The sequence below is a fragment of the Watersipora subatra genome, chromosome 8 (genome assembly GCF_963576615.1).
Source record: "Watersipora subatra chromosome 8, tzWatSuba1.1, whole genome shotgun sequence".
NCBI classification, from domain to species: Eukaryota; Metazoa; Bryozoa; class Gymnolaemata; order Cheilostomatida; family Watersiporidae; genus Watersipora; species Watersipora subatra.
In genome coordinates, this window is record NC_088715.1 from 14,039,834 (window position 1) to 14,111,922 (window position 72,089).

Here is a 72,089-nt window from a genome sequence, read left to right on the forward strand (position 1 = left end):
ACTAGTGAAACCAGACATACCATGATATACCAGTGAGACCAAACATACCATGATATACCCGTGAGACCAGACATACCATGATATACCAGTGAGACAAGACATACCATGATATACCAGTGAGACTAGACATATCATGATATACCAGTGATACTAGACATACCATGATATATCAGTGAGACTAGACATACCATATGATATACCAGTGATACCAGACATATCATGATATACTAGTAAGACCAGACATACCATGATATATCAGTGAGACAAGACATACTATGATATACCAGTGAGACCAGACATACCATGATATACTAGTGAGACAAGACATACCATGATATACCAGTGAGACTAGACATATCCTGATATACCAGTGATATTAGACATACCATGATATACCAGTGATACTAGACATACCATAATATAACAGTGAGACAAGACATACCATAATACACCAGTGAGACCAGACATACCATGATATACCAGTGAGACTAGACATACCATGATATACCAGTGAGACCAGACATACCATGATATACCAGTGAGACCTAGGGCACCACCAGTGAATGGTAATAAATACCTCATAGGGCATGTACTCGGTTGTGCCTGCTGTCAAGTACTTTCGCTGAGCAGAGCTCGGCTCATGCTGCTCCACATCTCTTAGATAAATGGCAGACCCAAAATCTATCACCTTCAACTTGTCTATGAAACTGTAAAGATAGGAACCAGGTTATTTTAATTAATCACCCTAAACTATTAAATTTTTCCAAATTCTAGTGCATTTTTCAAATTAAAGACTAAAACTTAGAGACTATATAAAATAACCTGCTCTCTTGTCTACATGATCAATGAGGCCCACTGATTGAGCCTAACTAAGAGAGCTAACACAAAGGATATCAACTAAAAGTTTGACTTTAAAACTACCGCGAATCGGCGTCTATGATGTAACCAAGCTTCTGAAAAAGATTAAACCAGCCAAAGCAACCGGATTTGACAACATTCCATCCAAATTAGTTAATGATGCAGCAGAAGCTATTGCTCCTGTAATAACAGACATTTAAGACTCCAGCTTAACAACTTCTCAAGTACCAAGTAAAATAAAAATAGCTAAAGCAAAACCCTTGTTTTAAAAAGGCTAAAATAAATTACTTAAATTAAATTTAGGGCTCTACTTACAGACCCATTAGTTTGCTACCAGTGCTAAGTAAGATAATTGAAAAAGCTGTAAATAAACAGATTATGGAATATCTTGAGAGTAATCTACTGCTTAACGATGGGCGATATGGTTTCAGGAAAAAGCGCAGCACCAATCATGCACCACTAATTAAATTGACTAAAAATGTTTTAAAATCCTTCAACGATGGTGAATGTGTTCTTGGCATATTTCTAGATTTTAGTAAAGCCTTTGACACAATAGATTATATTAACATATTATACTCAAAACTCCACAATCTTCATTTTGACATCACCGCAATTAACTGGATCAAAAGCTATCTAACCGAACGTAAACAACACACTATTATTGGTAACACTTTATCTTCCATACTAGATTTAACATCTGGTGTACCTCAAGGTTCCATTCTTGGTCTAACTCTTTTTTCAATTTACATGAACGATTTAACAAATGTCACCAACCTTTTCACATCTTTGCTCTATGCGGATGACATAATCTCTTTTTATAATCCTCTAACACCACCGAGCACATGGATTGTCTAAATAACTAAACTTCTTGCTATTCAAAACTGGTGCACTTCTAACAAACTCAATCTTAAAGTTGATAAGACTAATTTCATCCTACTAAAAAAAACTCAAAATAAATTTCATCTAGCTAACACTCATCCCTTTTTCATTTTCAACAAACCTATTTGTCAGACAGAGTACAGTAAACTCTTAGGTATTTTATTTGATTCTAAACTCACTTGGAAAAAACACATCGATTGTGTACTAAAACAACTGAGACCTTTATCAGGATTACTCCACCGCACATCTGAATATTTACTCTATAAACCTCTGCTTTTATTATACAATTCTATGGTTAATTCCAAACTTTCATACTGCATTGAAGTATTAGGGAATGCACCATCTCACTCACCCATCTTATGAATTTGATAACACAAAAATTTTAAAATCAAACTGACAGCATTAGATAAAGCTAGAAAAGTAAAACAAGGTTGTCTTGCGTAACTTAGCTGAAACAAAACTTGATAGCAAAGCACGAGAATATGAAGAAAAAAGGATACAATGATGAGGTACCAATTAAAAAAAGAACAAGTAAAAAGTGTTACTATGAAGTGAAATTAAGTTAAGAAAACAGAGAAGAAGAGAGATGAAAGAGGGCAGACATGAAACGGTGCAAAGGCAAAAGACCAGAAAGATGAAAGACTGGGAGAGAGGAAAAAGATGAAATGTAGAAGATTTCAAAGTAATATAAAGTGAAATAAAAGTGAAGAGAGACAAAAGCAAAAAAGACAAAAGAAAGATGAGTAAGAGCAACAGGTAAGGTAAAAGAGGCAAGATGATAAAACAGAGAGGAGAAAGAAGAGAAGATGAAAGGGAGATGTTGAAAAAAGAAAAGAATGGAGAGAGAAAAGAAACTGAAGAGTAGAGGAACCAAAGTGACGGGAGGAAAAGAAAAGAAAGTTGAGATCTTAGAGCAGGACGAAGAGCGGATAAAGTAGATGTAGCGAGACAGGAGCGTATGAAAGATGCATCAGGAAAGAGAGTGAAAAGCGATAAAGATAGGTGAGAGAAAAAAAAATACGAGGTCATAAAGCAAAAGGTACAAACCAGTTATATAAGATGTTGAGAGGCTTAATGTCACAGTGAACTATTTCCATAGCACTGAGACACATCAGGGCTGCCAACATCTGTCTCAAGATGCTGCGAACCATGTCAAATGGTATGTCTTTCTGTGCCTCTAGAAATTCATGAATTACAAATGATATCGTTTTTCCCTCAAAGAACTCGAGCCCGATAAAGACCTCATTTTCCATCTCTAAGGAGACACAGGTGAATCGGAAAGCGATTATGTTCTCATGAGGTCTCTCTAACAACATTTTTAATATTTTGCTTTCATTGAATAAGCTTTCATTCGTCTGGTTTTGATTTTCCTCGTTGTTTCCACTGACAATCCGCCGAGAGCTCTGTAAACAATAGCATGCTGTGTCACACCTCTGGCAAGTTTACAATTTCATATGTCACTCAAGGTGTTGGCTATATGTCATTCAGGGTGTTGGCTATAGGTCACTCAAGCTGTTGGCTATATGTAACTCAAGTTGTTGGCTATATGTCACTCAAGGTGTTGGCTATATGTCATTAAAGGTGTTGGCTATATGTCACTAAAGGCATTGGCTATATGTCACTCAAGGTGTTGGCTATATGTCACTCCAGTTGTTGGCTATATGTCACTCAAGGCGTTGGCTATATGTCACTCAAGGTGTTGGTTATATGTCACTCAAGGTGTTGGCTATATGTCACTCAAGGTGTGTACTATATGTCACTCAAGGTGTTGGCTATATGTCACTCAAGGTGTTGGCCATACATCACTCAATTATTGTTTATTGAAAACCCAGTTTTTTTTAAATTCAAGTTCTTTTAAAAACCAGTTGATGTAATATGTTTCAGCAAGATCACTAAACATCTTACTATTTTGAGACAGAGTTTTTGATTAACATCTTTGCCACTCTTGCTGCGAGACTCAATCTTATAGACAGCTCCGAATCCTCCTGCAGCTATGCGGTCACCAACAAGGAGAATGTGTGAAATGGGCTTCATGTTGGTCGCATCAAGCTAAAGGATTGAGCAGCTTATGTATGCTTCAAAGTAAGCCTACATTCCTTATTACATGATTTGTGAAATAACTTTTGTACAGATAGTGCATATATACATGTATATATACTTATATACATGTATATATACTTATATACATATATATACATGTATATATACTTATATACATATATATATATATATATACATGTATATATACTTATATACATACATATATATATACATGTATATATACTTATATACATATATATATATATATATATACATATATATATATATATACATGTATATATACTTATATACATACATACATATATATATATATATATATATATATATATATATATATATATATATATATGGATTTATACGCATATATGTACATCTAAATATATACAAGGTATATATTTATTATTGCTAGAAATGCTAGTTTCGAAAAAGATAATAACAAAGCACTCAATACACTATGTGCAGAGTGATTATAGTACAATGTATAATATGGAGAGTACTTAATTGTTAGTTAATCACGACAGATCTATTTCGACTGGTCGAAACAGATCTGCTGTGAATGCTATGAATAGCGGATTTCTCATTGCTATATTTTAATCACTATAGCTGGACATACACACAATAGACTTTCAGATTTATATACAGTAAACGCTCACACAAAGTAAATAATCTGTTTCAGGAACATTTATGTTATAAGCATTTTACGTTATACGTTATACGAAGAGTAAAATACATGTAAATTGCCTGATCTGTTCCAAGATCTTTCCATATCCTCTTTGACCATACAATGAGGAAAAAACTGGACTTAACTTTGTAATTTGTTGGCTTAACTTTGTAATTAATATTTGTTTGTATCATATGTGCAATATTATTAGTTTGGATTAACAGCTTGTCTCCTTTCTCTTAAAGGTCTATTATTAATCCAAAGTTAAAATAAACAAGAACAATGAAGGAAACCTAATATAATTGGCAATAATCCTACCTGTCCGCACTCATCACTAGTTTCTGCTACTGTTTGTTCAGCAATAACGTCATAGTCCTCTATGCCCTCGCTGTCGAAATTAGTGATGAGGTAGATGATTTCATTGTCTCCCTAGTAACATTATGGGATTCCTTGATGCAACTTTAGTTGAGAAATAACTTAATAAAGACACACATATTGACCTCTAGATTAAGAACACCAGAGAAAGTATCTTGTTGACAGACTTTTACTACACAGAGCTGTATAGCTTCACAGAGTCCCGGCGATCATTGGAAGGAAACTTATATGGGAGCTCGGTCGCTTCCAAACAAACAGGCCACGCCCACTATTTTTCTATAAGTTGTAAAGGAGAGACCACAAAATTAACAAACAAAAATTACTCCCATTGGCAGTCCCTCTGAAATTGATTGTTGTATTATACACAATTTGAAAGAAGACAAAATTCTCTACCAATAACTTTTTGTGTGAAAGTAAAGTAAATGCAAAAAAGAGAGGTATTTAACCGCCACTGAGGTGTGAATATTCTATTAGAGGTCAATATGTCGATCGGGTTTGTTTGGAAACAAGCGTTTTTGCTTCCAGTTTTGGTCGCGGGACTCTGTGAAGCTATACGACTTTGACTACACACATCATGCTATAGAGGAGTTAGAGGTTTGAAAAAATATGAACCTCTTATACATATCACTAGTCCGGCAATACCATAGCACATTATATACCTAATCTTTACTGATAACACTTGTTATCAGACTTATTCTCACACAACTGATATCTGTCGACTATGACTAGAAACTGTACCTATCAAAGAGATATTTTTCAACTTCTTCCAAATTAGCCCAAACTAGTTCCTTTATTCTTGAAGTCCACACCGCTGATTTACCCCTGACAAGATAGATGAGCAGTAAGAGTCAGAGCAAAAGGGTAATAAATAGGGTGTACCATTATACACGTATATTATATATTAGGAGGTCAATTACAGATAGCTGAGTATAGTCAGAGTGGTGGGGGAGATGACGAGAGAAACAACGTACAAAGAGGTGAAAAACACGCTGAAATGACTAAAAATTGAACAGAAACCTCTTACCAGTTCAGCATAGTTTCCTAAAGAACATTAATACGAGCCGTCATGAATTCGCCAAGCGTTGGATTGTTCACCCACTAATAAGGAACGGGAACCGTTGTGAGACAGGTTAGTTTTACCCTACTGTAGACATGTCATTACACTGGCAATCCTGCCTAGTACGAGAGGAACCATAGGTTCAGACAATTGGTTTATATGCTTGTTCGATCCGACCAATGGTGTGACGCTACCATCTGCTGGTTAATGGCTGAACGCCTTTATGTCAGAATGGGCCCAACGGAATATTAGTTATGATGCTTCGCAGGGCACCGCCGCTGGGAGGCAGCGATAGTCGTGATGCGATCGCTAGTCGAACACTCGCGGTGGCTTAGGCTATGTAAATTGACTCTTGGCGCTCGAGACTACGATTATGCGGACTTTTGTGGTTGATTCTCAATCCATCAGCGTAAAGGCTGCAATTTAGGTCATTTGCAAAACCTTACTGAATACGGCCGATGTGTCGTATTCAGTAGAGCAGCCCCCACACTGCGATCTGTTGAGACTCATCATCGCGCCAATCGTACGAAAGGAAACAAACTCTGATTTGGTTCGAGTTTGGGCTGTGACAAAACTCAGGCCCGCGTGGGAGATCTTTTTAACGCCAAGTGCCGCAGGAGTCTCCATGCGAGCGCTCGAAGAGAAAAGTCCAAGGAGACGGAACGAAAACGGTTAGAGCAATGAGTAGGCCGAGAGCCAAGGCGAGAGAAGGGCAGGCGGCTACAAGGTGAATGCAAGGCGGCTGCAAGGTGAATGCAAGGCGGCTGCAAAGTGAATGCAAGGCGGCTGCAAGATGAATGCAAAGCGGCTGCAAGGCAGGAGCAGGGAGTCAACAGGCGAGGCGTTGTCAGAGGAGAGGGAAGACGGACGCGGCACGAGTCAAGTATTACGTGGCGAAAGTGGGCGAGTTAAGTATTCGATAGTGAAAACGCGAAAAAATTCATGAATTCATCCGGCATGAGCGGTTTAACCACAATCAAGTTTTGTCGATCTTAATCTTAACATCAATAGGAAAAACAATGATGACATAAAAATACCTTTAGATAAAATCAGCTAAAACTTTGTGCAAGTCCATCTTCAACTTTCCTGTAGCAATTCTGGGATGCAAGATGCATACTTTTCAGAAATATCTTGTTTCAATAGGAAATTGAAAGAATTCTACTAAACTACAGACCGGCTTTAATCATTGCGAGTGCAAAGAATAAATCACACGGTTCACTATTTACCATATAAATTATGTTGCAATCAATTTATAGCTATAAATAGATTTATCAAGGTGAAACAGCAGATGTACTTTCACTAGTCTATGGATTTACTGCTTTTGTCAGAGACAAGCTGATCTTCCTTGATAGGGCATTAAAATTAAGCAAATCTTCAACTACCCTGAAACACAACAATTGCTAAGTTGGGTCTTGGTGAAAGCATAAAAGACCAAATATTTAGAAAAAACCATGACCAATTATTATTAACAATTAATCATTATTATTATTCCATTAATAGTAGCTATTATCCCACTACCATTATTGTTATTAATCTATGCATATCCTGAGAGTTATCATACCCTGAGAGTTATCATACCCTGAGAGTTATCATACCCTGAGGGTTATCATACCCTGAGAGTTATCATACCCTGAGAGTTATCATATCCTGAGAGTTGTCATACCTTGAGAGTTATCATACCCTGAGAGTTATCATACCCTGAGAGTTATCATACCCTGAGGGTTATCATACCCTGCGAGTTATCATATCCTGAGAGTTATCATACCCTGAGAGTTAGATGGTCAAAAAAGATTACCTGGTCTACAGCTATTTTGGGTTTTTGGCGAAGCATCCTCTTAAGGGCCGGTATTTTTGGCTCATCATTCTGCTGCTGCTGATCATCATTCTGCTGCTGCTGATCATCATTCTGCTGCTGCTGCTGATCATCATCCTGCTGCTGCTGCTGATCATCATTCTGCTGCTGATCATCATTCTGCTGCTGCTGAGCATCATTCTGCTGCTGAAATAAAAAAAATTAAGATTTGCTAAGCGTGTGAGAGACTCAGATGTTTATATTCGTGACAGAATGTATCTATCTGAGTTTTATATTTGACATTTATAAAGACTGATTAGATTGGCAAACATTTGCAATATTCCATTTTTAATATGTTGGTGCTAACGAGAGCAGACAAAATCAAAAGTGTCAGTGGCCTCAAAATTCTGAGTTGTAATCTAGTAGGTATTCCGAGGCTTCACTTTGAGCAAGTGGAATCTTGTTGATGCTAAAGATAAAATGTCATTTTTATGATAACTAGCCAAAACCAAACACGAATGTTTTGAGATGTATTTACTAGCTTTAAGCTTTACAGGCAACCTGAACTAAGGCTAGGTGACCTGAACTAAGGCTATTTGCAGTAAACAAAATGACATTCAAGATTTACAAGCAATGGTAGTAAATGCAAATGGGAGTAAAAATGGTTGGTGACTGCAATTGGTATGGCTAGTAAAATGTTTAGTTTGTGAAGAATGTGTTCAGAGTGTGTTAGTTTAGTTTTACCAAAAATACCCCTGCACAATTGTCCTCCATGTCTCATTAATAGAACATAAAAGCAGCTAATGAATTTTTTATCCAAGTAACATTTTCAAGGTTGTGTTAAATTCATTGGGCTGATATAGAATAAAGTGGATGCATCTGGATACCTTTAGAGCTGACTTGTAAGGAATATGAGAGGTGAATCAGAATAACAGTATAACAAGAAGAAATGGATAGCGCAGCCCTACTTAATCGTTCTCTAAATAAAGGGGTTGCAAGCAAAGCAACTGACAGCTTACATTCTGATTGGTCTGCCAGTCCTGCTGACCTGTTATTGACAGGTTGGGGTTTACTTCCCAAAAACAAGCACTGGTGGTGACAGGAATGACATCTGGCCTTAAATTACTCTCGGCAACTGGGCATGTCTCCAGTTGTTGAGGTTACCTCGCCACAAGATTCAGACAGCTCTAGCCGAGATCACCGAAGCATTATTTATGCAACAGCGCTTTTAAAAGCACACCCAACCTTTGTTTGCATCAAGAAACACACAAGGGTGTTTGGAAACTCCATAAATTTTCATCAAATTTGATCGTTGGGAGTTGGCCGAAAGAAGAACGTTTGACTGTGGTAAAATAGAAACAGTTTTCTGGTGATGAAACCCATAGCGTTATTTGACAGTGTAAGAAATCTCACCATGATCTTTTGGTGGAACTAGATATGCTTGATTCTTGTCAGATGATGATTAGTATGATGCGCATTCAAGAGACTCTCAACTACAAAAGTAAACTCTTCAATGATCCAATCTCTACTGGTCAAACTTATCCAACCTTGATGGATAAGTTGGTATTTTACTTTGATAATGGTAAGTCTACTTATTTGGTACCATAAGAAAAATTACTTTTTGAAGTTGTTGAATCTACTAAAAATTGTTTAGCTTGAAACAAAATTAATACAGACTGGTATCATGGTGGATTTTAGCAAAAACTTATGAATGCTTACGAATGGCAAAAAAGTGAAATCTGAAGAAACACATTACAAAATAAATCAGGTGGACAGCAAATAGTATCACACAAAAATATCATTTTTTTCTCTAATTTATTTCCGTAAACCCAACAAGTGATGGTTATTTAGCAAAGATCCAGCAAAAATACAAAAAAACTCTTACCTACTTCTAAATATTCATATTTGAGGGAGTGAACTGCACAAGATTAAACATCTCACAAGATATGCTGTTTTCGTAAATGTAAAATTAATATAATTACACTAAAGGTTGCAACACAAAATTATCAATTTCATGCCGACCCAGCGATAAAGCATTAGAAATTCCATCGTTGATGGAATGAACGTTCAACAGAAATTATTGAAACAATTTTGTAGATGGCCATAACACACCAATGATGTATATTTGTAGCAGCAGTAAAAATCACACAAACTCATATATACACTTCTATTAGAGTAGATTTACCAAACCTTTGACACCAGCTTATGTCGGCTATTCTCAGGTGAAGTAAATAAAACAACAGTCTATATTTTATGACGATCATCCAGTAAAGTCGGTCTATGTAACTGATTACTTATTAAACACAAAATTATTAACTCAATGGTTAATTCAGTTTAGTTAGAGCATCAAGTATTGCACACACCGATAAGCACCAATATATTAATTTTCAAGCAAATCGGAATTAACTACTTCAAATATAATTTCGATGTTACTATAATACGGATCTATTGATTATCAAAGTAACAAAAAATAAGCACAACAGATACAATACAAGTAAGAGCTCTGTTAAACGTAGCTACACAAAAATGTGTTATGTGTATCTCAAGCGCGATTATACATGTAGTTCCTAATTTTTACTCAAGTTTTTTTACGGAAAGCTATTAAGCATAATTGTACCCGATTTTTGTTGATTATTTTGTTGAAAACCAGCTAACATTACAAGTATCTACTCGTATTGCAGAAGACTGTCCGTAAAAATGTGCGGTTATATCTTGATGAAACTGTCCGAACAGGAAAGTTTAGTCATAAAAAGGATAGGGAAATCCCCAAAACATTAGCGTCATCCGGTGAGGAGAGGAATATCCGCAAATTACGACAACGAAACGCACTGTGAAGTAGACTAGATGCGAACGCAAAAGTTACTGAGGGTTCGCCATCGCACGCTAAAGGTACGGCCACACGTATCGAATCATTCGTTAATATGACCGAATTCACAATATTGGCCACTAAGTATGACATTATTGGCCAAAAGTATGACCGCGATATGACTTGATACATACTATGCAACGGCCTATATGCGCTATTGTTGGTTCTCTCTCGTTGGTTCACCATGACAAGAACTTTTCATCGTGTATCCAGAATTTTCTTTTAGATGTTTTAGAAGCTATGAACTATTTCTTTTTCAATAATAATAATTTCTTTTTATGCAGCAAAAGCTCCGTCGCAAAAACAGTCGCTATCTCTAGCGCATATAGGCAGTTACATCGTATGTATCAAGTGATATCGCGGTGATGATTTTATTGTGTGTCGTCGTACGTGTCTTGGACTATACCACTTGTCAAAGCTACTAGAATCGTGCTCGCTAAAAAAATTTGGTTAGCCAATTAAACGCGTTTCGTTGACGAATTCGGTGTGCATGCACAGCTCAGACGATTCTATGATATTCGGCCGAATAAATCTGCGAATTCGGGCAAAAATTCGTGAATTCGGTCAGATTGAACGAATAATTCGTTACGTGTGGCCGGACCTGATTACACCTGATTACAATGTTACCGGCCTTGAAAAAGTACTGCTCTAGTATGTTATGCCGCAAAGATGCACCTTGCAGTTTGAATGTACGACTTTAACATAATGATGATGTCAGAGATCATAAAACAACTGAATAAGGTTTCTCATCAATGAAGCCCAGTGGTTGGAGCCCAGTGGTTGAATATGTCATCTCCTTTGTGTGTAAGATGTTTCCCAAGGTGTAGCACATCACTAGATCCTACACTACAGATAACATACACCGCACAATGGAGTGGTTCTGGCTTTGCATTAATACGAAAGTATCAATCTGCAGGTAGCAGGATCCTGATGACATCGTCTCATGGATGCACCAACAATCCTCCATTGTTTTGTAGCTCGAGTAGAGTATAGAGATGTCGGTACTGGATACTTGACTTAGTGGTAAATAGCGACTGACGGACAATGTCACGTGAGAGCACTTTAGTTAGCTTTTGCATAATGTAGCCAGCTATATAGACTATACTGTTACCTATAACAGAAATTTGACATCTGAAATCATTGCAGGCTCCACAAACTGATCAACTTTTGGAGTAGCCTGTATGATAAGAATCTCGTTTTGAGCAGTAACATTACCTGTCTTACCAGCATCTGATTCTGCACCACATTTGCTGATAGTTTGCAAAAAGTAGCCGTAGACCGGTAGAATTTGTAGTCGGCGCTAAGATGTTTACACAGCATTTAGAAGAAGCTAATATGACAAGTTTTGAATTTTCCTTGTTTGAGGCAATTGAGACATTGGTAATAATGTATCTGTAGCTGGATTTGAAATTTTATACTAGCCAACATGAGCAAATACAAAATAAAATATATGCCAATAGAGCCACGTAGGACTAGTCTTGTATCACAAATAGCCGATGTGAATACGAGATATATTGACAGATATATCACACGTGACATCATTTTGTGCAAGTCTGGGCATGTTTTTTTGGCCTGAGCGTTTTTACCGCGATCAGATTTTTTCGATTTTAATCTTCAAATATCTTGGCAATGGGACCGCCTAACACAACTAACAACATATCAACTGATAGAGAAAAAAAATGCTTTCTTTTAAGATCAACTAAAATTTGACGCAACCACATTTTTAAACTGAGTAGCTAACAGTAAGATTATTATTCCAACCACCCGAACAAAAGCATCAATTATAACAATTACATAAAATCAACAAAAATGAATGTCTTATTCACATAAAACATAGTACCCTTAAGATACAACAATACAGCTATGATCATGACTACAGCGGAAAGTTGTAGTCATGATCCTAAAAATAAAATAGGTCAAAATGCTATCATATCGCTATGTAAAATGAAAATGTGGCAATTTTTTTTGGAAGTCATTCACACAAATCTTAGGCATAACACTTAGTGGAAATTTTTTTATCAAGCAGGGGTCAAAAAATGGATTGCATCCATGAGATTATTTTAATAGAAATGACGACAAACAAATTGCAGAAATACTGGAAAGAAGTACATTGTACTAACCATTGCCACAGATGCATTACTAGAGAGATTCGCATCAACATCTTCTGCTAAGCTGCAGACATATTTATAAGAATTTGCTGTGGCAGCTGTTTTGCGTGCTGTTTGATGTTTTTGAAAGAAATTTAGATACATCTACCTTAAGTTGAACCACTTAGCAACACGCACTGTGCTTGACAGTATTGTTTTGAATTCAATCATTGAAAAGCACCGTTCAACATTGAAAAATAAACTTTTAAATGGCTAGGCCGTGTAAACAGTGCGGGCACAGCATCTTGTTTCGGTCGAATATTTTGACCTGTTTTGTCAAAACATGGATCATTGAAATGTTCGTTGCAGACAAGTGCTTAAGGACCAAGCTTATTTACTTCTCTGCAGTTTCGATACTTTTGTAAATAAAGAGAGTTCTCAGTTACTTTGTTTGGAAAGCTAAAAATTAAAATGAAACTGTAGTTAGTTAGCAACAGTAGTAATAACAATAGTATTTTTACTCTCACCTCCTTACTGCTAGCTATATATAGGTACAACAATAAACAATATTATAGGCACTACAAACATTTTTTTCCAAATATGTATAAATTTAAAAACAACGTGATGATTTGTAGCTCCTAAATATTAATATAAAAATTAAAATTTAAATAATAACAAAACTTTTGTTTAGAAGGAGGAAAAAGTTCACTCACTAGCTTATAAATTCATCCAATCACCGACAACATACAGTCAAACTTGTACACTCAGTAGTGACACTGATCGACACTCACTCACCCAGGACTAGTGTAGTAGAACTAACTAGTGGCAGTACTAACTAGTAGTAGCACAACTAGTAGTAGTCCTAGACTTTAGCAATAGTAATAGAACTAGTAGTAGAAGTGACTAACTTGTGACATGTCATACCCTTTCCTTTGAAAGTCCATTCTTGCGGTTATTGCAGTTAATGGAATAGCAATAGCACTGTGCACCTACATTGTTCTGTCTCTTACATAAATTATTAGTAGTAATCTCAGTAGTCTGTACTTTAGCGGTGTATTCGTGATCTTCTATAGCTGTTAAATCTGAAACCAAATTTCTTTCTCACACTGAACACAACGAAATTTACTCAAACGCTAACTCAACATGGCGCCGGCCGGTTTTCCGTACACGCGAATGACCTTGGCCATTCCAGGGGTTTAAGTTCAATGGTATTTATAAACGCTAAAACTTATAATCACTTATTGCTTATCACTTATTACACCGGGTACTGTAGTGAAATGGTTAAGCTCACTGCCTCTAGATCTGGATGTTCCAACTAGATCTGGATCAACTTCAGTGCCATGTCGATTTTTCATTGGCTATAGCCGAACAACTGAAAACACAACGGTAAACTAAATGTACATACAGACTTTGAAATTTATATAAGGTGAGTCTTTGTCGTTGGTATGTCCATTTAATAGCAATTGGTTCAAATGCGTTTGCTAGCATGCTTGTCGTCCCATGTGCCGTGAGAGATCCTGATGTATAACGATTATACAGATGTATAACAATTATACACACAATTACTCGAAAATCTAGCAAGTTGATTGCATGACCTACTGGTAGTTCGCTTGGCTTAACATCTGTGCATCCAAAGGTATAGGTTAGATTCCCGTGAAGCGCAATCTTTTCAAACGCTTTTAGCTGGCTTCGGAAGGATGGACAAGGTTTTTATTATAGTAAAGTTTAGACTAGTATAAGTTACTTAAATTTATTGGTAAAGAAACTTAGCCGATGGTAACTTCAGTTTACTACCAGTTAATACATGTAAGTTGTTTTAAATCTTGAAGAAATGTGTAGCATAAGAATTAAGAAATGTTTTCAACAACCTGTTTTAACAATGCTTCAATCTTTGAAATATTTCAATTATGCTTTGGCCGGAAACAAACACTCCATTTAAGAATTAGAATGGTAACTGTCTGTTTCGTCCTCGCCATCTTAGGGAGAATTTGTTTTCCCGCCATACGATATTAACAATAATTTCTCTCGATATGAAAATCTGGTGATTGTTGTACTGATTACGACAAAATATCAAAAATTCAGCTTTATTCGTTATGGTAAAAACAGATTCGCAAACAGATAAGTGATAAAATTTTAGTTGAAAGTTTGAAGTTTACTGAAATACATACTATAACTTCCTTCAAGTATGTGTTTAGTAAGCTAAACCCATTTAAGTTAGATTCAGCGTTTATGTGACGTGCCTGTCTCAAAGGTAAGAACTCTCCACATAGTACATTGTAATGTTAAATTTTCATGCAGATTATAACCACACAATGCACTAAAGTTATTGTAGGTAACTATAGTTACTAAGGTTAACATATTGTTTTGTTACTATTTTTAATGATGGTTTTTACAAGGAGGTGATTGTATTAGGTAATTACTATGGGTTTCTCTATCACTCTATACGATATTTTCGCCTTATGATGCCAGCACTAAAACAAACTAAAATCATATAATTGGATTCCAAATAATTTTTCATTGTAATCATAGCAAAACATACTATATTTAGCCATTACCTGCTAATGATTTCACGTTTACATTTAAACACCTTTACAGTTTTCATTTTCGTCTTAATTTATTTCAACAAAACACTTTTTTCATGATATGAAATTTAAAAGTTACAAAGTTGTTTGGAAAATTTTAAAACTTTTACAGTTCTTTCATTTTTTCCCTTAATTCATCTGAACCGCACGAAAAATACTTTTCTTATAATATTGAATTGCAAAAGTTAGAATGGTATGGGTTATGCGTTAAATGAAAATAAATTTTCTCTCTAAAGACTTTTTATGACGGGCAACGCCGAATCATTCATCTAGTAAGTCTATAATTAAGCCTAGGAATTTAGTATGAAGGTGACTCTTCATTGCAAAAAAAAACCTTATCGCTATAACTGGACAGAAGAACGAGCACAGACAAACACTAGATTTATAAGTATAAATGAAGTTACCAGCCATGTTATAAGTAATAATAATTATAAAGAGAATGGTATGATGTCATGACCTTTCATTTACAACTTCAGTATTAGATACATCTCTATAAGGAGTCCACTACTACTCTGATGTTCTACTATATATATTCAACTATTTACTTACTGGTGGAGAATGTTTGATTTTAGTCTCCAACATTTCTCTCTGGTTTCTGAGACTTCTCCACTTGTCAAGAACCACATCCTCCAGGAAATCACTAATTTGTACTTTAGACTTCTGCCTGTTCTCAAGCACCTTTTTCTTTATTTCATTATACTGTAATTATATATAATTAGCACGTAATGGCTAGATAATGTACGATTTGTTACAATGAAAAGTAAATTGATACTAATACAATTAAAACGAACTGAACTGCAAATTGCATTTGCCATTGATCTATTGCTTCACTTAAATTTATGGAAATTAAGCTATAACTTACTTGAAAGTCCTGATAACATGTTGTGGTAAGAGAAATCCATCGCAATAAAGTTTTTGTATGATGTTTTCGGCTCTATTTTATGTTTTAGATTGTAAGACAAAAGCTGCCACCCTTCGAATAATACTGTGGTTAAAATGAAAAATGTGCTTTGATATTTCCACTTGCTGTTTTTATGGCTTCTTGAAGATTCATCTTGCAGTGTAGCCACATACGACCTCTGTGACACTAAACTCTTCAGCGCCTTTGACCACCTTGAACATCTACAAATGTATAAAAGTCATTTAAATTCACATAAAATTAATGTATTAATTTAAAATAACGTAAAATTAAAGTAAAGCATAAAATGGTAAGATAAGATTGTTGTATGCTGAGAGATTTCAATCGCAGCATGATCAGACTTAGTAGAGAGTATAGTTTTTATTCTGTTCAATACATTGGTGAACTAAATAAGAAAAATACTAACACAATACATCAGAATGCAAGTAAGATAAAAACTGTATTACACGATGCAATAATGACAGTTAATACGAAGCAACAACTTTCCAGATTAATCCTTGACATAGATGCCTTTTTGTAAACGTACTTCTTTCGTTCTGTATACAGTAGCGACTAAATGATTGATGAGAGCTTAATGGCTTAAAAATGTGAGCGCCCGAATGCTCTGAACTGAGTTTTAAAATTGAACAAGTAGCGTGACAGTGCGTTATACGCGATGCATGACCTTCCGTAGTGAAGGCTTTTATAGGAGAGTTGTTGTTGGCTGCTGATGGTGTTTATTATTCTACCAAGCAGTAAAAACAAATGTGTTTACAAAACAAGTTTGGTTGTGTCTTGCCTCCTTCCAAAAAGAATCATCAGGTTCCCAAACCATAGTACGCTAGTCAGCATGTATGATAACATCCTGTCATACACAAAAACTTTTAATGCTAAAATATTAAAAGTGAACAAGTGATGCATTTGTTAATATAAAGGTTTAGTTTTATATAATTTGTATGGTAATTATGTTTCATACATGTATGTTTAACATATTATGTATGATATATGTGGAGACTTTTACATCCCGCTTATAATTACTTGGGGTTGCTTGAAGAAGGAATAAGTTTCACTGCTAGTCTTTGTTATATTTAGACTACCGTGAAGTCTTTAAAACATAACTTGACATAAACTAGGCGAAAATGTTACATAATACTAACTAAATAATAAAACATAAACTGGACAACACAATAGCGTAAAATAGCACATAGTATATAATACAAAAGTCATGGAACTAATGCTGGTGGCTGCCTAACCTTTCCATTAAAAGTCTTCCAATTGCCGAAATTAACTTTTTAGAAACATGTATCTTTACAGCAAATAAAATGTATTACATAAAAAATACATACACTAAATTTACTGACCTTTGTCTCCTTTTAACAACCTTTGTTTAATAACATTGTTCTGTAGTAAACACTGTTTCCAGTACTAAGGCTTCCAATTACCTGTCTCTGAAATAGGTGAACTTACTTGAATTTAAAGATACAACGCAACGGGCCAACGGTAAAAACATATGGAATTCACCTTTTTAAACGCACATAGGTGTGTTTAAAAAGGTTTCTACAATATATATAATGTAACATCTATCTATATGTATATAACATGACATATATATTAACATCATATATGATGTTCATATATCTTTGAAAATATCCAATTGATTCAGTACATGAGGCAAACTTCATTAGACACGCACCGTGACAAATACTTCAGTGATACCCTACAATCTACATGATGAAATTATTCGCTGAGTTGAATTTCGCGAAAATTGTCTTTTCAAGCATATTCACGGACCAAATTATTCGCGGATGAACATATTCGCGAATAAATTAATCTGTGAAAGCAGCTAGCAATAGAGTAGAACCTTTACTTGCGTATACCAAGTGTTTAGGTTTCTGTTTAGCTAAGAATTTTATGTTGATCATGCTAAGCTATAAATTTTTGGCAGCATCCAGAGGTTTTCATGAATGTTCATCGATTTGGAGGCCTTTGGTGAACCAACAACTTGCGGTAAGTTATAAATTTTTTCAACGTAAAGAACTGCAGAAGATATTTTTTCGATAAAGATGCCATGCCGAATAACTTGTGACAACCTTGAAAAATTTTGTAAAGAAGTGTGATGCATTGAAAATGGGCTTAACTTAAAGCCCCGGTGAATATTTTAAGAGTTTGAAACTCAGCTACGTTTACTAACTCTACCCTGAGTAGAAGAGTGAATATTCCATACAGATTCTGCGGCTAGTTTTTAATTCGAGGTATATAGTAGTTATTCTCCTCGAATAGTGTTAATAATTTTTTAATAGTGTTAAAAATAAAACTAACTATTCGCGGATTTTAATAATTCGTGGATTCGACTGTATGCGAAATCACGAATTATTATATCCGTCGACTATTTCCATCCTGTAGGGTAATTAGGAACTGTAAATTTGAAGTTGCTGATTTCTATTCATTAAAACTCAATAATAACATCTTTCCAAAGGATTTTATTCAAAATATTTATTTTTAATATTACAATATAATAATTGTATTTGATAATATTTTCTCTTATAGCCTAATCATGGTGTGAGTAGAGCTTTGCGATACGGCGATAAATTGCTTGGTGGCGATTTTGAAAGTAGACAGTTTGAAAATAACTTCTTGGTGTGCTAGAGTCAGAGCTCTAAAAGTTCTATCAATGTATATGGTTTCTTCATCTCCTAGCAATGGCAAGGCGTTCTTCCATGGCAGATAATAATATCCTTGTTCTATTGTTCTACAAGTGAAGTAAACTAACAGCAATGAAAAGAGACGGCGTGCAAATACCATGTTACAATTTACAGTTATAAATTTTCAGCAACGATGTGTACCTGGATTTATTCATTACGAACTCATGTGCTCAGGCTTCCTCAGTCTTCCTGTTGCCAACGTTTTCCTGTTGCCGTTGCCAACTGAAGCTTTGTGCTCTCCAAAGATCACCAGACCATTTGATATCACAAATTTGCTATATCAAATCGTGACACTTCGGGCAAAAAGACTGGTAAATTTTTGGTAATATTTATTTGTACATTTTAACTTGAAAAGAAACTGTTTTGTGTTCAGAACAATTAGAATCATTTATTTCATGAATTCCCGTGTGGAGGCCCTGGTACAAGTTTATTATAAGAATAGAACGCTCATGCATTTTAGTTCCAATCTCTCTCACTTTGAAAATCGTCAGGCGTGAGATAAATCACCATTATAGGATTTTATCGTTTATACGATTGGCGATACCTTTTCAAATGATGGCGATTTTCAACTCACCATCAAACGAATAAATCTCCATATTGCGAAGCTCTTCGGTGTAGTTTTTGACATTTGAGAGTCTATAGACAAGAACATGCCCCTTCTTCATAATAGTCATGTGACAGTTCAGCTCATGGTTTAGACAATGGAAAAGAAGTCTGTTAGTTCTACTCTACTGTTCCGCCTTCCACTCAACACTTTATACAATCATCACTCCGCAATAGATGCACTTGTTCCTCATCTTTAGTCAAAACTCACGTTTGTGAACATTACAAAAAATCTCAACTGCACATTGATAAGTACTCAATCAGCATCCAGTACTTGCCATAGTTGGAAGAATTTGATGCTTTATATGAAAACAAGAGGAATGAGAGGAACTTAGTCTACCAGATTTAAGACCAGATTGAATAACGACAGCGAGGTGTGGGATCGGACAGGGATAAGTACTCAATCAGCATCCAGTACTTGCCATAGTTGGAAGAATTTGATACTTTATATGAAAACAAGAAATAATGAGAGGAACTTAGTCTACCAGATGTAAGTCCAGATTGAATAGCGACAGCGAGGTATGAGATTGGAGAGGGAATCCTAAACTGTTGCTAAAGGCTCATCCACAAAGAGACCCTTCGAGATCCCTATGCGTATGATGCACATAAATGTTGCGGGGATCTAAACCGTGTATCAACCTCAATTGTTGAAGAATTAGCTTTCTTCAATTGAAGAAAGCAGCTTTTGTGATGACTACAAGAGGCAAGATTAAGCGATAACTGAGTCAGTGAGGGAAGCTTTGCTGGCGCTGGGTACGAGAACGCCTCTCCATATTACGGCAAAAACTATGGCCTGAGGTCTATGTAAATAGTTACTGCATGTAGGCTGTGAAAATTAGCTGCTGGCTGTGTAATGCTAATGATAAAATTGTTGTTATCGGATTTACTCATGATAGAGACGTTACAGTGTCGGCTGCATTTTATTGACAGAGTCGCATCTCGAGAATAACTGTTACTTGACACATACAGTGCAGTGCTGGATGCAGTAGTAGTGTCCCTAGTGCGCTGTTGATAGTCCAATCAACTTGAAACTTTGAAAATATACTGAAAATGTATACTGAAATATACGAAATAAATATACGAAAATGTATATCTAGCACTAACGTATTAGCACTAGAAATAGCAAATTTTGCAGGGCATTATACATACGCAGCACATTTTCATGAAAACTCCACATAATCAACTAGTGAGTTGACTTGGCTGCAATCAAACATAATTGCAAGATGTTCAAGTCTTGTTCAAGCTGCAATGTTTAATAAACCAGCAGTGCCAGTTGATCTAAAGTATCAACTTCATACTAATGCACAGATGCAGTGCAAGTGCAATTTCAAAAAACACACATTTGCTGTATGCATGAATTGATGGGTTTCAGGTAATGCACCTTGAAAATACATTTACATTATAGGGCTCAGTTGCTATGGCAGTAAGTGTCTACCTACTGCGCATTGAACAGTTACAATGCACTGCAGTTACTGCATGCAGCGATACGTGTGCACGTACATTACTGGGCAGTTTTAATGCATCATAACCCTTTTGAAATGTAGGGATTATGTCCTCTTTCCCTTTTTGAGAAGTGTTAATAAAATCAAGAATATAGAAGTTAACAATAGTTAACATATCGTTAAGACAACTCGGTCCAAAATCCCGCACAGCCATCTGATAGAGAAAAGTTTCTTATCATGAGAGCAGAGAGTTTGATTACATTTTGAAAGTGTTTTGTAGGAAGCGTAGCCGACCTCAGATTAACAAGGTGAATCGAAAAACTGACCTTGGAACAGGAGCTTGGAGATTATTTGCAGAAACAGCCACAGTGGTGGCAGGAATAGCATTCAACAATAAATTGCTCCCTTGAACTGGGCATTGAGGCAGGTGCCTTTGACACTGTGCTCAGTCTGCTCTAGCCAAGATCACAAAGGCGTTCTTTGTCCAACAAATCTTAAAAACACACAAGACTCTGCTTGCCAAAAGATAAGCAGTGATCATACTTAATTTTTGAGAGATTACCCACACAGACAGGAGTGACAATAACACGCACACACACACGCACACACTTTACAAACTGTTGTTTAGCGGAGTTGTCCACCGTCGAGCGAAGCGAGCAAAACAACAGCTTGTCACTACACACACCGCACCTGATGCACCAGCTGCACTGAAAGGGAGTTGTTCTCTTCCGTCTATGCGGTTTGGCTGCGATATTATGTCGATCGCTCCATTGGTAATCATAACGGATCTAGCCCAAAAAATTATGTAAAGTAAAAAGATAAAATGTTCAACCAGAGACCAGTCTCTGCAGTAAACTTTAGTAGAACTTAAGAATGGAATAAATTAAAAATAAAATCAATAAGATAAATAAAAATAAATAAAACTGACTGAGCGCACAAATAACAACATGTTTAGTTTCTGGTGCCTAAGTTCTTAAGTTCTACTAAAGTTTACCGCAGAGACTGGTCTCTGGTTAAACTTTGTTATTTTTTTTATTTTACATAAGTTTTTGCGTGTTGGTAATCCGTTATGATTACCAATGGAGCGACCGACATAACATCGCAGCCATGCCGAATGAACGGAAGGAAACAACTCCCTTTCAGTGCAGCTGATGCATCAGGTGCAGTGCGTATTGTGACATGCTGTTGTTTTGCTCGCTCCGCTCGACGGAGGGACAACTCTGCAAAAACAACAGTTTGTCAAGACAGGCTAATTCTCTGGTTAATTTCGGACCAATTACTGTCAGACGGCTGTATCTAATGGTGTTTAAACTGTTAACACTTCAGAGTCTGGGATAATCTAAGGAAGTTGTCCACCCTTGAGTAAATTCAATTTCAGTTTACCTTTGTTTTTTCATACTTTCGGTTTACATAAGATTCTGACTGCTTTGTTTGGTATGTTTCCAGTCTAATTCCAAAGTTTCAAGTCAATGGAAATGTTAGTTCTTGAGATATTGCCGAAATGCTAGGAACTTTCAACCAATCGAAAAATGGCTGTCGACAGAACATTAGCGCTTTTCGTACTTTCGTATGTCCGGCTTATGTACGATTACAAAATTTTGGCCCTTCGCGCAGTATACATTTTTAATCTAATTCCAAAGTTTCAAGTCGAATGGACCGTTAGCTTTTGAGACGCTGCCGAAATACTGAGGGCATTTCTAACTGACCGAAAAATTAAAAATGGCTGCCATCAAAGCATTAATTTTTAATGACGCACTGATTGAAATTCTTAGTAATGAATATAAAAATAGAGACTAAACTGAAAAGCTGCTCCTCAGCAACAAGAACTTTACATTAAAACATTTTGTTTTTCTATTACAAATATAAACACATCGTACCCGGTGCCAGTAAAGCTTCCCTGATTGACTCTGTTATTGCCCATCTTGCCTCTTGCAGTCATCACAGAAGCTGCTTTCTTGTGTTGAAGAAAGCAGCTTTTGAAAAAAGCTAATTCTTCAACAATTGAGGTTGATACATGGTTTAGATCTAAACAACATTTACATCATACGCATAGGGAGCCCGAAGGGTCTCTTTGTGTATGAGCCTTCCTCTCACATCAGTGTACGTAAACTACTATGCTTTTTAGTTACTGCTAGAACGACATCTTTGCAAGAGTGTGAAAAAAAACTATCTACTATATTTGATTTTAGTGTTTTTCATTGAGTTCTGCAAGCTTGGAGCTTTGATATGATATTCAGTTCAAAGGAATTGTGCTATATAAGTGCTTTCACATTCAATTCAATGTTGTTAATACAGTCTAGGATCAGGGGGCTTGCTTGTATGTACAGGGTTAGGCTTTAAAGTATTAAATAAATGGTTTTACCGTCAGAGTAGCAACAGTAACTGTAAAACACGAGAAACGATATTATTCCTATCATGAGCAACTTCCTACATGGCAAAGAGCAGACACTTCTAAATGAAACTGTTTTTCACCACAGCTAATTAGATCAATAGATAAGGCTGCAAGTGACAGTAGACGCGCCTATAACATACATTTCAGATAATGTAAAAATTATGTGAAGTTTTTGCTTCCTACTACGTAAAAAAGTCCATATAACGTAAAGTGTCAAGTCGGGCGAGATTACAAATTCAATTTTAATGTTAGTTTATCTCACCGCATTGGCATAAAAAAAAATGCCGTGCGTATAGTGTTATATTTAACTATAGCTACATTCTAGTTCGTCGTAATAGATCGTTAAACATGTCGACAAAAAGGAGAATAGGATAGCTGCGAAGATGTTCATAAATACTCGATTGGTGCAGGTGTTACAGCATCGATCTATCAATCTGAATGTCACGAGTTGGAGTATCGTCGAAAGTTATCTTATATCCTAACCTTGACCTCCTGGATACAGATAGATGATGGCCAAATAGAACCGCTTTATATAATAAAAATATTTTGTTGTTTTGCCTTATTGTATGGGCACAAATATTTGTTATTAGTTTTATTTTGCAGAATAAACTTTGCTGTTTAGAAAAAATAAGAAAATAAATGTAAATGAACGTCGAAAATGTGCAGTCCACATAAACTTGTAGAATTATCGCAATCATGGTCTATAAAACCAGTAAGACTGATCATAAAAAGGAGAAAATTTGTCGATGCAAACTAATAGTGCTGCAGTTACGATACAGTTACGATAGTTACGATACAGCACACAAATTAAAAGAGTTAGATTCAAGTTTTTCCTTGTGCATAGACCAAGGGGTGAGTTTGGAAAGATTTTGGAACAGATTTGGCAATTTACATGTCTTTTACTGTTCTTATAACGTAAATTCGCTATAACTTAATCCGTCCTGGAATGAATTATTTACGCCTACTGCAACAAAATTTTGGGCAAGAAAACATCCGGAAACAGAAATTACCGCTATCATATAATATCGTATAAAAGGACTATATGATATTCCGTATACTTCGTATATCTAAAACCTCAAATATAATGTTACCTAGTATGTTGTATGAATCCAGCTGCCACAACCTATGACAATCTAGGTATGTTTTGTTGGTAAACTGCCAAAACATGATGAAGGCCTACCTGTTATCTCTGCAGTTTACCTGTACAACCTTATCTTGCCATGGGTCTCTTGCCGAGATAGCAGTACTTGATATCTCAGCATTACTGGTCAGGTCCAAATAGCCATCACTTTAGGATACATTTGTCAAGTGAAACTACAGAATAAACTTGTTTATAGAAGCACAAGAAGTTCAACAGATCAAACGATTGCAACTAATATCTATAAATAAAAATGTGTTTTAGAAGCACAGATTCATATGTAAACAATCGCCAATTAGTCATGCAGAATTTTTTCAATGCAAGTAAAAAGTGTCAAGATAAAACAGAAGGCAGCTGCCAAATATATGAAGCAGAAACGTTAAGTACACATACATACATAATCAGCAAGAATATAAAAAATAAATTGAACAAGATGAAAAAGTATTCCATTACCGCTTGACAAACATACAGAGCACAATGCATGAAAAAGGAAGCAACGAAAGGGTTGGACACACATACAGAATTGGGGTCAAACAGAAAAAGACACACGTGTAAGGGTTGGACACCCAAACTGAGCACACGCATAAAGGGACGCAAAGAAAGAATTGGACCCACAAACATAATAACACTCAGGCAAAAGGAAGAAATGGACAGATAGGAAAAAGGCAGAACATCGCAACAAAACAGGGCAGAACGGATGGACAGCTAATTGCTCAGAGAAAGCAGAACATACAGACAGAATAGAGTATATAGAGGGTAAACAAAAATAGAAATGCTGGAGCATGCAATCAGAAAGTAAGACATAATCATCTGGTTTACACCATATGGAGCAAACAAGAATATCTAAAAGGAATATACGATGATTCCCATCGTGGTGTTTGAACATTACTCTTTGGTTAAAGAGTGAGGGATGGGATTGACTGGGCAGCTCATACTAATCTTTTGGGCAAACGCTTTGTTTGCATTCAACTTGGCAATATTTTTTTACCTCTTTTCACATATATTTTGATCAGGACTGACTTTTTTCTGATCTTTCTCATTTTTTTACGCCAGTTGATTGAGCATGCCGCAGTCGTTGAAATATATTTACTTGTGAATATACAGAGTAATAAAACTATATCATAATATAGCAGACTATACAAAATGAAACAGAATTACTCCAGATCATAGAACAAGATAAAACGGAAAAAACATAGCAAGAGAAAGGAATAAAGTGACTATCAGAAATAGTATGTACATTTTCATTAATTCAAAGATAGCTATTGCAGCAATGTCAGCAATCTCGTCTTTTGGCAGCGCTGACTCGGTCTCGAAAGGGAGTTGTCTGACAGAGGGTGCTACCATGATCGTTTGTCACTTGACTCCTCCTCGTAATCCTCATCACCCGATAGGAGCGCTTCATTTACCTCTCCCTGAAATCACCGACCGCATCAACTTTACTCAATAATGACGATGTCAGGCACTACGCAACTTGACGCCTTATATATTACATTTGAGGGGAAAATTAATGTACTAACCAACTAGAAATGATTGCTTAGAGATGAATGAAACTTGAAACGAAACTTGGAAAGAAAAGATAGATACACTGTAATTCTATTTAAAAGAAAGTTTCTACAACAAACCCGAGAGACAAAAGACTTGGAAGAATAAAGGGTCAACTATTAACAAAAGGAAACACGATATCCCGTAGGTCAAAGACAGCAGTGACAAAGAAAGTTAGGTCGCAATTAAAGATGAGCCAGTGACACAGCTAATGAATATTTTTATCATTTGGTAATTCTAGATTCATCTCTCTTTCTTTTCAGTGTTTGATTTCCTTTAAATACTAGCTAACGAAAAGAAAGAGACGGGAAATACAACGGGATGGAAAGAATAAATCTCATAGAACATCTAATGATTACTTTGATAATACTATCGTTAGTTGCTTTAAAGGTTGACTTGCAATAAAATTCACATTACTGTTATCTGATATCAAAAGATTCACCATGTCTTACTCTGTTGTGTTGTAGGTGTCAAAATATATGGAAAGGTGATTACAAGCTCTTAAAAGCTCAAAAAACGAACAGTTAATCACAGCCTTCATGAAAACACTGTAGATTGGAATCCCTAAATTTCCCCAAAAAGTTACTCAAATTCATTTGATAATTATTTTATAACCCGTGCACCGCCAGCATTTAGCTAGTATATATATATATATATATAAAGTTAAGAGTTACCAAGTTATTATAGAAAAAAACTACTAAATGAAATGAAGCAGAGATAAGTTAGAGTCGAAAACAAAAAACTGAGTTTCACTACATAGGAGTAAGAAATAACTCTCTGTTACTGGAGCATGATAAACAACTCCCAGCTAGTAATGAAAATAAAGATGTCTTACATCATCATTCCCACCATCAAGCAAGTCTTCCGCATCGTCAAGCATTGAGTCACGACTGACGGAACCAACAGCTGCCCTTCGGCCATGTTCGGCTGCACCACGAGTGGCTGCCTCGGTAGTCACTGCTAAAACACTATCTTCTGCTGAATCACTAGGTGGCTGGGTGCTGGTAGAAGCCGTGCTGGCAGCGGTCTTCTGATCATTAATTGCTGGTGGTTTGTGCCATTTGAGTACCAGAGTTTTAGAGCCAAACTTTGTACCTGGACGGAGGGAGGTCGGGCAAAGGTCAAACAGAACAAGAAGGAATAAACATGACAAAGAGGAACAGACATGAATGGGACAAAATATGCTCACCGACAAGGGCTAGAGTGGTACACTGACTATCCTTCGTTTTTTCGTGACGTCATTTTATCGTTGTCGGCCATCTTTATAGGCAACTTTGTCGTTAAAACACGAAGCTTTTGCAATGAACTTTTGAAAACGAAGCTTTTGTTTACACTTTTGTTATTATAGTATCAAAATAACACCAAAAGGTACTATTAAATAAAAGAAAACGATCGTTTTCTACAAATATGGCGGCTTTTTCGTGAACGAGCGCATGTGTAAGAGTGCATGGCTTGATGACGTAAAAAAAACGATGGATAGTGAACTGAGTGTATGTAATGTATTTTGTATGCGTGCTGAGCTATTGTGGTACTGACAAGAGCTATAGTACGGTGGGTGAGAGAAATTAGCTAGCATACCATGTCTTGCGGCAACCTGCGTGTCATTAGGGTTGCCATACTCGATCACGATGGATGTTACTGGTCCTTCCACAAACTCCTTTGCCTCTACCTTGCCGTATTGCTAAAACATACAAGCAATAAACGTGCATCCTAGATGTATTGATTAAGGATATTCTCATAGAATTCAAAAAGGAATGTCAACTTACTGAAAAATGAGAAATGATTGCATCTTTTTCATCCGCCTGAAAGCCCATCACTACTATGGCTTTGGGTGGCGCAGGTTTCGATGCGGAAAGATGACGTGACATACCTCGGCCGCTTCGACCACGAGAACCTGGTTTAATTCCTAATGAATTCGCCTGCAAGCAAATACATAATTTCCTAGAAAGAAAATCCGACAAGGCTTCAGGGACAAATTCAAATCAACTAAAACTTTTATTTTACTTGTCTTAAAGGAATGTTGAACCGTCGATTATGCTTGCCCACAACAGCAGAGATATCAGTTTATATGTGAGAAAAACACATAAGTAAGTCTGCCTTCTCGTTTCTTTGCTAGTTCAAATTAACAATCAGTTTCAAATGGAAAGAGTGTATAGCAAAAGGTGGAAACTACGAATTAGTAGGAGCAGTCGTTCAAACAAGTTGAAAATTCTAGAAACAAAAGCTAGCTTGTACCAAGTATTTACGTAATATGATACCGCTAGGTGGAAAATGTTACTATCATCGAATGTTCATACATATTTATTTTTCAGTAAAGCAAAGCAGCTTTATATACACCATCATATGATTTTAATAATAGTAGAGTGATAGTGGTTTGTATCAAGCAATGAAGTTTGAGCCATCAAACAGTCATTCCATTTTTCAAAAAGACTCATACGAAGTAAATCTGTGGAACATACTTGAACCAATGAAATCAATGCATCAAAGTGGATAAATCTGTCCCTCTCGAGCTGACACATAGTTATTCTAGCGTATGAGAAACCCTATGACTATTATACCTGTCTTTTTAGTGCATCCAGTTTGGTCTGTAACGAAGACGTGTCCTCACCAGCAACCCTCCTCTGATGGATGTCTAGTTCCGTGTCCAGCACCTCCTTTGCAGTCTTATTGGGTGCTTGGCTTGCAGGCTGCAACAAATTAAATAATTTTGATATATTTTTATCATTTTTTCTTCTCGTGTACTTTGAAGCAATTCCTATGAAGTCTTTTGAAACGTGTTTTTTAACATTTCATGCTGCAGGTTTTAAACAAAACCTTAAAAAACTAAAAATACAACTGCAAGCACGCAGCTATAACCTTGTAACCTACAACTGTCACCTTATAACCTACAATTATAATCTTATAATACCTACAATTGTAACCTATAATATACAACTGTCACCTTATAACCTACAACTGTCACCTTATAACCTACAACTTTATAACCTACAACTATAACTATATATAATACATATTCGAGAGACTTACCTCAACTTGATTGATAGTCGCATGAATACGTTTAATGGCTATCAAATATTCCTTCTTCTTAGCTTCGTCTGTGCAATTGTCCCTCTGTGCGATTAGTGTCTGTAAACACGTGGAATGTGATGATGTCATGAAATAATAAACCAAAATAATGAAATCATAATAACAATACTAACAATAATGACTATAGTAATAATTCGGCCTCTCATTGTCCTATGAGTGCTCGTAAGATAGACTGTATTGGTATCTGTCAAACGGAACAGTTTAGCCAATTCTAGTAATACTAAGGAATCATTCAGTGTCGCTCTAAAATGGCTTTATATGAGTAAAAGTTTAGGAGCAACTGGAAAACCTAACGTTCGTTTAGTAGTAATGCAGTAATCCCTCCCTATTCGAGATTAATCAGGAACAGCGCCCCCCCCCCCCCCCTTCCCCACGTGATAAGTGATAATCAGCAGAATAGAAACTAACAAATGTCAAATAAAGTCAATTTTTCATTAATTGTATGTTTTTTTCTTAAATTTATTACAGAATTTGAGGGTCAAGACTGCTTAAGAGGCATGATGGAGGGTGTCATAGGTACTTTGCACTTTTACACTTTACAAAAAGTAACAGGAAAAATAGCGAACTGCAGTGAATGCTATCACAATGATGCTCACCTGAGCGAATCTCACACGGCTAGCGTATAGGAGAAATTTATGTATTTTAGTTTTGTCATTTTATTTATTCTCAATTTTTTTTCAACAAATATCTCCTACTCCGCAGAGTTCTGAAGCCACGGAAACTAAACTGTGAAGCAGCTAGGGATTACTGTGTACCTATTCCCACATAATATTACCAAACAGTGAAGAACAATAGCAAATAGTTTGCCCGTCACTCAGGATGGGATCATAAAATATAACTAATGGGTCCAGCGATACCTTCAAATCTGCCAACAGTTTATTCTTCAGTTCTCTTTTCTGCTTGTCTACATTCCCATTGGCTATTGACTTTACAGGGGCGGGCCTAACAGAGTTGTTGAGACGTAAGGTGGCTGGATTCATGTTGGCTTCCGTTTTCGGCTGTCAAAGTGAATCAAGCAGAAGAAGGTGACATTTAATAGCATAAGGAAACATTTGGAGATCAGTGCAACTTTGCTAATAGCCTTTGTGAGATGTACATGACTCCATAAAGTATTACATGAAAGAAAAAATTTTAAAAAATAAGTACTGTATATACTGTAAGCCGATAATAGAACACAAATAAGTTATCAAACTAAAGGGTTAGACTATGTGCAAAACTGATTGAAAGCAAACAAATTGTCATTATGCTACCTGAGTTTTAACAAGTACAACTTGAGCCATGCTAAGCATGCGGATGGTAGCCTTTTACTCACAGTCTGTTTTATATAGTAGCGAGATAGGCTTATATGCGGGGACATAATATGGTAGTTAAGCCTGGTTTCCATATGACAGCGCAAGGTGTGCAACAATGCGCACGATGTCGTATGTAGGCTGGCTGTGATGTGGAAACCTCATCGCACGACGAACGTACGATGATCGCAAGGATCCAACCGAATGGATCCTTGCGACGGTATGAGCCATGATGTATACTACATGTACATACACCGCTCAACTTTTTCAACATGTCCCACAATGCAAAGGGAGGGCTGTTTTAGTCATTACAAGAAATCAGCATGGCGAAGCACATGGCGATAAAAAAAATCGCGAAGAACTCGGTCTCCCATACGAAAGACTAAGCGGAAATTACCCACCCTGTCCGATGCAAGCATAACGCCTACGCACGCTATGAAAACACTGCATCGCAGCCGACGCAATGCATTGCGCACGGTCACTGCAATGCGCACGATCACTGCGCTGCTATGTGGAAACCAGGCTTTACAATGAACAACATGGCAGATCTGACCATCTTATTCCACATTTTGCTGATCAAAATGATGATTGCGGTCCAATTCAAAAAGGCATCACACCTAATCTCTTGGAAAACAGTTTTGCTTGAATTAGAAATTAGTTAGATACAAGATACATGAAATGAGAGTGCTTGCAAGACTCATATACTCACCCTCGTCACTTTGGATGTGTTGGCTTGAGGGTTTGTGTCTAGACGAGACTTGGCTGAAGGTTTAGCTGTTTCTGCCTACATTAAAAACTCATCCAAGGAAATATATAGGTTTGTCTAAATCACCTATTTTAATCACTCAAATAAACATAATACGTTTAACTCTTTCGCTACCGTAAGCCGATGTATCAGCTTTCACAGTAATAGAAGTAAAGACTATAAGCCGATGTATTGGCTTATCAGTAAAGGTTCATTTTTCTTTTCATTACAAAGCCTACATATTAGCTAGACCAATCAAATTTTGCGTCCAACGAAACAACCTTGTCGCCAATCACGTGCAACCAATCAAAAATCTTTTTGCTAAGCAATTCTATTTCTAATCGTTTGTTTACAACAGGAAAACCAAATCGCTACGTAATGGCAATAATAAACTCACCGCGTGCTTTCAATGCAAAGGAAGCGTCAGAAATTTTGCGAGAGTGGGATTCACTAAACAACTTTATACTTATCTTGTAGAGAATTTTGTTCTAAATGAGATGCATTTTACAGTAAAACAATATCTGCAGCGATTCTCGAGATATTGCATAAATACTAGCGGTATATCGATTTTCCGAAAATTCGTTTGAATTAATCCGGTCAGAATAACAAATTTAACGCAGTAGTGAAAGAGTTAATAGCCCAAGAGATGACTCTTGAAATGCCATCTCATACATTTCAGCTTACTTAAAAATTTCTGGATACAAGGGCAGTTCAATGCTGCTTGCAGTAGTTTGGCCCAATAATCTTCAGAAGCTCGCAATTACTTTTAAAACTGTTAACTTACAAGCTGGACAGTTAAGATTAACCTAGTTTAATTAATTACTACATAGCCTCAGGTATACTTCACCACTGCTGTTTCCTTGGCACGAAAACAAATTAAGGATATTCTAAGTTGGAGATGGAAACAAAAAATTCAAACATCTTAGGTGTTGTCTCCACATCTTAGGTGTTGTCTCAGCACAGCAATTGTTATCCAAACAGCTCACACTTTATATGTTTGATTGGTGTGCTGGTGAATACTTTAAATAATAAAAAAAGCATAATATTATTATGCTTTATTATTTATCTTGAGATGTTGACTGATGTTCTAAAAAGAGAATCAAGGAGATTGACCAACCAGAAGCTGAGATATAGCCAGCCAAACACAGGTCTACCAAAAAACATAAGTGTTTTGGTAATCATCAATATATGACCTATGAAATCGACTTGTGTGCCGTTGGTCAATTAAGCCAACTAATGCGTTTTAATTGGTTTAATCCCTGGAAGTATAGAACAATCCAATTGGGCCTAACAATCATTGCTCTGATAATTCCGTACCAGTCCCTCTGACGTGTAGATTAGTTTTAGCATGAAATAATTACACGCGTCTATTATGTCACAACCTTTCGCTATCTTGCTAGTTCAGCTCAGTTTTGTTGTTCTCCCACTTAACTTCCCTATTCAGACTCATCCTTAGCGGTGTTCAGACTTTTTTATCTATAGCTAATAAATGGAATCAATTAAATCAATTATCAATCTCAGTTATTATTTATAATTTTCTACAAATTATACTAGTTACATCATTTATTCTATACGCAGTTATATTATTATTTTGTATAATATGCATTATGATTATATTAATCATAAAAATAATCATAGATAAAATAGATAAATAGAAAAAATCAAATCAAAAGTTATCGTTTTCTTTTCTTACAGCAAGAGCAGCACGGTCAAGTTATTCTTTTTAAAATTATGGCTGTAGCGAACTTACAGTCTGTTAATAGTGACGATAATCATGAAAATCAACTGAATGCTGCAGTAAGTACACAGTAGAAAAATGATGAATGAACAAAAATTCACATTCCCATTTCTTATTCTAAACAAACTGCAAATCGCGGATGTCGCATATAGACTATACACGTGCCGTACATTGAACAGAGGATCTTCGGAGCATATCCGTGGAGATCGAGTTAAAATTTGAAGCACAATAGTCAAAATCTGCTCTTCTGTTTTGAAAAATCATGGCGAGGGGTTGTGGGCAAATGCCTTTACCACACAATGTTTGCTTGATTTTCTTGAGAAACCAGAGCTAGTCTGTAAATTCTTTATTATCGCGAGAAGCGTTTCACATCTCGCAGCCTAAAACCCTCATTATACGTAACGGCGGTAAGGGTGCGCAACTCCGGCACATGACCAATAAGTCAATTTCATACGTCGAAATTCTCGAGATTTTCGAAGGGTTTTCCTCTGATTCGTTATTAGGTAGACCTGTGTTTGGCTGGCTATATCTCAGCTTCTAGTGGGTCAATCTCCTTGATTCTTTTTTAGAACATCAGTCAACACCTCAAGATAACTAATAAAGCATAATAATATTATGCTTTCTCTATTCTTTAAACCGTAATACATTGACTTCCTATCAAAAGTCTATTTGTTACTTTCAATGTCCGGCTTACGACCAGCCAGCAGTGGCTTACGACCAGCCAGTAGTGAATGCACTTATTGTAACAGCCATCAATTAGCCTTATCTCAGATGTTTAACCATTCAGCCTGTATGCTGATGATTACAAAGCAAATAAAAGGTTGTACATACAAACTTGTGATTGAAAGAGCAAGCTAGTTAGATTGAGGCTAATTAGAGAGTGCTACATACCACAGATACACTACAGACACACTACAGACCCACTACAGATACACTACAGACACACTACAGATACACTACAGATACACTACAGATACACTACAGATACACTACAGACACACTACAGACCCACTACAGATACACTACAGACACACTACAGATACACTACAGATACACTACAGATACACTACAGATACATCACAAATACACCGCAGATACACTACAGATACACTACAAATACACCGCAGATATGCCGCAGAAACACCACAAATATACCACAGATACACTACAAACACACTACAGATACACTACAGATACACTGCATATACACTACAGACACACCGCAGATATGCTGCAGACACACCGCAGAAACACCACAAATATACCACAGATACACTACAAATACATTACAGATACACTGCATATACACTACAGACACACTGCAGATATACTACAGACACACTACAGATACACTACAGACACACTACAGATACACTACAAACACACTAGAGACACACTACAGATACACTACAGATACACTACAGATACACTGCATATACACTACAGATACACTGCAGATACACTGTATATACACTACAGATACATTGCATATACACTACAGATACACTACAGACACACTACAGACACACTGCATATACACTACAGACAAACTACAGATACACTACAGACACGCTACAGATACACTACAGACACACTACAGATACACTACAGATATGCAACATATACAAGTAAAATGGTTTGCTCAGCATGAAAACACCAACAGTTGATTAATCGACTTGTCTCTGGACAAATCAAATGCATCAAGTAGCACAGCCAATGTCTGATGAATAGCATAGCAGGTACCTGTTTGTTGGCATTGTGCCAAAATATCTTGATAAACCGGTTGTTGAACACAGGGGTAGGGTTGTTGTGGGCGAGCTTGGCTGACTGATTGGATGAGAAGGTGACTAGGGCTGTGTCATGCTGACCCATGTATTGCACCTAACATATGCATTATTCATTGAATTAAATATTGCATGTTAAACAACTACAGTAATCCATACCTTTTCACACTTGGTCGGGACAGGCATCCACCCCCCCAACCGTGGTAAGTAAAAATCCCCGAAATAGAAACAAATACATCCAATTTTGCAGTAATCATACCATTTTTTTCCTTAGGTTTAGAAGACAATTTTGAAGGTTGAGACCGTTAAAGAGGCATAATGAAGGATGCCACTTGAACATTGCACTCTCACACTTCATAGAACATGAAAAAGCAGTGAATTGCAATGACTACTATTGCAATTATGCTCATAGAGACATCCAACTAGTCCAGACTGTGAGAGAGCTTTATGTATTTTATTTTTCATTTATTTTTCAGTTTTATTGCGTGAGATTTCAAAATTTTGAAAGCTGAACCCTGACGCAGCAAGAGATTTCTATACTCTGAAACAACTTACATGTATAAGGAATGCGTATCACAACAACAGACTACGCCTGTTAATACACAAGCGTTAAACCAAAGTTAATGAATCAGCAAGAAGCATGGTATGGTCATCACAACAGAACAGCATGATCAAAGGTTAACAGACAGATCAAAATTTGATTGCCTATGAGTGGCAGATAACATTACAATTCTGGACATCAATATAATATTTGTGGGGGTCCTCCCATGTTTTGTGACGATTCTGACGACAGGGATATTTAAAAAGTGACAGACGAGACGACCATTTATTAATGTAGGTGACGAGGTGACGATGATTGTGTAAGTAGGATTACTAAAGGTACGGCTACACGTAACAAATTTTTCGTTAGTTCTGAGTTCTGGCCGAAATCACGAAAAACGCAGAATTAATCGGTCGAAATTCACAGAATTATTTGAGCTGTGCATGCCCACCGAGTTCGTCGACGAAACGCTCTTAACAGGTTAAACAAATTATTAGCGAGCACGATTCTAGCAGCTTTAGCAATTAGTATAATCCAAGACATGTATCGCGACACATAATAAAAGTACAAAAGCAATTCAACATAAAACACTTGATGTAAATGTTTAAGTTGCGCTATTGTTGGTTAGCGAGCACGACTCTAGCAAATTTTAAGATATATGTAGTCCGCGAACATAATGCGACACACAATAAAAGTATTACGGAAATTCGCCATAGTAAATACGATGCAACCGACTTGATTGCGCTAAAGATGACAACATTTTCTACCACAAAACTGTTGCTGCTAAAAGGGAAATATAATTAAAAAATAAACAATTTGCAGCTATAACATCCAAACAATAAATACATACAACAACACAATCTAAGCAGTTGTATCGTGTGTACTATGTTGAATTGCACTTATACTTTTATTGTGTGTCATTATACGTCTCTTGGACTATACTAATTGCAAAAGCTGCTGGAATCGTGCTCGCTAGCACGATTCTAGCAGCGCAGAATAATTCTGTGTGTTTCAATCATTTCGTGATTTTGGTTTGTGATTTTGGTTTGTAGTTTTGTTTTGAATTTGGTGATTTTGGAACCAACGAAAAACTTGTTACGTGTAGCCGTACCGTTACTAACTTATTATTTGTCCATAAATCAACACATTCAACCGAAACTTCACCAGTTTTGGTTTGAAGCATCTGGCTCAGCATTTATAGACTGCCAAATAATTAAAGTAAACAGCAACGAAATGCCACGACATCAACAGCAAATCCGCTTCCAAGTCTGTGACTGACAGTGATTATTAAAGACAATCTCGGTCTATTTTCACTACAAGAAATGTAGCTCTAAAAACCTAAGACGGCTGTCACTCTTCGCGGAGTAATCAGCAACGCTCCCAAACATCACTAATAAGTTTGTGAAGGTCGCTGGTTGAGCCATGCTTTTGGTTAGCAGAAGTTCAAATTGAGCAAGTTTCAGGTTTTTAACGCAACCCAGTGGCACCAGAATGGCTATTTGTATTAAAATAACGAATGTGAAGAAAGAGGTTGTTTTGGTTACCAACTTGAAAAAGGTGACAGTGATTTTAAAAGTGACGATAGTGATTTTAAAAGTGACTATTCTGACGACAACTTTGTGTGGTAGGACCCCCATTTGTGTACTGTTAATCAATTACTAGGTTTTTCAGCATTTCCATGTCACATGAACATTTTTAGTGGTAACCAAAGTGTTGGGAGCAAACAGTGTTCACCAACACTTCCCAACTTATCGTATGTCTTGCATGTGACAAAAAATCTATTTGGCATGAAGATGCTGATAACACTTAGTAATTTAATAACAACTATCAAGCAACAAAATTGACCTTGACATATATATGAAAACTTAGTGTTGATAAACACTGCTGAGTAACTGGAATGACCTTGACATATACAATAAATTGTGTAAAGTGCTGATGCACATTTACGAGGCACGGTACTTGAATACTGTATTATCAAATGAAGACATGAATATAGCACAACAGCACTACTCGAAACACAAGCAAATGAGACACCAAGTTTTGAATTGTTTCAAGGTCAAACTAAGGGACAAAGATGACCGTTTGTTGAGAGGAGACAACTACTAACAATTACCCTTATCGAATAAAAGCTAGTATAGGACTAGGTCAACACGTACCTGTAAATTTATGATCTCACCAAACTTTGAAAAATGGTCGTTAAGACTTTTGATGTTGTTCTGCTCTGGTGGTAGATTTTTCACGACTAAAGTTGCCCTTTCTGGGTCAAACATGGCTGGTCTGTTCATGGGTGGTCGCTGCAAGGAATATAGATTGAGGATGGAGATATAAGTTAATACCAGCGTAAGTGATGTAAATGCAACAAACATTAAGTTTCAGGCATGTTCAAAAGATGAACAAAGATTGTAGAAAATTGACAGCAGAATACTGACTACCAGCAGTACAAAGTATGTTTCAAACAGCAATTTGCAATTTTTAGCTTTGCCTCCTATCTTGTATTTATGAGAATATGTGGAGTGTCCGCACGAAAAAGTTGGCATAGAATAAAAAATCAAATCAAAAACATTCGGCATTTGAAAATTTTTGCTTGCTATAGTGAAAGTCAGAGTCATTCTAATGCTTTTTAACAGTGTGAATGTGTGTAACGCACAGTTACGATACCACGAAACCAAACCAATGATTATGTTGTACTATTATTCGATGTTTGTCTTTCATAATTACCTATTTTGTATTTAAAAATAAACTTTGAAAATTCTTTAGGGATTTCATCAGAAAGTACATGTATCAATATTTTTCTACCCTTTGCAATTATTTTTTAAGTTTGAGGTGATATGACAGCCAGGATGTTTCAAGATTAAAATTGACAACTTGATCGCTATTAAAATGCTCGGATAAGTTACAGATGCTAGTTACAGGATCGAAACTGCTGATCATTCAATGTCTAGTCGAGGTCATCACGATTTCATTACATCGGATTTCATTGTTAACAAGACTATAGATTTTATAAAGCTGAATGACAGGATCGCTGGGTTCACACAAGATTGTCAATCAATCAATCAATCAAGAGGGCTGTCTACCGACATTTCCTTTTCTTCTTTCTAGATGATTCAAACTAAGTTCAATACTCAAAAGTGTAGTTTTTATCAGACATCAAATGATTAAAAACGGTGAGCAATTTCAACCTCTAGTTTATGACAACTATACAGTAATGCCTCGGCATGCGAATGTCTTGGCAATTTGAGATATGAGGAAAATTCTGAGCAAATTTTTTACATGAGATAAAGATAAAATTGAGATACGGGTGTACCAGACGGTTCTCGATGCAGCCGCTTTGTGGGTGAGTATGCGAGAGGCCTCTTACTAAAAAAACATCGCTCGCTCATTCACGTCGATAAGTTCAGAAAAGTATTGAAAAGGTCAGCTAAAGTAGACGGTGAAAGCGTATTAAAAAGAGCCGAGCCAGAAGAACAAAATTAGAAAAATTGAATGAATTAAGTTTATTGTAACGGAACATAAAAACTTATTTTCCAATGTGTGTATAGTATGCTAAGGTCATCCATGTTGAATTCAAAGTTAATGTTACATAGTGTCACATAACTGTGGCATACGGAAGGTGTTGCTGCCTCTAAAACCGCCGGTAGCCATTACCGCCTGGCTCGAAAGTAATGACTCCATACAGTGCTGTACATAGTAAAGTTACAGTTTATTGCAGATCATAACCATTACATAGGTATTTATAATTTTATTATTTATTATTAATTGTTACTTGCAAATGTATATGATGTATATGATGCAAACATATTAATTTGCATTTAGTTATTTTATATGGGATAATTTGATTTGAGATGCAAGTGAATTGACATATGATCTCGGTTCCGGAACGTATTAAGCTCGCATCTCATGGCCTTACTATACTATCAATGCTCAAAGTTTAATAAATCTTAAAAATGAAAAGTTAAAACGCTCTCGCTTACACAACTATGAACCTGACAAATACCATAAGACTAGCAGTCGAACCTTGACCTTTTGAATGTCTTGGGTTTCGAACAAATCAGAGTTTGAAAAAATTCCAAAAAGCTGTAACTTTGCTTAAGACACAGAAGCATGGGGTACGAGATGCTGCAGAACTGCCGATACATCCAATTTTGTGCAAATACATTATATTCTCATAGAATTCATGTGAAAATATGAACTGTCATACATTCCCATAAGACATTCTCTATTCACTCATATTAAAAATACTCTATTCGTAGAGCGGTTCTGATAAATACTCTATGAATAGAGATTTGTGTGCTCTATTCATAGGGCATCTATAATTCAGAATTTTCTTGAAATTATTACAAGTAGTTTTTGAAGCAGGTTTGTTGTAGGAAATCATGGTCAAATCAAGGTCGGACTGTATTTATCAAAGCTTTAATTTATAATACTCAGCTGTGTATTCATAACTAACCGGATTAGAAGAGGTCTGTAGGAAACGGGGACGATGCATCGGACGGTGATCTAAGCCCATTGGATGCATCCTCGGCTGAGGATATGGTGCTGAGTTGAAGTGAGGGTGGGGTGGACGACCCATGTACCCTGGTGGTTGTGGTACTTGTGGTACAAGTGGTCCTGTTGCATTCATGGGTGGCGGCCAAATACGGGGAAGCTCAGGGTTATAGGGTTCTGCAAAGTATTCACATAACTACATCTCCATACACCTCTCTTTCGGCACATAATAAAAATATCATTGTTTATCTAAATAATGATAAAATACTTCATTTCTTTTGCTACGGCTTTTACCACTTTAGTGACACACGACATTGTAGCCTACATTCCGTATGGGATGCCATTTAACTCATTCACTACCCAATTTATTGTTAGCTATGACCAAATCTTTTTTCTATTCAAACACTTGTTGACATGACGTCACTAATTTTGTGATAACTTGAGAAAGAATGAAGATTCCACTTAATTTATAAAACAAATTGTTGTTTAGAAGATACTTTATTCGGAGATAGATAAATACCTCAAATTACCTTCATTAAAATCCGACAAAAATTTCACAAACTTTACCAACTGTATTTTGCCAGCAACTTCAATAGCCATATTTTGACTGTCCCCATTATATTTGGGTACTATAACACTGGTGCTGCTGTTACCGCTATTACTACACTGGGCTAGTTCGTAGCAAGATTCATTGCTAGAAGAGTCAGAATCACTCTATATAGAGTTACTGGAGTGCCAATGGCTAAGAATGTTGGAAGCTTCTACAGCTGTAAGTGAGTCTTTCTCTTGTAAGCGAAGGTATTCTTTTTTTGTCCGTGATTTAGTTTCTGTAGTACATATTCTGTTAGAAAATCAGTGTAAAATTGGAGCTGCTAGTGAGAGGCCTGCTGATTGGTCTATATTGTTAGCAACAAGCTTGTTTTCATGGAGACCAGATCTTATTGGTCTATTTGAAGTGAAATCTGATTAAATATAAATAAACTAAAGCACTGACTAAAAGCCGATGTAGCGGTTTCCGGCCACAAAAATAAGAAAAACTGCGCCAATACATCAGCTCGCAATCATGAATGATTTAAGAAGCGGCTTGATGCATCATTAGGAAGACGTGGAGTGGCTTGACTTATGCTAGGAGCAGACTTGCAATTTTTTTTACAAAAAATAACAAAACATCTGACCAATTATTATACTCATTTCAAAACTAGAAATACGAAAAGTATAATTGTTTGATTCAGTACTTGTATATTCAAGATGGATACCAATAACACAACAAGTACCATATATCCCCCGCACATAAACCGACCTTTAAAACAGCCATGAAATGAGGTAATTTATAGGAATTCGCATATAAGCCATGAACTGTGACACGCAGTATGAAAGAAAAAAGTTGCGAAAATGGACTGGCTTTTGCAGACTTAATACGAGTGCGTTCTAATTAATGAGTAGTCGCATAACTAGTCTATCATGTCACTGATTCTGCATCTTATTTGTGACCTTTGTATGGCATCAGATGATGTAAAGTTTTACGCTAATTGATTAGGTCAAAGGTTATGACAACTTATATTCGCTAATGTCCAAATAGTTGTCTCCATAAAAATTTATTTTGTAGCGAAAGAGTTATTATAGTGGTAGCCATTATTGCTGTTTTACTTTTATTAATGAAGTTGAGTTATAAAGGTTTGAGTTTTAGTTAAAATTAAGTTATTATGTCATTTCGTTTGCTATCAATCAGAGTTACATGCGTACAAGCTGGACTCGTAAGTTTTATAAAATATTCTTACGTTCTAGACTCTTCTTATTGTGGGGATATACTGGCGGGGGATATATATATATATATAAAATTGTTTCCTCACCCCGGATACCCCGTATGGGTGGTACATTCTGCTCTAACTCGGGTCTCCTACCAGAGACCTGGGAGTTTGAGCACTCGCCTCAAGATCTTAGCTGTTCCCAATAGCGCACTTTTCTGCAACTCACCTGAGTTGATTGTTGTTGGTATTCGGGCAAGCCACATTTTATGCGCCGGTGTTAATGCGCTCAGTGCCCCAATGACTACTGGGATTACAGTTGTTCTTACATTCCAGCATTTTTCAATTTCTTCTCCAAGAGGGAGATATTTCTCTACCTTTTCTTTTTCTTTGCTGGCTATATTGTAGTCATTGGGTACTGCTCTATCTATTATAGTAGCCCTCTTGTTCTCCTTGTCTACCACCACTATATCTGGTTGGTTTGCTAGGACATGCTTGTCAGTTCGGATGTAGAAGTCCCAGAGAATCTTAGCGCAGTCATTTTCATTGACCTTACCAGGAGCTTCCCACCAGTGTTGTGGTTTATTAAGGCCATACTCATCACATAGACTTCTATACACAACACCTGCGACATGATTATGCCGCTCAGTGTATGCGTTCCATGCTAGCTGCTTGCATCCACTGATGATGTGTTGGATGGTCTCAGGTGCATCTTTGCACAGTCTGCATCTAGGATCGTCTCTAGTGTGATAGATTTTCGTTTGGAGTTGCCTTGTTGGGAGCACTTGCTCCTGGGCTGCCATGATTAGCGACTCTGTATTTGCCGTTAGGTTTCCTTTGTTCAGCCACATATATGTCTAGTGAAGATCGCCAACATTAGATATTTGTTGGTGGTAAGCACCATGAAGAGGTTTCGTGTGCCAGTCAATTTCCTCATCATCAGGGCGTAGGTCCGTTGTAAGAGCAGCCGATTGAAATTCAGCTAGCAACTTATCTGAGATGGCCATGGAGGCTGCATATGCTTTGATGCTTTTCTCCTCCTCTTTCACTGTCTGCTGTACACTTTTGAGTCCTCTACCGCCATTTTTCCTATCAAGATACAATCTAGCAGTATCAGATTTTGAATGGAGTGCTCCATGCATGGTCAGCAGTTTACGAGTTGCTATATCTGTTTCTTTGATGGCTTCCTCAGTCCACTTTATTATGCCTGCTGGATATCTTATTACTGGCAGTGCGTAGGTATTTATTGCCATGACTTGGTTCTTGGCATTGAGCTGGCTAGGTAAGACCTGCCGAAGGCGTTTCTTGTATTCGGTAATGGCTTTGTGACGTACCTCGGCTTCGTGGTTGATGTTGCTTTGCATAATCCCCAAGTACTTGTACCCTTCTTCTATATCTTTGATGGTACCATTTGGCATTCTTAGGCCATCTGTGAGCATAGAATGGCCTTTCTTAAGAATTAGCCTTCCACATTTCTCAATACCGAAGGTCATTCCGATGTCCTTGCTGTATACCTGAGTGAGGTGTATTAGCGAATCAATGTCCCTTTCTTTGTTAGCGTACAGCTTGATGTCATCCATGTAGAAGAGGTGGTTTATCTTGGTGCCACTCTTAAACTGGTACCCATATTGAGTCTCCTCCAGCATATTGCTTGGAGGGTTTAGCCATATGCAGAAGAGCAGCGGTGATAAGGAGTCACCTTGATAGATGCCTCGCTTAATTTGTTCACTCGCCAGCTTTTTGCCATTAGCCTCCAGTTCCGTCTTCCATTTGGTCATTGACATCTTGACGAATGCCACAAGAGCAGGGTGAACATTGTACATACTGAGGCACTCAAGTATCCAACTATGGGGAATTGAATCATAGGCCTTTTTGTAGTCAATCCAAGCCATGGCAAGATTGGTTTGCCTTCTCCTGCTGTCATGACAGACCGTCCGATCCACCAGTAACCGATGTTTAGCTCCTCGGGTGTTGCGCCCAATTCCTTTTTGAGCATTGGTCATATAGTGACTCATGTGCTCTTCCAGTTTGTCTGCAACTATTCCTGAGAGCAGTTTCCAAGTGGTGGGCAAGCACGTTATTGGTCGATAGTTTTTGGGAATCGGCCCCTGCTTTGGATCTTTTATCAGAAGTACGGTTCGTCCTTTGGTCAGCCATACTAGATGGTCACCTTGTTCTATTAGGCATTCCATCTGCTTAGCCATTCTAGTGTGAAGTGATGTCAATTTCTTTAACCAGAAGGCTTGAATCATGTCATGGCTAGGTGCTGCCCAGTTCTTCATACGCTGCACTCTGCACTTGATGTCCTCTTTGCTGATGGTGAGTCCTTGCTGAGCCACAGTGTGTTGATGGCTCTCTTTAAGCCTCTTCAGCCAATTTGCAGTGGTGTTATGAGTAGTCTCTTTCTCCCAGATGTCCTTCCAGAACTTTGAAGTGCTAGATCGGGGAGGCTCAGACATTGGCCTCTGCAGTTCACCTTTGAACTGAGAATACACTCTAGATGGATTATTGATGAACAGTTTGTTCATTCTCTTGTTATCCCGCTCTTTGGTGTACCGCTTTAGTCGTGCCGAGAGTGCTACTAGCTGCTGTTTGGCAGATTCTAGAGCTTCTATTGTGGCTTCCCTTTTTGGACGCTCCAAACTGTGGTTAGATCTCTCACTGAGCCTACTAACTTTCTTGCGCAAATCCTTGTTCTTATTTTGTAGCCTCAGCTGCCAGGATGGTAGAATGGCTTGAAGCCTTGTTGGCATTGGCTTAATACCCATCTCCTCCAAGATGACGGTTAGAGGATGATAGATTAGGCATTACTGTAGATTAAGGCATTAGTCTCACTGATTGATCCAGTTGAGATCGACTCCAGCTATATATATATATAGCTGGAGCTATATATATAGCTCCAGCTATATATATATATATTCATCATATATATATATATTCATCATATATATATATATATATTCATCATATATATATATATTCATCATATATATATATATATATATATATATATATATATATTTATATATATATATAGTCTGTGAGGCAACTTAGTTGTATCTTGGCAGGAAGTCAACTCTCATGGGTAATGGGATTTGTGTCCCTTGCCTAAGCTCTGAGCTGCACTGATGAGGCTTCAATAGCCGAAACAGTACTGTCTGTAGCATGAGTATATATATATATATATATATATATATACTGTGGGGATATATTATGGCGTACATTGACATGGTTTCGACTCAATAAAGAAAATGTAAGATACAGAATTTTATTGTCTCTCACTGCTACTCACTTTGAAATGAAAGGTCACTCAAAGGTCAGTAGTGTCTTTCATTTTGTGATTGCTTTAAACCAAAAGCTCTTAAAAATTTATTTGCAGATTACATACTGCTAACAGTTTTATATGTAAGTTTAAGCTAAACTTACAGCTAAAAGCTTCCACTACGATTCTATTATTCATTATATGTAGTGAGATGAATCTCAAACAAGGGTGTTTTATTTCTATGTTTGCAATGGCTGAGGCTCTAGCAGATGAGTGTGAATTTTGCTGCCGTAAAAGTGACACCATTGCCAACCCCAAAGTGCTACCATGCAGTCATATTCACTGTATGACCTGTTTGACCACCTCCTATGAGAGCAAACACTTGCTGCTGTGTGGACGCAATGGATGTGGGTCAGTCATGGTTTATGTTATTTATAGATTGTATAGGGCTATGTGCAGATAACTCCGATAAACTGATGGTGTGACGGGATCATATACGCTGATACGATTTAAGATGGTGACCATGATTTTGTTGTAACTAATGTTTTTAGGGAAAGAAGAGTGGGGAGAAATACTTCACGGCAAATCTTTGATGTTTTTAATCTCAAATTAAAATATATATAAAAATATTGCTACCATAATTTATTGTTGTTAAAACTAGCCTTTATTGTAGAAAAAAGGTGCTGATGTCTCATTTCTATTTCGTGTCAATTGCATCAATACTTTTTTAATTATGGTAAAAAATATCGTCCCACGTATGAAATAGCAAAGTTTTCGATAATTGCTTACATCCCAGCTAAAAAAAGTTGTCGTCGCATTGCATAAATTAATCCTTTTAATCTATTGATTCCTCGGTGTAACTAACAGATCCGATAAATTATAAAGAATTAACAATTAAAGTTTTTTTATAAAAATAATAACAGTTTACAACTAATGCAGTTTACAACTTGCAGAATTTCTACTACAAGCTGAATGAGAATAAGAGCCTACCAGGTGCTTGTTGAACTGGAATAGGTAAGCGGACAGCTGGTGGTTGACTGGGAGCTGCTGTGTTTGCTTTGGAACCTTGACTAGAAACCGGTGTAGTAAGATTTAGTGCAGAAACATCTGTCATTACCACGGCATCAGTGCCGTGTGAGTGTGGACATTCATCCCCTCTCAAACAGTAGCCTTTTTCTGCAATGAGAAACACAATCGGTAGGCATAGAATAAAAACAAACAACTACGGTAATCTAGTCAAATCGTCACTTTTTAGCATTCTAAATAAAGAGGTGAACGCGTAGACTGCAATTAAGGTCATAATTAGGGACATTTGCAAGCAAAACAAGTTTTAGATTCTAGAGTTAACTACAAGTCATTAGACCAAAAGCTCTGCAAAACCTACGCACAGTTGTTCGTCAGTTGTTGTCTTGGGCGCTGTCAAGGCAGGGCAAAGGTTGAAGCACATCTTCAACTATTCGACGTTCAGTCAGTTTTCAGTTGTTAAGGCAATTCCTTGGTAAACAAGGGTGTGCTTGCAAAGCTTCTACAGCTCTGCTTTCACTAGCACTATTTTCAGCATTTGAAAAAGTTTCCATCCATCAAATCGGGGAATTCGTAAAAATTTCAGTGATTTTAGTTAAAGGTTGACTTGCAACAAAATTCACATTACAGTAATTTGGTATCAAAAGATTCCCCATGTCTTACTCTGTTGTGTTGTAGGTGCATTATATGTGGAAAGGTGATTACAAGCTCTTAAAAGCTCAAAAACGAACAGAAAATCGCAGCCACACGAGACCGTCGTAGTTTGGATTCCCTTTCCAAAACGGCTCAAATGTGATGTAGTTGTGAGAGAGGGTTTCTGTTTACACTTTCATGCAATCTTATTCGTCGAAATATTTTTACAAATATACTTCACGCATTCAATAAAACTATGTCTATTGTTCTTACGCGCCAGTTTTATCGTCATCGTAATGCTGTCATTTTTAGCAGTGATATCTTATAACTTACCGTAAAAATTCATTAAACATTTTATCCTTACCTAGAAGTAGTACATATCATTGTCTGATAATCATGACGAGCCTGTTGGTCACCTGTGATAATCGAAAAGTGCTGCAAAAATTATTTGCGAAGTATTGGGTCACATGATCAGAATACGACTTGCCAATTAGACCAGGCCGAAACAAAACTGTAACGTAGCGAGCATCTATATCTGATACGGGGGTCTTCAGTAAAACCCGAAGTGTTTGCCATAAACTAGTACTACGATAGGTTTTATATTGAGCTATTTATTGGCCTTTCAATTCACGTGAGAACATACGTGACAAGACGATAACCAAATTCCGTGGTTACGTCATCGAAATAAAGAGATTCTAATCTACGGCGGCTTTTCGTTTTTGAGCTTTTAAGAGCTTGTAATCACATTTCCACATATTTGGCACTTACAACACAACAGAGTAAGACATGGCGAATCTTTTGATATCAAATGACTGTAATGTGAATTTTGTTGCAAGTCAACCTTTAATCATTAGTATAACATAATAATGTTATTTCCTAGAAGTATTACCCACCACCAATGAGCACAACGCATATCCATAATTAAAATAAAAGATAACATTGGAGTGAGGTATAAAATTCAAACGAAAAATATTTAAAAAATTGAATTTTGAAAATTGCGAAAAAAGCAAATGATTCAATGTATAAACATTTTAAAGATAACAATATGTATCGACAACACATGTTGTGTAGATAACTCTGTGTTTTTTCTTATAAATTGTGGAAACAACTATAAACATTGTGTAGATAACTCGTTGAGCCACCCATAGGCATTACGTAAATAACACTGTCGCTAATGTTTGATGTATAGATAACTCCCTAAGTCATATGTGTACATCGAGCAGATAACTCTGCTCTAAATATAATAGAGTGTCAACCCACCTTCATAATCTCGGCATCGCTGCTGTACAACCTCGCGGCGAGATGGAGCGGGTGGGTTGTCCAGAGCTGCAAGCAAGTCGAGAGGAGACCGAGATCTTATAGGAGATGTAGACTTTCGGGGAATCGGGGAGCGTCTGGGAGACCTGCATATAACGTCATATCCTTACAATTTGAAAAACATTGGTTAGCAATATGTTATGTTGCAGCTCATTGAGTCATGTCAAGAGGTGTGAGTCGTTGTGAAGACAAAAAAACTACTAGATCTTTGTACCTAAAGCCTTCCATTTCAAATCCTGTCAACACACCTTTCCAATCAGGTAGGTTTAGAAGTATCCTGTCTTGACAAACTGTTGTTCTTGCGGAGTTGTGCCCCCGTCGAGCGGGCGAGCAACAACAGCATGATAAAAAAGGACTGAAATCAAAGGAGCTCAAAGGACATCCAAAATTTAGTGAAGAAGAGGCGCAGAAGGTAAGGCGAAAGACTATCTTCGAGTAGATAAACGAGACTAGTAAAATCTACAGATATCAAAGAAGAAAGCTCATAGGGAGTTGTTCTCTTCTATCTATGCGGCTTGGTTGCGATGTTATGTCAGTCGCTCCATTGGTAATCATAACGGATTTTGCGGAAAAATTTATGTAGAATAAAATAAGATTTCAACGTTTAACCAGCAACCAGTCTTTGCGGTAAACTTTAGAGCTCGAGAACTTAAGGCAACAACAGCGACTAAACATGTCGTTATTTGTGCCCTCAGTCAGTTTTATTTGTTCTTATTAATTTTATTTTCAATTTATTTTATTCCTAAGTTCTGCTAAAGTTTACTGCAGAGACTGGTCTCTGGTAAAACATTTGTACAGTGCAACCTCGGTTCTCAAACGCTTTGCTTCTCGACCAACTTGGTTTTCGACCAAAAAATTGGAGATTTTTTGTCTCGGATTTCGACCATAAATTCGGTTCTCGACCACACCGGACCATGCGCATTTGAATTAAACACTCGGAACAGCTCCGGAAACAGCATGTTTATACGTTTAACGACGTTTTTATGAGCCACTTTCGGAAGGTTCTAAAAAAGGGAGAAGTTTCACGTCATAAATTCTTTACAAAAAGAAGCCATCTGGGAGGACGTCGCCTCTACTGAAGAGATTTTCTAGGGACACAACTCCTCCAGTTGAGTTAACCTAAATTGTTTTGGAGGAGGATTCATCTTCAAAGATGTGAAGTAAACCTGCCATTGATGTTTCTATTTTCTTCTTTCACACGATTTTTGATGTAACTGATCTGTTGGATTTTTTTTGCTGTTTTATTATCAATTTCTGCAATTTTTTGTATTGTATCATAACCTTTAATGTTTTTGATGTCCAAAGCAAAGCATATAGAGTGTTTACTTTTTGTTTTCTTTTTTAATCCTCATAGATAAAAAATCTTTTATTTAAGTTAAACAGGATCTACATCTACCTGTTTTTATTTATAGTATGCAGTATACAGTACAGTTTATGGTGTAAAATGTTAAAAAAATACTTTACCGAGGTTGTGAAATCGACTTGGAACGGATTAAAACTTATACATATTAATTCTAATGAGAAAACCTGTTTCGGATCCCGAACAACTCGGTTTTCGACCAACCTTCTGGAACGGATTGTGTTCGAGAACCAAGGTTGCACTGTATCTTTTTTATTTTACATAATCTTTTGGGCTAGATCCGTTATGATTACCAATTGAGCGACCGACATAACATCGCAGCCATGCCGCATAGACGGAAGAGAACAACTCCCTTTCAGTGCAGCTGATGCATCAGGTGCAGTGCGTATTGTGACATGCTGTTGTTTTGCTCACTCCGCTCGACGGGGGACAACTCCGCAAAAACAACAGTTTGTCAAGACAGGCTAGTTTGGAAGCTGTCAGAAGCAATGCAGTTCTCAAGGATAGATGACAAGCAAGTGTTAGCGACTAATCCATATTGACAGACTGCACTAATACAGGCATGCTCCAGCCTTTACTGTAAGAACACACAGTACTAGCAATCAAAATAAATGACAAATGGGTTGAACCTGTCATTCTATTTACTATCCTTAAAAAAGAAAACATTGGAATCAGGTTGAATCACTCACCGCCTTCTGGGAGAAAGAGAACGTCTGGGCGACCGACTTCGAGGAGATCGAGAATGTCTGGGAGACCGGCTTCGACGCCGTCCTTCGTACCTTCTCTCATAACCGCCCCGACCAATCCTAGCTCTAACCCCCCTCCGTCCTCCTCTTTGGAGATAGTCTGGGGCAACCCGATATGGCCTTCCACCTCTGTTGAAACCTAGTCTAAGAAAAATGAACAAAAACAAATTGACCTTTTCCGTTTATAATGTAGTCAGAGATTTAAATTCTCCATTAAAGATGAACTTACACAAGATTTTAGTAGATTTTCGTAAAAACTACTAAATATTTTACTAGCATTTGCAATTGTTTTTGATGTTTGGGGTGATCTGGCTGCCATGTTTCACAATTGCAATCAAGAAAGCTTGATTGCAATCAAAACGGTCATATCAAGTGAAAGTATTATTACGACGTTCATAGTTGCATAGAGTCCGACAGAATAGAGGTACGTGTAACGCTGCGACTTCAACACAATAGCCGTATTCAACTATGGCAATTATTGATGCCATTAACAACTAGCAAGTATTTTTCTTCTGAGCGTTTTAACAGCGACCAAGTTGTGGCAATATTAATCTGGAAACATCCCAGCAGTCAAATACCAAGTTGTGTCAATATTAATCTGGAAACATCCCAGCAGTCAAATACCAAGTTGTGTCAATATTAATCTGGAAACATCCCAGCAGTCAAATACCAAGTTGTGTCAATATTAATCTGGAAACATCCTAGCAGTCAAATACCAAGTTGTGTCAATATTAATCTGGAAACATCCCAGCAGTCAAATACCAAGTTGTGTCAATATTAATCTGGAAACATCCCAGCAGTCAAATACCAAGTTGTGTCAATATTAATCTGGAAACATCCCAGCAGTCAAATACCAAGTTGTGTCAATATTAATCTGGAAACATCCCAGCAGTATCCCAGCAGTCAAATGACTGCAAACATCAACAGCAACCACAAACGATAAAAAATATTAATGCTTTTTAAAATCTACCAAGATTTTGTGTCAAGGTCATCTTCGAATAACAAATATTGAAAACGCCTAAGAGACTAGGCCTACTTGACTATGGTAGAGCAAAGATATGGCTGGATGAGAGTATGCAAAGAAAACAGTAACAAAAAGTCATTCTAAAAAAAATGTCATTAAATCAAACGACAGTGCAGCATCAGATCACAACGTCCCTGTTTTACGTTTTTTCGCCCTAGGATGTGAAACATGATTTTTTTCGTCCCCTAATTACGAAAATTTTTCGCCATACAATAAATTTAGAAATACGAAAATTTGTTGTGCATTTTAGCATTCAATATAATATTTACCATAAACTTTAATGCATTATACGAATAAAATTATATAACTTTAATTATATAATATTATTATATATATTATATATTACATAAGTTATATATATTATATATATATTATTATAGAGCAATTATATATTTATTATAGAGCTATATTATATATATATTATTATATATAATTAATATATATAACTTTAAATCGCTTTCTATAGTTTCTAAAATTGATAATTACAATAAAAGGTTGACTTGCAACAAAATTCACATTACAGTTATTTGGTATCAAAATATTCACCATGTCTTACTCTGTTGTGTTGCAAGTGCAAAATATGTGGAAATGTGATTACAAGCTCTTGAACGCTCAAAAAAGAACAGTTAATCGCCGCCATCACGAAACCGCCATAGATAGAAATCAGGTTTATTTCTCTGACGTAGTCATTACATTTGGTTATTGTTTTGTCACATGATGTTCTCACCGAAATTGAAAGGCCAATAAAAGGCTCAAAAAAAAACTTCTCGTAGCATATGACAAACATTTCGGGTTTTACCGAAGACCCCGAATCAAGTATGGATGCCCGCTACTTTACAGTTTTGTTTCGGCTTGGTCTAATCATCTAGTCGTAATCTGATCATGTAACCCATACTTCGCAAATAATGTCTGCAGTACTTTTCAATTATCACAGGTAACCAACAGGCTCGTCATGTTTATCAAACAATGATATTTTTTCCTTCGAGCTAAGGTTAAAAAATTAAACAAATTTTCACGGTAGGTTATAAGATATCAGTGCTCAAAGTGACAGCATTACAATGACGATGAAATAGATGCGTAAGAACAATAGACATGGTTTTATCGAAAGCGTGAAGTATATTTGTGAAAATATTTTGACGAATGAGGTTGCATGAAAATGTAAACAGAAGCCATCTTGTACAGCTACGTCCCATTTGAGCTGTCTTGGAAAGAGATTCCAATCTACGGCGACCTCGTGATGGCTGCGATTAACTGTTCGTTTTTGAGCTTTTAAGAGCTTGTAATCACATTTCCACATATTTTGCACCAATAACACAGCAGAGTAAAACATAGTGAATCTTTTGATACCAAATAACTGTAATATGAATTTTGTTGCAAGTCAACCTTTAAAGGGAGAAGTAAGAATCATAACCAAAATCATAAACCACTAAAAACACTAAACTTACTGTAGGTCGCTATAGTTGCTAAGGTTAACATACTATTTTCTTACTAATTTTCAACATGTACAGTATGTGTATAGAATTTTGATGTTTTTTACGAAGGGGTGTTGGCATAAGATAATTACTACGGGTTTCTACACCCCTCTATACAACATTTTTGCTATGCGATGCCAAAACCAGAAAGAACTAATACCACATGGCGGGGGTCTACTGTACTATCTTTATGCAAAGCTTTAAACCACCACTACTCTAGCCAATAAAGCCAGTCAAGTGGAGCTCAGGTCATTGTTACTGTTGACTGATAACAGTAACAGCAGGTCATAATGACTGCATGCATGATAAAAAAGGACCGAAATCAAAGGAGCTCAAAGGACATCCAAAATTTAGTGAAGAAGAGGCGCAGAAGGTGAGGCGACAGACTATTTTCGAGTAGATAAACGAGACTAGTAAAATCTACAGATATCAAAGAAGAAAGCTACACCGTAACATTAGCAATAAATAACAAACTGCATCACTCATTACTTTTTAGCCTTTGTGTGAACGGTTCCATGAAAGCAATAATGTTGGTTTTGTGATATAACCTTGACAAACATTTTACCAAATATTAACAATCACAAGTAAACTCAAAAAGTTCTGGCTGGTAAATGGTTAAAACTATTCGCATCTTGTCGACAAACTAAGTTAAGAAAGAACAGGAGTGAGTTGAGAGCTTTATATCTAGAAGTGGTCTTGCTTAATGTAAAACCTTTTATCGGCCTATCCTGTTAGGGGTAGCCACAAAAAATGGTATTTCTTTTGGTATAGGATTTATTGTAAATTATAAGATTTGGTACAGCAGCACTTGTGGTCAGATGCCCTTCCTACATCCACCAATGTGACTCAAATCACTGACCTGATCATAAGAAGGCAACCCAACAACCAAACCACAGCTGCTCCCCATTTAATAAAAACCTACAGCTGTCAATGTGTTTTGTTACCTGCGATGAGGAGAAATTCTCTGAGGCTGAGTTGGACTTTTGCTAGCTGACCTTGACCTCCTCGCTGTCCTTCTATGGTCTCTGTCCTCATCAGACAGCTCTGGTTCGCTGTCCTGTGTTTTCGACTCTTGCCGCATCGCTGTCGGGGCCTGAACTTTTCTGCAAACATAAAGTGAGATGGGTGAGAATAGTGCCACCTAGTCGCCGCAAACAAGCTTACTATCGGTATAAAAGAAAGGATGGAGCTGACATCGTAACAGACAAAAGTAGACAGCCGATTTTCTCTCTAAAATCATTAATATAAACGATCTAAATCATAAACACTTAAGCCTGGTTTCCATATGACAGCGCAATGATCGTTGGGCAATTTCTTGGGCTGCGATGCAGTGTTTTCATATCGCGCGTAGGCGCCATGCTTGCATTGAACAGGGCGGATAATTTCCTTACTTTTTCGTATGAGAGACATATTTCTTCGGAAAAATAGCCCTCCGTTGCGAAATTCCACTGTCATATGAAAACCAGGCTTACTCTTTCTTCTTACCGATTTCTTTGAAGCCACAGCCCTCCGTTTGAATTGCTGGATAGGTTGAAAAGGTCTAGCGGTGTATTGTGGGATACATCATCGCATGCACCCATCGCAAGGATCCATTCTGTTGGATCCTTGCGATCAGCGTGCGCACGCCGCGCGATCGTCGTGCGCTGACGTTTCCATATCACAGCTGGCCTACGCATGACGTCGTGCGCCTTGTTGCGCGTCTTGCGCTGGCATATGTAAACCAGGCTTAACAGAATTCAAGTCAGACTACGAATCTTGAAAGGCCAAACTAGATGAAACTTCAATTAGATGCCAATGTGGTACTTCGACAAGGTCAAACTACAGCTTGTCAAGGTCAAACTACAGCTTGTCAAGGTCAAACTACAGCTTGTCAAGGTCAAACTACAGCTTGTCAAGGTCAAACTACAGCTAATGGATTTCATCTTCATTCGTAAGAGGTATAGTTCATCTATTTCAAAGTTGGTCTTACAAGGCATAATAATAACTGGCTCTCAGGGACAGGGAAAAGAATCGTTCAGTTGTTTAGCAAATTTAAAGTACACATTACCGCTAGAGTGTAAAGCCATTAGTTATTGCATATGATGAAATAGTTTCAATAATAAATGCCTTATTAATTATAATATTAATAAATGCCAGTATTTTTGTTAAACGGCTATTTATACAGACCTATTCCGAAGTAACAGAAAAAGTTAAAGGAACTACTGCTGATCGTTCTGCTTTCAAAGTTTTGAGGAAGAACAACTGAATAAATTTGGATATTTTGAATTTTGATACACCCTAAGGGGTGGTCACACTTGCACCGAACCGAACTAAATGACGCAAAATGACGTCGCTATCAGCTGTAAAAAGTTCGGCCGAAGATATTTCTTTCCGAAACGAACCATTTCGGTCCTGCTCGAAATTTTGTGCAAAACCCTTGCTCTTATTAGCTGGTTAAAATTTTTAAAATTTTAGCGAGCACGCGTCACATTTCTCCTTACGTGCATGTGAGTAAAGTTAAGAAAGAAATGGGACAATACTTTTATTTCGTTAAATAAACAACATGAAGCAATTTATGACAAGGTTCACCCGGACTTGTAATTGTGTTGCATAAATGTAAGATGTTGCACTTAAGTTTTGCATAAATGTAAGAAAATGGTTGTGATTTTCATAAGTAATGTGTCATATTCATCCTGATGAAGTATTGTTGACTGATTTATGTAAAACCACAGTACTATGATAAAGACTGTTTTTTGTTTGTTATCTACTCAGCATAGAAAAACATTACGTTAATAAAAATATATAATTATGTTGGTGGGAAGGGTTGGCAAAATCTTTGTATCGAGTGATTTATTTTGAGCAGCTGAACGATCTTCTGATAAATCTGCTGTGTAATTATAATTTATAACTGTTCCTCAAAGTTTTTTGTTTACAATAGAAATATTTAACTCAAATACATAAAAACTACTAATGAAACCGTGTCCTGTCTCTATACGTATGGTATCTAGGAAGCGAAGTGACTTCGGATGCCGTGTGACATGTGCCACGAACCAAACCAGCCTCCGAACCGATCCTATGTCGGTTCAGTGCTCGTGTGACCACGCCTTAACAATGATGGCCCCTGATGTTATTACATCATATGTTGTTCCTGAGGAGCATTCTAATCATCTATTTAAATTCTTTAAAGACTTCAGATAGAGTCGTAAGTCACATTATAGATAAATAGAAGATGATGTGTCGAATTTAAACTATAGGGTCATTTTGTATTTCAAGGTTGGACTGCATTAACACTTTTTGCAAATTTAAATTTCAAATTCTACAAAGAGAATATAAGACAAACATAAACTTGTGTAAATAGAGATAAAATGCATTGACCGTACTCACTCTTGAGTCACACCGCTACTCCCGATCTCAGGTTTGTGCAGGTAGGATTTGTCTTTCACCGTCTCAAACAACTTGTTCACAAATGACTCTGTATCTGTAGGAGAATAAAGCAAGCTGACTACTATGAGAAGTGCAATGATTCAATCAGGAGTCTAACAGACTGAACTTAGTAACCATAATATTAACTTTTTCGCTACAAAATTTATTTCTATCTCTGCCCGAATTTATTTTTTCGATTCCCACAAATTTTGACATAGCGTCACTAATCTTGTGATAACTTGAGAAAGAATTAAGATATCCGCTTAATTTAAAAAAACAGGTTGTTGGAAAGAATATACTTTATTAGGAAAATTAAAAAATCTTATATTAACTTAATTTAAAAACGATAAAAATTTCACAAACTCTATCAATATTTTACTAGCGATTTTGATAGTCGTATTTTGACTGGCGCCTTAATATTCGGTTACTATTACAATTTTTAACATGAAATACATGCACTAAAGAGTCAGAATCACTCTTGATATAGAGTTGCGGGATTCCCAATGGCTAAGAATCTTAGATGCTGCTACAGCTTAAATGATCGCGGTATTATTTTTTGTCCGTGATTTTTCCGCGATGTACTCTCTGTTTGATAATCGGTGAATTGCTAGTGAGAGACCTGCTAATTAGTCTATATCGTTAGCAACAAGCTTTTTTCATGGAGACCAAGTCTTATTGGTCTATCTGAAGCGAAAGCTGAGTAATTATAAATAAACTGAAAGCTGATGTATCGGCTTCCGGCCACAAAGAGCAGGTTACCCGAGCCGATACATGGAGCCTACACTCCTTCACTACAAGCCGATACACCGGCTTCCGGTAGTGAAGGAGTTAAATATTTAAATTTAAAATTTGTCAGGATTCTCTCATAAATCTCCATGAATGAAAGCTCTATTTCTCAGGGTTGGAAAAATCACAATTTTTTTCAAATAAATCGATTTTTATTTATTTATGACTTTTTGACAAATTGGATTCATCATACCTTTTTGCTCATGCAAATTGTCTGTGTATTACACTGCACATCAGAATGCTGATGTGCCCATTTTTCAGAATTGGTGAATTACATGGTTTAGTTTCTTATATTTCTTGCAATCAACAGTTGTATAAAAGTATACCTTATATTTCTTGCAATCAACAGTTGTATAAAAGTATACCTTATATTTCTCACAATCAACAGTTGTATAAAAGTATACCTTATATTTCTTGCAATCAACAGTTGTGTAAAATCATGTTGTATAAACTACATGTAAGTTAGTGGAGTAGAGCTACTAGCAGTTTCATACTCTGTATGAATGAGAGCTGAAGACATAGAAAGGAGCCATGACATACGTAAGCACATTCTTCTTTGGTGTGATCGACGCGATTGATTATGAAAAATATAAATAGCAGTTTGTCAGCTTTTAGTATGTAGCTGGTTTCTCATTTTTCATTGAACGAAACCAAAGGCTAAGAAGACTTTTCAATATTTGCACTTGAACTGACTGCAGCAAAGAGTTTGATGTCATAATGTCATTTATTAAACAGGGTAGTGAGGGAAACCTGCACAAGGTACAGTGGCTACCTCACAATTAATCATGCTTTTAAGTTTACTAAAAAAAAACTCACAGGTCCCGACTTTAAAAGTCCTCCAGAAGCATTGACTACATAGGCAGCTGATTATCTCCATCATACTTGCTAATTCATGTTAGAAGAGTGTTTACTGATTCGTTAAAACACATCAAAACAAGATTGTTTGTCAAGAAACACTGATTTTTGCAAAAATTTGAAAAAATTGAAACAAACAATCATGACTTAAATCAACGATGTAAATCATTTGATTTTTCATGTTAACCCTGCTATTTTTTTTCCTACACAAATATGTTACTCAATTTTATGAGTGGCAGCATTCCATCATATATTAATGAGCATACCAACATTTTAACGCGGAGTCTTAGGACTATAAGAAAATCTTTAAAAATTCAGATGAAAAGATCATTCACCAGTCCGCTCAGCTAAATGGTTATAACATAGACCTCAGGAGATGCACTTGCAATAAAAATGAGCACCTATTACTACGTATGATTATTGTTAATCTTTTACACATCTGACCAATTCTAATTAATCTTTATAATTTTACAAGGAGTTTGTTTGAATTTGGAACTTCTTGTAAACCAAATTAGAAAAATAAACATGCGTATAAACATGTTCATCAAGTAAAGACAACTCACTTTCAGCTAGAAAGACGGAGAGGTCACTGCAAATGGCAGGCTTGAGCTCTACCTCCGGTACATCTTTCTTGACGAGAGCCAAAGCATACATGCCGACTGCATTTGCATCAGCATCGATTCTGTAATATTAAAAGACGGTGTACGAAAATCCTTTTGCTCCAGGCTCAAACAATTTCAGCCTTACAGGTTTTCAAAGTGAAACTGCAACTTTTCAATGCTCAGTATCCTGAGCTTAGAAAAGCTGCAGTTTCACTTTGCAAAAGCTTTCATTTTTTATCAACATTTCCTTTTAGCAATGAGTCTAGCACGACTAGCTGTACTACCCGGCGTTGCCCTGATAATAAAATGTCTTTGGACAGAAGATTTATCTGTATCTAACATATAATAACATTTGCCATTCTAACTTTCAAACTACATATCATGATAGAAGTGTTTTGTGTAGTTAAAATAGTTTAAAGAGAAAATAAAAACAACTGTGAAGGTTTTCAAACTTTGTCAAACAGCTGTAACTTTCAAACAACATATCATGAGGAAAAGATTTTGTGAAGGATAAATTAAAATAAATTATAAAAACTAAAACTAGCAGTTTAGTTAATTTCTTAGTCGTGCTAGACTCATATCAGCTACGAATTTTTACTAATTTTATGTCGGCGAACTTTGGTTGATGTTTATTGAACAATAGTACTACTGAGTGATTATATTTTATCAGTAGTAACAATGCCATAAACTAATAATGTTGATAAATCATTCGACTCGGACACGCTCACAGTCTTTTCGAAAATGGACAAAAAGGTGTTCATTCTCTTTCTGCAACGTATTCGTGGTATTTTTCGTGGCATCAGCTGATGTAAAATTTTATGTTGATAGTAACTGTTGGAGCCCGAATATCTTTTATAGACCGTGAGGTTAAGAGAGTATGACGATTTACACACGCCCTTTTCAAATATTACAATTTACTGAATATGTATTTATTTCCTGGTAAATAAATTAATTTGGTAGCAAAAGAGTTAAGTAAGAATTTTTGAATTATTTGACCCGGCCTAGCCAGTGTAACAGCTGAAAAAATGGCAACATAAATAATAAGTAAATATTAAATAAAATGGCAAGGATAGATAAATAAATAAAAAAGATCAAAATCATGAAGCATATTAAATGCAAGGCAGATGAAGAAATCACTAATATGGTAGAGTTGCAACGGCTGAACGGAAAAACCATGATATAAAAGAAAACAAAAAATACAACAGAGTAACTAGACTTTACAAAGTCTTACGTTTGATTCGTCAGCTCGAAAATTAGCCATTCCTTTAGCTTTGCCGGGTCATCCACATGCATGATGCCTCTGCTGACAAATACACTCGAAGTTCAAGGCCAACTGTAGAGACTATGGCAAAATGATAATTCACATCTAGCAACCATACACCAATAATTCACAACAAATAGATCAAAGCTTTTTCAAATGGGTCAAGGTAAAGATTGTGTTGTTATAGGTAGCAATGTTGCAAATAATGACTATCCAGCCAAAATTCCAATAGCCTTTCATATACATTAGCAACAGAAAAATGTACATAATATTCCAAGAATTTTGATTAGCAATTATAACATTATCTAAAAGCATGCGGGCATATTCAGTAAGTCATTTCTTAATTTAAGTTTCAGAATGTTAAGAACTATATTTTGCTGAGATCTGATGCAGCCTAAAATTTAAAAAATCTGAAACATGCGACATTGTTGTCAATTTTTATAAAAAATTGACTGCTCAAGTAAGACAAATTTGATAACAAGGTTAATAAGACAGCTAACGCTTGAGACATTGAATCATGGTGTTAAAAGCTTTCTAAGCAGATTAATCAATGCAAAAACCTACATATTTTATAAACAGCAAAAATAGCAATTGATGTTTGAAACATTGCAAAAGTTGATGAGCATATATGGGCCCTATCACATATATGGCTAGCAAACAACATTTTTGACAAAAACAACAAATGTCATAGAACGGTTAGGCATTCTTTCATCTGATGTGTTTTTAGGTCAGACTAATCACTAGTAGAATCTATTTTTATTATCAAAGTAAATAAAACGCTTTGATTTTTAGCTAATGGTTGAAAAACATGTTTAATTTGTTTCACTTTGACAGGGTTGTGCTGTTAAACTTATTATTGCAGCTACTATCACTAAAATCTGTGCCATGGGCTCAAGTAAACAATGCTGCAAATTCATTACCAGCTAAAGTTGCACAGCTATAATAGTTAGTTGTAAAGCCAGATTGTCAATAACATATAAATGTCTGATTATTTGTAGACCATTCTATCCTACAAACACTATGTAACAGTGTAGTGACAAAGGCTAGAAATAATCCAAAAGAGCTCTCAATTTACTTGATAGAAAGAATTTTCAGTGTAAGCTTAGATTGCCTATGATAAGCCGAACTTTTGTAAAAAAAATTAATTTCTTGTTCTGAAATAAACGAAACCCTCTGGTACACATTGTCTAAAATACATAAACACCTACAGGTACTCATGATTTTTACACTGCAGATGAATTTCTAACCTAAAAATTGTATATCTTGATAGATTATTGATATGTTTCTTTTGTGTTAATAGTACGTGAATTCCCAGGACAAAACCTGAAAAGGTTTTACAAACAGCGCAATCGAAAGACGTCTCGACGCATTTTCACACTAGATACTAGTCACTAAATGTAAGGAACGTAACAAATGAAGAGATATCATCAAAATAATCGTCATATATGGCAAATATTTTCTGTGAGCCAGCATACAAATGATTCTGCAACTGTTCTTCGAATGCTTTGGGTATCACATAACACGGCAATGCTGATTTCTCCACTGGCAGTAATGGCGACCTCAAACCTAAACAACCTCGAGGTCGCCTACAACCTGGTAATACACATATCCGGAATTTAAGCTGCACATCTTCGCACATGATGTAGAGAACTGTCACGATTTTATTTGCTGAAACCATTCGTGTAAATTTAAACAATTATATAGTTAACTAAAGAAATACATGTATATTTGAAAGATTTTTGAAAGTTTTGCATTTCTAAGATTCTTTTAGGGCCGTATACGGTATGTTGAAAATGTTGGCGCATTAAGAATAACAGGTTACGACAGGACGAACGTTTACCGCTCTAGCGAACCAATAAATGCGTTGACGAATAGACCTCGTCGACAAAAACTATTGGCTACCTTACTAAACGGCGAGTCGCTGGAAGGCTCTTTCCTAACACATATGAGTTTTGATTTGTTGAGCGTATTACGAAAAAAGGCAGAAAAAAGACAGTGGGTACCATGACCTAGTGTAAATGATCAAAGATCGCTTAGTTGCTCCTCTGAGCTGCATGTGTATCTCAAGCGATTGTTTTCGTAAACTAAACATTCGTATAATCAATAATATGCGTAAACGTTGATCATTAGAATTATTTATAAGCAAAATATATACACGTGCAAGTCAATTTAGATGTCAATTTTAAATTTTCGTCAGTTGACGTTTTAATGCACAAGCAATGTCTATGAGTGATTGCAATACTTTGAACTCACAGGTTAGTGGTCTATTGTTATAGTTAGATTGCAGAGAAATTACGTTATGTACAACTAATCCGAATCCACACACATCAGTGTTGAATTTGTTTTGTCATTTTGTTCTCTTTTGACTATGTTTAGGTGTCTACATTTGCTTAGCTTGTGTGAGCTAATTTGATTATTACTGGTTCAGGTACTGATGGTGTTAAGATATTGTAAGCAATATTGATATCATTGATATACAACCCCCAACAATGGTGGTTTATATCATTGCTGATATGTACCAGTAAAAATTACTTCAACTTTATTCTATACAATTTCCAACAATTAAAATACACAACTAACAAAATTCTACAACCGTAATATTAATGACAAAAGGTTGAACTAGCTGATGAAAGTTACATCCTTGCTCAAACGGTCGTTCATGCTTATTTGCTCAGTCCTGGACGGCTGTGAGTCTCAATAGTCAATGAGAGTCGTGACAGTACATAGGTAGAGAGTTTTGGCAGTTGAGATATTGATGTAAAAGATACTCAGCTGATAAAGGAGAATGAGGCAAGATAGGCGGGGAGAAAGAGGCTATTCAGCAGGCAGAAGGGAGAGCGCCTAAGCAGGCTCTCAAGAAAACGAGGCTGAGTCATTGAAGCTGTTCTCTTTTATAGATATCTGGCATGTGAGACGGCTAGCCTGTGGCAGTAGATTGTGTGTAAAAGTTCAATGCTTTATGTCAGGCGTGTTAAAATATTCTGTTGGCGTTAAGTCTTCAGCTGGTGCACGTGATGTAGACATGTAGGGCGGGGCTTGTGACTTACTCCTAGTATGTAGGTCGTATTTGACTGGAGTGGCAGATCTGTATATGTGTACCCATTCGATTCGTCTCTAGTGTTTTTTTGGTAGTTTTCTGGTGATGGTGGTTGGTAGGTTTAATTGCTTTGACAGCCCTTCGGCATGTTTTCCATCTAGTGTTGACACAATTTCTATGAATGATTCCTGCAATTTTGAAGTTTTTAATTGGTTTTAACGTTTTCTAATTATCGGATCTTTTGATGTCTTTGGGTATCTTACTGCTGGTACATATTATATACTTATCCTGTAGTTTGGCTGCCTTCCCTATTTGTATGTTGTTTTCACAATATCTCCATACAACACCATTGTTGATTGGTTTCTGTTTAAGTATTGCTGGTAAGGTCCAAAAACACTAGGCCATTTTATCGCGTGCATCATGAAGACTGCGGAGATATCGCCTGCGTGTGCCTAAACACACTTGAACAATTCACCATAAAATTATGATGTGGGCACGCTCACAAACTGCCAATAAAATTCCGTATCATTAGTTTTTTTTTAGAGCTGTTAATAAATTTAGGTAAGTCAATATGGCACTGTCTTGACAACGACGTAAACAACTTCCGCTTTTGTTATTAGGCCTATCTCACTTCCACGGATTTTACACTACAAGAAGACAAGAAAAAGTGATTCTTGTATTTTTAGTAATATTTTACGATTTTTAAATATATAGTTTACTTCATAGTAATTTTTATATTTAATATATTAAGTATTCACCATTCTCAAGGTCAACCGGCGCAACCATTGACTCCAAATAATGGTTTTTAATGGTTTTTTTGGAGTTTTTGAGTGTTATGTCGTACAGGTCTGGAGTGCTTTTATTAAATTTATGAACTATACAGTGTTCGTTCTGGTGTTTCAATCATAACAAAATAGCAAAATGTTGCTGCTGTGCGTTGGTGAACATCGATAAGAAATAAAATTGCATTGCATTCCGGGAAAAACCAACCAATCCAAATGCATCTCCCTAGGGAAAAAGTTGTGATAGAGAATGTTTAGCATTATCGCTCTGCATGAGCTTGCTGAGCGTGTTTTAGCGTGTTTTCTACCGTTGGTTCTGCATTGATCTGATATTCCCCTTTTAAAAATTCAATGCATTCAAACACCCTAGGAGAGTTATCCAAGATACTGTTGACATTAGCATCAACAGTTTTAATCAAATTTAGACCCTGAGCATCCCGAAGGCCAAGAATGGGAAAAGAACACCCGATAAACTCAAAAGTGAATTGCTGAACTCTGTTGTTTTAATGTAGTGTGAGATGCGTTTTGCTTATGTTTGGATTGCCCATAACACAGAAGTTTAGCATTTTTAAATTTCGTCGATCAGCCAAGCTGATTTTGGGATCACATTGGCATCAGTAAAAGTATCTAACTTGAAACACACCTGAACTCAGTTTTAAGCTACTGGGATCCGTTTTTGTCATGAGCAAGTCATTGCATCACAGCCAGCATGGCCAACAAAGAAAGAGTCAATTTGCATATTGGCTGAATCAATATGTAAATCTGTCACAAATTCATCGCCACCTTTTTGATACAATGAACAAAACACGAATAAAATTGTGTTTTGTTTCGTTGTTCTACTAATCAAGTTCTACTAAAGTTTACTGCAGAAACGGGTCGCTGGTTAAACGTTGTAATCTTATTTTTTCGACATGAATTTTTGCACGAAATTCGTTATGATTACCAATGGAGCGACCGGCATAACATTGCAACCAAGCCGCATAGACAGAAGAGAACAACTCCCTATAAGTGCAGCTGATGCATCAGATGCAGTATGTTTTGTGACAAGCTGTTGTGTTGTTCGACGGGGAGACAACTCCGCAAAAACAACAGTTTGTCAAGACAGGCTACCTCTTTACCAGATTGATCACTTTTTCTAGACAGGGCAGACCAATTGCTAGTTTCGTTTCAACACTATCGCAGGGTCTTTGCTGAAGTGTAATAGTGACTTTGGTTTCTTGTATTTGAGGTAACAACAGTGGCGCTGTCGATTTGGGAGGAAAATTGAAGATTCTTTGTGTTATGTTTCTGCACAGAAGCAATTAAATAGAGTATTAAATTAGAGAAATGGTTTATTGCACACTCCAGAGACAACTGATTTGATAACAGAAAACCCAAGTATTTATATGTTTGGTCATAGAAAAGCTTTGTAAAAAGCTACAAGCATTATTAATAGCTATAATGAGACAGTACTATATAATATTAGCTTGTATAAAGCTTTAGCTAAAAAGCATAATGTTTGTTGGCAAAGTACCAGTAATACTTGGCACTTGCATGACACCTCCTCACTAAGCTAAAGGTTCTTTCTGGTTCTCTTAGACCTTCGGGGTTTGTCTCTGCTATACTCATCTCCATCCAAAGTGTGCGAATACCTCCTCTAAGATGTCTGTGGTAGCTCTGGTAGAAGTAGATGACGTCCTGTGTATGCATGGATACTTTGAGTAGGCATCTATCATCACTAGCCATTGGCTGCCCATGAAGTTCACTGCATGATCTAAGTGAAGACGACTCCATGGCTTCTCAGGTAGCATCCAGGGATGTATAGGATACTTCTGTGGAAGCTTCTGGTGTTCAGCACAGGCAGTGCACTGTCGGCTTGTCTCCTCTATATCAGAGTCAATGCGAGGCCAATAGACAGCAGTTCGAGCTAGCTTCTTCATTCTTTCCATTCCAAAGTGTCCAAGGTGAAGGATCTTTAATACTTCCTGTTGTAACTTGACAGGAATGACTACTCTGTTGCCATATAGAAGACAACCTTCAGTGATAGAAAGTGAATCTGAGATCTTGTGGAAGAGTGACAGCTGAGTCTCCTTCATCTCTTTGTTACCAGGCCATCCTTCTGCTGTGTAGCGCATTACTGTGGCTAGTGTTGGGTCTTTCTTTGTCTCCTTTGCTAGAACATTGTAGTCTGTAGAGTTGAGCTGTTGTCCAATAGTGTGAATAGTGCATACTGTATCAACATCATCCTCATCTTCTCTTGCATCAAACTTTTTATCAGGTCCAACTGGCAGTCTTGAGAGGACATCTGCATTTTGATGATGCTGGGTAGATCTGTATTCTATGGTGTAGTCATACTGATTTAGTACCAGTGCCCATCTTGCTAGTCTGTTGGCTGCTAGAGCTGGAACTCCTTTGGTAGGTCCTAGAAGTGTGAGAAGAGGTCTGTGGTCAGTTACCAAGATAAACCGTCGACCATACAGGTACTGGTGATACTTCTTTAGAGCAAATATGATTGAGAGAGCTTCTTTTTGTATTTGTCCATATTTCCTCTGTGTGCTGGTCAGTGTTTTTGAAACATTGGCTATTGGTCTCTCACTTCCATCAGGATAACGATGAAATAGTACAGCTCCCAGTCCAGTTTCTGAAGCATCACATGAGATTCCAATGTCAAGATCTGGGTTGAAGTGTGCTAAGACACTATCAGTTGATAGCATATCTTTCAGTTTGTTGAAGCTCTTTTCTTGTTCAGTGCCCCACTTCCAGGTCTCTCCTTTGCGTGTCAGTTTGTGCAATGGTCCTGTGAGTTGTGACAGATTGGGTATGAACTTGCTGTAGAATTGTGTAGCTCCTAAGAAAGATCTTAGCTGAGTTAAGTCTGTTGGGACTGGCATCTGTTGTACTGCATCTGCCTTCTTTCCTTTAGTGATTCCCTTTGAAGTGAGTTTGTGTCCCAGATACTCTACTGTAGGTTGAGCAAAACAGCACTTGTCTTTTCTACATCTGAGCCCTCTTTCTTCTAATCTTTGAAGAAGTCGACGTAAGTTTTGTAGATGGCTCTCTGCATTGGCTCCACTCACTAGTATATCATCTAGGTATACTGCTACTCCTGGGAGGTCTTGTGTCAGTTGCTCCATGATTTCTTGAAAATACCCTGGTGCTGAGCTTATGCCAAAGGGCCAACCTCTTCTGTAGTAGTACTCCTCGGTGTGTTGATAGTGCTAGTCGTCGTTGACTTTCTGGTGCCAACAATATTTGATTGTAGGCATCTGCTAAATCAATCTTTGTGTAGCAATAGCCTCCACCTAGTTTTCTGATTAGATCTTCTGGTAGTGGGATAGGTTTCCTATGTGTTTCTAGCTGATTATTGATAGTCTTGGAATAGTCTCCACATACTCTGATCTTCCCTGCAGCTTGACCTGTTGTAGATTTGCGTACAGGTACAACTGGTGTTCCATACTGGTTGAATTGAGTTGGTTCCCATATGCCTTTTGCTACACCTGCTTCGTATGCTTGGTTGAGCTCTTCTGTCAAGGCAATAGGAACTGGTCTGGGTCGGCAGAAGACTGGCTTTGTTGAAGGTTTGAAGTTTATCTCTAGTTCAAAGTTCTTGAGACATCCTAGCTCGTCTTTGAATATTTCTGGAAATTCTTTGCACATCTCCTTACACTTGATTTGTAACCTCCCATCTGGCTGGTTCTCTGTGATTGTTGATACAAGGTTCTGTTGTAGCTTGTCATCAATAGAGATGCCTAGTTGCTGTATAGCAGTTCTTCCTAGTAGGTTGAGATCTTGTACAGCACTAATCACAAATGGTAGTCTGACTTCTTTCTGTGCATCCAATTGGGCAGTTAGCTCACATCTGCCAAGCGTCTCTATGAGATGTCCTGAGGCTGATTTGTAGTTAACTGTAGTAGGTTTTAGGTTTGGCTTTCCTAGCTTCTCCCATATTGATTTACAGATGAAGTTGTCACATGCTCCAGTGTCCAGTTCAAGTGTGAAGTTGTCTCCCTCCAGTTTGATGTTTTCAGCAAGTTTCACCATCTTGGTTGATGTGCATTCTATCATCTTTACTGGTTTTTCTGCTGCAGATGATTTCTTTTTCTTGCATGCTCTTTCTATGTGACCTTGTTTAGAACAAAAGTTGCAGGTGGCTGCTTTGAATCTGCAGTCATCCGCTGTATGGTTAGTTCGGTCACATCTGTAGCATAGCTTTCCTTCCTTCTGCTTGTCAGGTGTAGAGTTGTTTTTCTGGATTGGTTTGTATCTTGATTTCTGTTGAGCAACCTTGTTGACTTTAGACGAGTTTCCATAAACTGTCTCTTTGGCAACTTTAGCTGCTTCTTCTGTTTCCTGTGCTACCTGTATAGCTTTGTTGAAGTTGAGTTCATTGTCCTTGACCTTGAAGAGAGATTTGAGAACTGCTTCATTGTTTACAGAGCAGATAAATCTTGTTCTGAGAGCCTCATCTAATGGATCTGTAATGTCTATGAAGGCACATGTAGTTGCATCTTGACGAATTCTGGCAGCTAACTCTTGAATAGTTTCTCCAGGTTTCCTCTGCATGTCACTCCAATACTTGTAACGCTCTCTAACAATGAAGCGCTTAGGGTCATACTGGTCTTTGAGAAATTCCAGTATTTCATCCATGTTGAGGTCGTTGATCTGCTTGGGTGTTGAAAGCTGAGCTGCCATATTACTAAGCTGCTTGTAGAGTGTAGGCTGTTGGTTGGTGAGAAAAGTGCCAGCAATCTTGTCTTGATGAATAGAATTTGCTGCAATGAATGTGTTGAATCTGTCTATGTAATCTGTTAGTAGCTCTGCTGTTGGGTCAAAACCTGGCAAGGCTGGAACAGCGGTTGCAGCTGTTTCTTGTTTCCGTTGTAGGTTTTGTAGTAGTAGCTCCATCAGTTTCTTATTCTCCTCCATTCTTTCATCTTGCTGACGTCTGTATTCCTCTTGTTGCTGCTTGAACTCCTCATGCTGCTGTTGTCTATGCTCTTCTTGCTGCTTTCTCTGCTCCTCTTGCTGCTGTCTCTGGTCCTCCTGCTGCTTCTGCATTAGCTTGATCAGGTCTGCTACTTCTGCCATTGCAGTGGTGCAATTTTGAACAGTTACTCTTGTAATAAACTAGAACTCTTTGTATCGATTTTATCAATGATAAAATCTGAACAAAACTCTTTGTAACTGTTCAAAAGAGAAATCCTTGTTGCCAATTAGCTTCTGTTATGTTTCTGCACAGAAGCAATTAAATAGAGTATTAAATTAGAGAAATGGTTTATTGCACACTCCAGAGACAACTGATTTGATAACAGAAAACCCAAGTATTTATATGTTTGGTCATAGAAAAGCTTTGTAAAAAGCTACAAGCATTATTAATAGCTATAATGAAACAGTACTATATATTATTAGCTTGTATAAAGCTTTAGCTAAAAAGCATAATGTTTGTTGGCAAAGTACCAGTAATACTTGGCACTTGCATGACACTTTGGTTTTTGCTGACTTACTTTTTTCCACCAACTGTCCTACTCATAAAAGTTTATGATTAGGTTGCAAAATGTTGAGCACAGCTCTTCCGGTTGCTGGGGTTTTGCTGGAGTTTCACAGTGAAGTTTTATCTTATCTTCATTTACCATAATGACTTCTCCATGTTTAATTTGGTACGTTTCGTTCTTAAAACATTCTTTAATGTCGTGGTTTGTATAATCTATTGATTGCAGCTTGGTACTAGATCCGCTTTTTTTGTTTTGCAATCATACAAGCTTGATCCCCCTGATAAACTTGAGTTCTGTCTTTGGATCCTGTTGTCATGTTTCTTGCCAGTATTTATTAGTGAAGCCATGGCTCTTAGTTTTCTTCCTGACCAAGTCGGCTGTGTGCTCACTCCTACTCTACTTGGGGAGTCTGGGCTCAGCTACTAACATGTCAGGTAAGTATAGTTCTCGCGGCCGAACATTACGTAGTTGGCAGTTTTGTCCTGGGTGAATGTGGTTAGCTTTGATAAAGCGTGCTTTATGCGACGACAGTATGTTTCAGTTAGTCTCATCTCTGGTTAACCACGTATTAGTGAGACTGCATGTTTCCAAGATCACAGTTCTCTCTTTCCACCACTTCATTTCTTGGTCAGTGTAACTTGTGATACATATCTTTCTTGACTATGCCCCATATCGCGCACAACTCTTGCATAAGCTTCATCTTGAATTGAGCTCTATTATCTTGATAAATACTTCCAATAACCCTAAGTATGACAATACCCGTTCATCCAAATCGTTGGCCATTGTCTCTGTTGTTTTATCGGGGTTGGGTTTGCATTCTTCAAGCATGTTAAAGAGACGGATAACACTAGGACCATTCTAGGTCCTTTCTGGGTAGGGTGACGGGACCGTCAGGTCTATAAAGACTACTTCCCATCTAGTAAACAAATGGCCTTTCTTCACCCAGGTTATTCTTAGCTCATTGGTATACTTTACATTTTTTATCACCCATCTGGCATTCCCAACATTCCCGGCCTGTACCAAGCGTTTTACCTGAGTTGCTTGTATGCTTTATTGATGCTGGGGTGTTTCTTGTTGGCAATTACTGGTCTCATGACGGTTGCGCAGATGATCACCCATTCTATACAATTGTTATGTGGAATTTAAATTTGACAGTTGTCTCCTCTATGTTACCTAGCCATTCAGCTAGCTTCTTGAACACAGTTTCTCCCAGCTAAATTTCTTCGCTCATGACAGTCTGCCCAGATTTTTGGGCTTTGATGAACTGGGCTGTGCTGCTGCCTGGCATTGCTGGGCTGGGATTTCAAGTTATTGGCTTACTGAACCTCTGATCCATATTTGTCTAGCAGCGTCAAAATTATTTCATTCATCCATGGAGTTGTTAGTCGTCAATTTTTGCCACGAGGGCCTGAAATCTTGTTCTTGTACAGACTTTGGAGTTCTACGCAACTTCGGCTTAGCCCATCAGCGTTGAAATGCTTTCCCTCAGCTTGGTGCTGGAGTTTAAACTAGATCTCGCAAACTATTTCTACTCAACTGGCGACGTGGTGGGCTGACTCTTTTTTTATAGAGCCACTACAGCGAGGTATGGTCAGCTCCCATTTAAGGTTTCTGTCTAAAGTTGGACAGAAACTTCTACTGGGATAGAGCTGCTTCTACACTATCTAATTGGGCATCTGTGTCCAGGATATATTGTATCTCTGGGTCTGGATAAGCTAGGACTGCTGCACTGAGCATAAGAGCTCTGAGTTTTGGAAGGCATATTCTCTATTCAGACAAGCTTGTTAATCAGTAAAACAATTAATTAGTGCGGTCTTTGTGTAGTATCTCTGTATTTTGTAGGGCTGACACTTTGAGTAAATATATAGTGTCATTTATTTGCCTTCATGTCAGTACTTCTTCTGGTACTGCGATGGGGAAACGTAAATAGGCTTACATAAAACTCACAGCATCTTGTGAAGTATCATAGCATTTTTTTTAATCTAGATAACATTTTGTTCAAAAGTACAAGATCTAGGAAAATCATAACTGAGTTTGTTTGGTTATGAGCCTGTTCTAGTTATTTGTGGGTTGTTTAAAATTACATAACCTTTGGTACTAAAGCAACCTATAATAGTAATTATAATTATTAATTTTAGTGTAATAATTATTATTGTCCTCAAATAGTTGCTGCACGATCTCGTACATAGTTGTTATGTTGAACTCAAAAGAAATTTAACCATTGACAAATAAACATTAGATTTCCCTTTTGTAGTACCGAAGTAGCAAATATTTATATATATATTTTTATGTATCTATATACATTTATATATATAAATATTTATATATTTTATTATATTTATGCCAGCAGTAAAGCTGCTGTAATTTCTAATTCATGTGTTAAACAAGTTAGGTCAGGGATGGAGCTGGGATAAATCGATCTTTTGGTATTGAACAAAGAGAATATGATGTTATAGAATTGTTGATTATTGTCCATATTAACCAAATCGAGTTAAAACTGCTAGGTCTTGAATGGCTTTCCCATCTTGGCTCATCATTCAGAAATTAATCTTTGTTTCTTACAGACTACTATGTCGACAGACAGTAATGATGTTGACAAGAGAGATAAAATGCCCAATAAGATGTTTGCACTAAAGAAATGGAATGCTGTAGCTATGTGGAGTTGGGACGTAGAGTGCGACACATGTGCTATCTGCAGAGTACAAGTAATGGGTGGGTAGCATTTGAATAAGGTCTATACTTGTGTGTAATGTCGTTGTTGCTGTTTTATGTGAGGGTGAAATTTGTATTGTTTAGTTTGCCGCAACAACTAAGAGTAAAGAAAAATTATGAGTAAACAAAAAACAGCAAAATGTAGTAAAAATCGGAAGTTTTTTTATTGTTTAAAAATGTAAAAGTTGGCATAATCCAATCAGTAATCTTTTAGTATAGGCAACACATGCACATTTACACTTTTAAGGTGTCTTTTGATGAGGTTTAAAACTATTTACATGTATATGATTTTTTATTAAATTTTTTATTTCAAATCTTTTTATATTAAATATATATATATATTTTATTAAATCAACGGTCTTGTAATTCTTATCAAAAAAAGTTATCAATTTAGTTTTTAATTATTTTTTTTCAATATTCTGACTAATATAGTAAAACCCAAATTGTTTTTGTCATGGTTCACATTTAATAGATGTAATATCGACCTCATATTTTTGTTTTGTAATATTATTTCTTTTTGTGAAACATGTATCGAGGTTTCAAGCACTTTTTTGCGCCAAGTAATAAAATATGTTTCTCAATCTTGTGAGCTTCATTTCTATTGTGAAAATTTCAGATGATGCGTCGCAAGGTTGGACTTTGCAACCTTGGTCAAAGCGGACCATTCATCTTTCGCAAGTTTGTTGAGAGGTTTTTGTGAGTAAACATCCAAGTACAGTCAAATCATATTTCAGGTACTTTTAATTGCATGCGGTATTTAAAAGTTTCAGATCGGATTTACCAACAAACTAAATTAATAGATTTATCAAACCCTTAAAACATAGCAAACCGAAGTATATTTCATTTAGAATAACGTAAATAAATTATTATTTTTTTGTTTTATTTTTAGTTTTCACAAATTTTTATACATTTTGCAAAACTGTATTGTTTCACGAAATTTCTGATAAAATATGTTGAGATTCACTCTGTCTGTCAAGACAAATGTTTGCTGTAGT

At 36.8% G+C, this 72,089-nt stretch overlaps 2 protein-coding genes across 2 annotated transcripts in view; both read right to left on the minus strand.

Moving 5' to 3' along the window:
- The window catches only part of LOC137402311 (probable serine/threonine-protein kinase mps1), a 24,708-nt gene extending 15,154 nt beyond the window's left edge, over positions 1–9,554 (minus strand). The window contains exons 1-6 of the mRNA XM_068088809.1: positions 9,097–9,554; positions 7,687–7,869; positions 4,778–4,888; positions 3,643–3,786; positions 2,785–3,140; positions 578–707 (exon numbers count right to left, since the gene is read on the minus strand). Of these exons, the coding sequence (XP_067944910.1) occupies positions 578–707; positions 2,785–3,140; positions 3,643–3,786; positions 4,778–4,888; positions 7,687–7,869; positions 9,097–9,099 (927 nt within the window). The 5' untranslated portion in view covers positions 9,100–9,554. The remainder of the gene's footprint in view (positions 1–577; positions 708–2,784; positions 3,141–3,642; positions 3,787–4,777; positions 4,889–7,686; positions 7,870–9,096) is intronic.
- A 16,161-nt stretch (positions 9,555–25,715) lies between these two features.
- On the minus strand, positions 25,716–59,175 carry LOC137401673 (RNA-binding protein 26-like). Its single transcript, XM_068088133.1, has 18 exons — positions 59,063–59,175; positions 57,793–57,911; positions 55,550–55,643; positions 53,131–53,289; positions 49,634–49,834; positions 47,528–47,670; positions 45,602–45,787; positions 39,567–39,781; positions 37,276–37,413; positions 34,538–34,675; positions 31,021–31,095; positions 29,880–30,020; positions 28,963–29,061; positions 28,494–28,622; positions 27,702–27,854; positions 27,514–27,616; positions 26,771–27,030; positions 25,716–25,805 (listed from the first exon to the last, which is right to left on the minus strand). The coding sequence occupies exons 1-18, from the start codon at positions 59,122–59,124 to the stop codon at positions 25,731–25,733; spliced, it is 2,490 nt and encodes an 829-aa protein (XP_067944234.1). The 5' UTR covers positions 59,125–59,175; the 3' UTR covers positions 25,716–25,730.
- Positions 59,176–72,089: the final 12,914 nt, after the last annotated feature.

Bases quoted from the DNA above. Each gene is read 5' to 3' on its own strand.
- LOC137401673 (XM_068088133.1), bottom strand. From the start codon at position 59,124: ATGCATGTGGATGACCCGGCAAAGCTAAAGGAATGGCTAATTTTCGAG. The intron at 49,835-53,130 runs GTAACAAAACAC...CATTTTTCTTAG, and splicing joins AGAATTTCTCCTCATCGCAG to ACTAGGTTTCAACAGAGGTG. The intron at 34,676-37,275 runs GTACGTGTTGAC...TGCATATGTTAG, and splicing joins GTGAGATCATAAATTTACAG to GTGCAATACATGGGTCAGCA.